The 72,089-nt window shown below is 30.6% G+C and overlaps 4 protein-coding genes across 10 annotated transcripts; 2 read left to right on the top strand and 2 right to left on the bottom strand.

Annotated features, from left to right (window-relative positions):
* Positions 1–24,068: 24,068 nt before the first annotated feature.
* On the top strand, positions 24,069–30,989 carry LOC126835885 (testis-specific serine/threonine-protein kinase 3-like). The gene is made up of 5 exons (XM_050568740.1): positions 24,069–24,406; positions 26,482–26,610; positions 30,136–30,284; positions 30,437–30,723; positions 30,789–30,989. Exons 1-5 carry the CDS (start codon positions 24,069–24,071, stop codon positions 30,987–30,989), a joined length of 1,104 nt encoding a protein of 367 aa, XP_050424697.1.
* A 2,467-nt stretch (positions 30,990–33,456) lies between these two features.
* On the top strand, positions 33,457–45,385 carry LOC126835349 (mitoferrin-1-like). Of its 5 annotated transcripts, XM_050567865.1 has the most exons (6): positions 33,457–33,644; positions 33,753–33,823; positions 34,513–34,871; positions 35,511–35,790; positions 35,854–36,161; positions 42,671–45,385. In XM_050567865.1, exons 3-6 carry the CDS (start codon positions 34,755–34,757, stop codon positions 43,010–43,012), a joined length of 1,047 nt encoding a protein of 348 aa, XP_050423822.1. In that variant the 5' UTR covers positions 33,457–33,644; positions 33,753–33,823; positions 34,513–34,754; the 3' UTR covers positions 43,013–45,385. The 5 variants fall into 5 exon arrangements, with proteins under 5 accessions (XP_050423822.1, XP_050423823.1, XP_050423825.1 ...); XM_050567866.1 differs by lacking the exon at positions 33,753–33,823; XM_050567868.1 differs by lacking the exon at positions 33,753–33,823 and having other exon boundaries at positions 33,457–33,648.
* A 1,278-nt stretch (positions 45,386–46,663) lies between these two features.
* Positions 46,664–50,920, bottom strand: LOC126835350 (uncharacterized). Of its 2 annotated transcripts, none has more exons than XM_050567869.1 (3): positions 50,578–50,920; positions 47,834–48,104; positions 46,664–47,507 (listed from the first exon to the last, which is right to left on the bottom strand). In XM_050567869.1, exons 1-3 carry the CDS (start codon positions 50,803–50,805, stop codon positions 47,098–47,100), a joined length of 909 nt encoding a protein of 302 aa, XP_050423826.1. In that variant the 5' UTR covers positions 50,806–50,920; the 3' UTR covers positions 46,664–47,097. The 2 variants fall into 2 exon arrangements, with proteins under 2 accessions (XP_050423826.1, XP_050423827.1); XM_050567870.1 differs by having other exon boundaries at positions 46,664–47,489.
* A 1,898-nt stretch (positions 50,921–52,818) lies between these two features.
* On the bottom strand, positions 52,819–70,070 carry LOC126835255 (TWiK family of potassium channels protein 18-like). 2 transcript variants are annotated; one of them, XM_050567722.1, is made up of 8 exons: positions 69,774–70,070; positions 62,099–62,383; positions 60,285–60,532; positions 58,379–58,538; positions 55,271–55,473; positions 54,097–54,405; positions 53,913–53,993; positions 52,819–53,082 (listed from the first exon to the last, which is right to left on the bottom strand). In XM_050567722.1, the coding sequence occupies exons 1-8, from the start codon at positions 69,778–69,780 to the stop codon at positions 52,936–52,938; spliced, it is 1,440 nt and encodes a 479-aa protein (XP_050423679.1). In that variant the 5' UTR covers positions 69,781–70,070; the 3' UTR covers positions 52,819–52,935. The 2 variants fall into 2 exon arrangements, with proteins under 2 accessions (XP_050423679.1, XP_050423678.1); XM_050567721.1 differs by lacking the exons at positions 58,379–58,538; positions 60,285–60,532; positions 62,099–62,383; positions 69,774–70,070 and adding exons at positions 56,519–56,819; positions 57,002–57,901.
* Between the last annotated feature and the right edge of the window lie 2,019 nt (positions 70,071–72,089).

The following is a 72,089-nucleotide window of genomic DNA, read 5'->3' as shown; positions in this document are numbered from 1 at the left end:
TTTACTTGGCTATTCATAAGTGTATTCGACCGATATTATTCAATCGATAAAAACTTCAAAATGGAAGAAAACACTTCTATAGAAAAGCTACAATACGAAAGATTTTTAAATTGTAATTAGTAATAATCTTAGTTCACGGCTTTAAGTAGTTGGTACAATGAAGGTAAAAGCATTTTTACATTATTATTTATTGTTAAGTTAATGTAATTTAATTAAAAAGGCTTATTTTACTGTTTAGAACCTTAAATCTTCAACTCTTGTAATTTTACATATTTATTAAAATATAATATGTTGTAAACAATATATATTTTAAATAGATACTCTAAACTCAAAAAAACTAGTTTATGAAAATGCCATTACTACTTGGGTATTTTTTAGTTATTAGTTTTACTCGTAGATATTATGTATAGCTAAAAATTAATAATTAGTTTAATAATGCGCACTCATGTTTTAGTAATTATATAGATAAATCTATGATAATAGCGAGTTTCTATCTGATAGTTATTACTGAATATTTTCCGTATGGAGATAGTAAGCTTCTGGCTCACGTTTTTTATATATTTAAATTACTTAGACCATAGACATATTAAATACTCAGCTAAAAAGGGAAATTTTGTTCTTAGTTCGGTTAATTGCAACACGACACAAATAATAAGTCTGTAATATTTTGATAGTTTATGAAAAAAATTAATCGTTAATAGTTAATACACGAGATATACTTTGATTACAGAAATAAAATAGATCAATAGTAGCAGAAAAATCGAAAGTATAAAGGGTGCTGGGTAGTTTATGTATTTGATCAGCAAGGAGATCAAAAAAAAATAACCGAGTGAATTTGACGAGGGTTAGAAAGAAATGTGAGGGTGGTGGCGGAAAGGGTTAAAGGGGTCGTAAAAAAGACGAACGTTTTTTACTCAGACCCTATTTTATTTTGCTCGACTTATAGCAGTAGAAAATGAGAAAAAGGGTTTGAGAGCAGCATCAGAATAAGAGAAAAAGGGGCTATCGCAATTAGCCGCGAATGTAAGATAAATGAATCCACTTATTCCACGTCTCAATGTCGATTCGGTATTAGTAGGGTTACCAAAAATTATTTCTTCGAGGCCAAGATCAGGTAAGACAATCTGGATTAATAGGGATCAATTAAAGATAGTTTGACGGGGAGCTGTTGTCAGGGATCGTTAATCACAAGTTCTTTTTTTTTCATTGGCGGTCAAAACATAAAATATATCAGTTCAAGATATACCTACTAAAATAATACCACAACCAGAAATATGTTACTGAGGTCAAGGAAGCATTGTTTAACTTTGTTTGACGTCTCAGATCGTATATAATCATTTTTTTGCATAAACTATGCAAAAAAAAACTCCAATACAAATTACTACAATATTTTATAGTTTAGGCAACAAGTCTAAGGTACAGGGTGTACCATCAATTCTACGATTTTGTTTATAAAATATAATAAATTGAATATTTACATTATGAAAATATATATTGTATATTACAAAATTGAATAATTATTAAAATTAACTATAAGTATAAATACTACAGTAACCATTTCAATTATGTGGTTATAATAAATAATCATATTAATATGAAATTGCCATGAAATGACACCTCATGTAATTTGTATTGAAGGCATTATGAAATAATGTATTTACTATAGGTACAAGTCTCGTAATCGATTTTGTCTAGAAAATAATATAATGTTTAAAATAATTGTTTAATTAGGTTTTTTTTAGTTTGTGAACATTGAACATTAAATGTGAAAATCGACAGCTCTACTTTATGATTAATAATTTAATATAAAAGCTGTACTACGAGGCTACATGGCGTGACAAGGCGAGGGTCGGGTAAATTGGGTTTGTAAAAAATAATAATGGCTTATCGGCGAACACTTTCGTAAGAAAATTCTTGCCGACATTTTATAATTGAAAATAAACGAAAGAATAATTAATTTTCCCGGGGTCCGACATGTTTCAATTTGTTATCGTCCTTCCTCCCCTGTGCGCCCGTTCTCTTTAAAGAACCTTAAGGACCCCGGGGCCATATTGTTTTTTAATTAAACTTTTTTACGACAAGTGCCGGCAATTTGGACAAGTTAAATCTTAAAAAAAATAAGAAAAATAACGTACAGCAAAGCGCGGGGGGTCGAGCAAGATTACAAGGCGGATAGACAACAATTTGCATACGTCACTTTTCAACACGTGGATCAACTTGTCTCGATAATCCTCAGAATACGGGTTTCCAGGAGATTTATGGTGAACTTTGTATCGTATGCACGCAGGATTAATGCGTTTCCCAACACGCGGGCATTCGTTTTGTGCATAATTTACTCGAACGAATGTATGCACAACTACAATAATAATAATAATAATAATAATAATGACTCTTTTAGAAGTCGTCGTCTCCAACACAGAATACTTCATTAAAAACAACAGACATTCCATTTCATTTGAGTAAGAAATATCTCGTGTAATATTTTTAAATACTAGCGAAACGTGTATTATCTTTATTCTATACGCAAAGTGATGAACACTAAAAACAACTCACGCCTCTTATGCGTTTCCCAATACGGGGGTATTCGTTTTGTGCATAATTTAAAAGATGTACTTGAATGAATGTGTGCACAACTAAAATAAAATTTAACAAAAAATAAATAATGTTTTTTATACTTTACAGTATTTTCTTCGAGTGCTCGTTCTATGTAGAAAGAACATTTCCTATACCCAACATAACAAAAAAAACTGTTCCTTCTTAATTCCCAAGACGGTCTGACAGGGTCTAAAACCCTTTTAAACCATTATTTTGTGCTACTAAAGGTGTTTTCTTAAGGGATAACGTGCTTGATGTAAGGTTGACTGAAAATTTTCATGGGTAGGTCAGAATTATTTTGTTATGAGGTATGAATTTATAGTTAAACAAAATTATTCATAAAACATTTTAAAGATAATTGCGTATCAGATTATCTAAGCGCAACAGTTAAATCGTTGTAGTTATTGTACTTATAACCGTGTGTGATACCAACATTTTGCTGACTTGGTAAAACTTAAGAGGAACTTTATATTTTTGAAGAGATGTTGTACATTTTCATGGCCAGTATGGATATTTTATAAGCAATATATAAATTACATATAGTCCTTAAAATAATATTTTTAATAGTTAAAAACAGTTGTTATGTGCAATTTTTCCAAATATAATTACACAAACTTATAAACCAACTTTTATTAGCAATTTTTTTCTAGAATCCATTGAATACTAGTAATATAATGATCAATTTGATATTTATGGCTGAAACGTAATTTCGCAAAAAAAAAAAAGCCAACTTAAATTTGAAATTCTAAGCACAGAGCACCCTATATTCTATGGAATGAGCTTATGTAAGAATTATAAAGAATAAATCAAGTTTATGTAGTATGTATAAAATTATTTAACTTAGTGTATTCTAAAGTTACGAAATTGCAAACTCAATATATACATATATATATATATATATATTTATTAGGCGCGTTATACTTTTTAAGCATTTCTCAATGCGTTTTTTCATATGCATATTTTAACGATAATATCTTCGCCCATCCTTATTAAGTCTCGGAGGAAGAAAAATGATCATAAGAAGAGGGTGTTGGAAATTAAGTTTTTTGATATCAAAGAGTGTGGAGGGGGACACTTGTCAAAGCTGTGGCTTATGCGCCAGATGCAATCGTCCTTGTACAATTATTACCGTCACCGATGCTAAAGTTCGTAGCCACAGCGACTGCAGTCCGACGGTGAAAAATTGTATAATGATTTTCGTCCGAAAACTTGACGGCTTTTAATTATTCGTGACTTGACAATTCCTCTGATGGATTTATTAATAAATGAGACAACGGTGGAAAAATAATAATAAAGCAGAACAGAGACAAGTTTTAATGGAAAACTCAAAAGTTGGAACCGATACTTTGGACGGGGGAGGACATACGATGCTAGCTCGTAATCGAAGAATGACTCGGTAAAGGGCGACGATGAAAAGAACACAGCATGGGAAGGACACAGCAGCAACGAAAAAATTGCCCAAGCAAATCTGAAGGTTTAAGGGTAAACCAAGACATAATAAACATATCTCTTTGTCTAATAAAATAGTGTATTATTTAAAATATTCAATTATTTTAAGTATACTTTTTAATAGGATTTGGTCGGCTTTCCATTAATTGTGTTCCACTATGGAGAAACAAAAAAGCAGTATTTAAGTAAACAAAATCATTGTACTGGACGATTATGTTGAAAAACAATATTATGTCTAAAAAAAAATAACAATAATAAGAGTTGAAACTTAACCTAAAAGTTTAGTTAGTTTTTTATAATATTTTAAAGTACATATTATATTTATTATATAATAATATAGTTTTGGTCTCAATTGACAAATTTGCTAAAGTACTACGCCTTATTTCAAACTACAAATCATCAAGTGTTTTAAAACACACCTACAAATTTGTATTCAACATTGTTCTATTATGATTTTTTAATTTTATCATAGGAGGACTTAGGGGGGTAAACAAGGGGGCATCTTCCAAATGAGTTAAGTTCAGTGAAGCCTATTTCGGACACGTTCTAATTTAATACTACAGACCCCCAAATTATAAGTCTTAGGTTATGAATTTTAAGCATATAATATTATGTAATACAAAAAATGAAATACCTGTGATAGTGAAAATATTTATTGTTAAAATACTTAAACACTTTAGTTTTGCAAATATTATATTGTTGTCATAGATATAGTATAAAAGTCTTAATATAGTATTTTACTGCACGGTATTATATTGCTACATATTATTCACAAGTTAAAAGGTAATAACTCCCATTTAATTGCCTTTGATAATTAACGAAATTGTACACTGGTTAGGTTTGTTATTTAATGTATAGATAATTTATTTTTATTTCTTCCGTTTCACCAAAAAAAGGTGTCTGAAAAAAAATTGAAAAACGATGAAACTCAAAAAAATTGTATTAAAACAATCACAACTCTTCATTATGACGTATAATACCTACAATTTCATTGTAGATAACTTTTTTTTAGAATTACTCATTGAGTACCTTATAAAAAAAAAATTGAACACCCAAAGATTTTTAATGATGGTTTCAATGTGATACCACAATGACTAATTAAAATTTAATAAAATGTGTTTTGAAAATGAAATTACATGATTAAAAAAACAAAATTCACAATATCGATTTTGCTAAGTTTCTCGGGTTGGTAGGAAAATATATAAGGTATAAACTTAAGATTTTTTTGTTTTATTTAAATATTAAAGTGTGTCAATAAAGGGCGAATAGTATGGTTCTTCGATAACAAGCAATAGGAGGGTGGTAAAGGGTCAGACTGTTCGCCCCACCTACACAGCACACTACGACAATGGTAAAAAAACGTTCCCGTTTTTCGGTCGGCGGTGAGGGTGGAAGTGAATAAAAAGAACGTCGGTCGTGTCGTCCTTTGCCGGTCCCTCTCTTTCCTTTTCTTTTTTTCTCCTTCGTTATTATTATTTTTTTTATACCGCCCAACGACGATGGCCTTTACTACTCGACTACTCTGCCTCCTACCATCACATCGGCGTTAGAAACCCGTCATTTCCTTTTGTTCTTTTTAATGTCTGTAGATTGCCAAATCCTATGAATGGCCCCGAACGAAAAGGACGGCGGACCGGGTGGGCGGTCGGGTAGTTGGAAGGGCCGAAATATAAAATAATACCACGGTGAACTTTTCTTTCGCCCTTCTCCCACTCGCCACCGCCGAACATCCACCCCTGCGCCCTGTTAGCGTTTTTGTTTCTTCTCGCTGGACTCAGGGACCGGGGGAAAGGGTACAGCGAGTAAAGGAATTTCTTTTCTTTTGTCCCGTCCCGGCTCGCGCTTATAGCGTCTGAATTAATGCGTCAGCTTTCCATTTCCATTTTGAGAAGAAGAAAATGTTAATTTTCATTTCTCATTAAGTCTTTTTTTCGCTCGCCTTCGGAACGGACCCTTACCCCCTGCCCCTAACTACCCTATTACCGCCTCTGACTCGCCTTCGGATATTAATAAAAGCTCGCCTCCTCTTCTACCACTAGCCAACCATCACCCAGAACGTAGTCGACGAGACGGCAACGACCCAACGATTCTCACACTCAGTCATATTATGTATAATAGTGTCATCCGTCGCATAATTCTTAATTATAATTTTTTTTTTTGTTTAATATAAGAACTTCCTCCTAACCAGTTAACCATCAGACAACAGAATTAAATTGTAATTTTGACGATGACATCTACGATGACGACGATGGTTTAGTAAGCCAGTTTACTTGGAGTAAACATCGTTAAAAAAATGCATCACGTACCCTTAAAGCACGTCCTATGTCATCGCTGCGGAAGGAAAAAATAATATTCTCTGGCTAGGTTATTTTTACATAAATTACCATTTTAGGTTTTTAGGCCAGATGTACAAACTATTTGGTTAATTATTTCTTACATATTATCTCTAAACAACAATAATATTGACGTCATATGACCTATGAAATAAAATGGACATGATGTAGTGAACAATTTCTTTCTGATATAAAATTAACACTAGTTACTAGTTTTTTAAAAATAATTTGGGGCAACTGAAAAAATTAATTAAAATTTGTATAAGAAAAATAAATATCATAATAAAAGATGGGATTATTACACAAGCACAAAATAATGACATTGCGAAACATCATAGTTATGTTTCACAGTATAGTGGTTTCGTTGTAGCACCTAATCGTGCCCAGGATGAAAGCGTGAAACAATATATGCGGGTCTCGTACGATAACGTTAATAACATTTACATGAATAATTGTAAAAGGTGTGCAAAGAAATGAATAGTAAAACACAACGGTCCCATACGGGGACATGTGTATGCTCGGACTGGTCAAACTGGTTTCGGCCGTGTCCGGACAATTGAATGTAGGGTCACTTTATTATACCCTTCGTCAAAGGGTTATAGGGTTCGGGGGATTGTCCACTGAAACGATTTTTTCAACGTATACGCGAGTCGGGACCGAAAATGGTCCGAGAGCCGACCGTTACGCACGTCCGTTCCTGTGGGAACAACCGGTTATACCGGTTTTCTGACCCTTTTTGCGCAAAGGGTCAACGGGGTACTCCAAGACAAGACAATGGGTGTTCTCCGGGACAGACAATAGCCGTGGTGGCCACCCGACATCGCTACACACTTGGAAAGGACAGGTGATAGGTGAACCTAAACACTGGTGTCCGTTACTATCCGGCAACAGTATTCCATGGGCAGCATAACACACGGTTATTACTCCGGGGAGACCGTCGGCTGCCTTTGTTTTATTATTATTAAAATCGTGGTTGTAAATTAATTTTGTGAGGGACGAGAATAAACACAATGTTTTCTTTCCACACGGTATGTTATTCTATTTTATACGTTTTCGGACGACCGACGAGTTGGAGGTCACAAGATGATCTCACTGCCGAACCGATTAATTTGTTTTAAATGTAAACTAAAATCCTATAAACAGTACGTTGAATTTAACCGAGCAGTTTTATTAGTTTCATACGATACTTCCGGGACTTATTTAAACTTTTATTTTTTTAATTTACTCAAGTATAGGTAACTGAATGCTAATCACACGCAAAATCACATCAAACAACGATATATATGAAAAATATCCATAATAATTGTAAATAAAAAGTAAGTAGAATTTTTCACTAAAATTGTATTAGAAAAATATGAAGATGTTTAGGCCCTTAAGATAGTAAAATACTAGATTAGGCTTATTAGAACTAGATGGATTTTGAATGTCATTGATCGGTAGGGCGTAAAGACATATTTAATAGAGACATATTTAAAGTATTGTAAAGAAAATGTAGAATTATTTTCACCGTTTTTTGTAGTTATTAACGGAATTGATTGTAGTTATTAACGGAATTTTAGTACATTTTAAAGACTTGCGGTTCAACATTTTCAGATTAACATAAAAGTTTTTCAATATTTTGATATGGAATGAGTAAAAAATATATTGACACATGAAGACACACAATCGCACGTCTTCACATGACAGTCCAGTCGGTTTCAACTAATTGTAAGCACAATAACGCATATACATAGTTAAAAGCGTCGAACGTTCGCTGTTAAATTTTTCGAGTTGGCGGTGTTGCTTATTTGTTATATTATAATATTTTGGTTATTACAAAGTTCAGCGTTTTGCTCGTAAAAGCAGAAAATACAAAGGTGGTCTTTTTTCTGCCAAAGTGACACCGTTTAAGAGCCTGTCATAATACGCGAAAGAAAAGTAACAAAAGTGGAAGAGACTCCCCTCGTCCGCCCCCGCGCTAGCACAACACCGTGTTTTACTCACTTACCGTCCATGAGATCCATAGACCGTGGTTGATAGTCGGGTGGATCGCGGGGGACATTATCGGGATGTTATTATTTATATATACACTGTGTCTTTTCCCTTTTCTCTTTTTATGTAACCATAAAAGACTTAAAGATAACGTTCTTTATTTTTTTGTATAAGTCTACTGCCAAGCCCCGGTGCCATCAGGAGGAAGGGTCGTGCCGTCATTTATTATTCCTCCCCGCCATCACCCGCCCGCGGTATTAACGTCAACCCCAATGGCCCAGCCATCGGGCGTGGGTAATCGAGTCTAATCTATTACATTTAAAGCTACACCCCCTCCCCCCCCGCCGGTCCTCCAAGCATTTTTTTGTCAACTTTTGAAAAACAGCTTCATGTACGCCACATTATTTCGCACTTGAATGGCCGTGTCGACGGAGCGTCGGGACGAGTGCGTGACCTCGAAATTTTGCAGATAATTTTAACTATCAACAACATTTATAAAAGCGAGGGCGTCATTAAAACAGAAAGTCAATAATTTTTCACAAAAAATACAAAAAACTATTTTGCTAACTGTAATAGTATATATATATATAACACTCTAGTATTAAGTAACAAACATAACCGCGAAACAATCGAATCACAAACTAAATCTACTTACAGCGTAAATAATAGTCTGGATAATAATAATAAAACCAACTAAGACAAATCCTTAGTATTAAGTAACTATAGTTATATTTTAGTTCTTTATTTGTTTTAAAAGCTTAAATAAAGTTTGATAGAAAAAACAAAACTATAAACTAACATGTTATTTAAAAGTAAAATATTTGCGATAAGTGGTACGAGATAATTAAGGAATTAAAGAGATGTTTTGTTTGTTGGGTAAAGTAAAGTAAGGTAGAATAAGGTAAAGAAGGACGGAGAAATTGATTTAAATGTCTTGTACTAAACTTACTACTTCTGTTATATTTACATTACAGATATCATTATACTAATAGATATTATTTTAGTATGATTAATAGTATTATAGTTGGCAGTCCTATGACGTCTTTGTTTTAAAAAACGTACGTAAGCTTAAGAATCAAGGTTGTAACAATAACAATTTGTTTTTTTATCTCCGATTTTTTTCTAAAATGTGTTAATAGTGATAAAATAATATTAGGAAATAAAATAAGCCACCTTAAACAATTGCTCCCGTATTTACTTTTATTAGTTATTAAGCTTAAACAAATATAAAACGCAAACAAAATATATGGCCGTTCTCACTTGTTAGCCTTAACAATTAATTATGATTAAACAATACCTACTAAAACTATACCTAAATATCAATTTAAACTGGCAAAATAGCCTATAATGTCATTTTTTTCGTTATACTATTGAATACAGTTATACGTTTATTATGGACTTACGATTTACACGTTTTTCGAATATTGTTTTTCATGTTTTCCAATTTGTATGATCGGACATGAAAATGAAGGTTAATGTACTATATGATTATGCAATGCGTAAATAAGAACTGGGGTGAACAAATTACACACTATGTAATCAAAAATCGCGTTACCAAAACGAATTCTGTAGATGTATAAATGTAAAATTGTTTCGGCCATTTTGTATTTATTCTTTTTCTCACTCCCTTTTGTCGATTCATCGACGTCTTTTGTAAAATTCTCGTTTTTTTCTCCCCTCGTCTGCCACGCGTCCACAGGCCCCTCCGTCAAGGCTGTGAGCTCCGGCGGGCGAGGAAAAAACTTTTAATTGGGGAGAAAAACGAGAAAATTGGAAAAATTAAAATGACAAAGGAATACAGAGTGAATCGGTGCGGTGTATAGGAAGGAGGAGCCCCCCCCCGCTCTATTTATATAATAAACGAGATGCCTGTGTTTCGGGTCTTAGTATCAGGTAAAGAAAGCGAATGTATAACAGAGAGGGAAATGGGTGAAAAGGTAGGCAAACGAGTTTTCCTTTTGAAAAATGGCAATAATGATTTACGTGAGTAGACAAAAAGCTAACTTTCAACGACACGTGCACATTTACTTTATCTATATAGATACAAACAAAAAAATGTGATTGGCGAACACATACTATGCCGCATACTATGTAGGTAAATGTTGGCAATAGAATAACAAAGGAGCAAAAAGGGTGTTGGAAAAACGAAGTAATAATTTTCAAACGCTTATATGTATAAGGTAAAAACGCAGACACGATCCCGCCATTCTTTCGCTAATTATTTACCGCACACCAACGTTTAATTAATGTTCGCGTACGGGTTACGCTCTCCACTTTATCCCTTCCGACAAAATACTTTTTACATTATTTTTAACTATCCACACATATCACCCTACTAACTTCTCAAAACATGAGTGATACAGTAGAACGTTGACTATGTTCACGGATAAAAACAAAAAAGAACCTTCTCTAATATGCAAAAACGTTCAAAATATAACATTATTGTTCTTATATTTACTAGAAAGTTTCATATTTTTTGAGTTTGTAAAACGTTGACAGTTTATGTTATTTTACAACCTACACCTTTCAAATTAGCCCATTTAATACAACATAATAAACGATTTAAGAGACAACTTTTAAACATTAATGGACGGATAAAGTTTCCGCACCACGCGAACGACTATAACTTAGTTATCGTTTTACTAAATAATCCACCAACTATTTATAATTGAGCTTTCGCCATATTTGAAAAATTACCGATTTTAAAACATTTTGTTTTCTGTTAATACATTTTTCTGTGTCAATACTTGTATGTGTTAGTATTCAAATATCTACCGTTTCGGTTTTACACCACACTGCGCTTAAGATTTTTAATTTTATGTACCTATATTATTTGTTATAATGGAGAAATTGAGAATACTGAAAAGTGCTTGAATTTATTTAGTAATAGAAGTATTAATGTTCTATCTAAGTATTAATGATGAATCATAACATACTTAATCTATTATAACATCTATTATTTAGACAAAACTTGTCTATTATCTACTTATTTAGATGTTTTTATGATAAGCCGAAATACTTTTCTGGTAATGAATAAATAATTAAATAATTTAAAACATACATAAAATTATATAATTTCGGATGTAGTGTTTCTGTTATGTTTTAATTATTATTATATACCTATATTATATTATTACATATATGTATATATATATATAAATATAATGTTCAGGTGATCTATCTCCTAACCCTGCCTACGCTATCGCAGAATGAATGTCTTATAAACAATAAGACATATGATAAAGTATGTGAACACAAGATACAACAACGTTATGTAGGGTTACATTGTTTTTATATGGCATAATATTATACACGATGATTGTTTTAGACGCCTTAGCATAGTAGCTTTTTCGATTGAAACGAGTGAGTAATTCAATCACGGTCGTCGAACAACACATATAATAAATGCACCCCAACAGTCCTTTCTTATAGTCGCCACCGTCGCTCCGCTTCTGTAAGTTTATGCCAAAGAAAACCAAATTAAAAGATCTCAACGAAATTATTCAAAATTTTAATAACGACGAGAGCGCAGACCAATTATTACAATGTTCGTTTCGCGTCAATTTCTGCAATTTTATCGGTAATGCAATTGGGCTTGTACGATTAAAACATCTCTCTTCTCTTTGCCCTCGGGCTGTCGGCTAGTAATTTTCTCGACAAATCTTTTACTTATATATTATACCGTTCGTGTGGCGTTTACAAACCCGACGACCACACTAAATATACACATACTACAAGAACACCCTTCTTAGAGAACGTGCGGCGGTGTCGGCAAACACCGTTGACCTCCAGGTGTGTACGAAGCATTCCCACCAGCTTAGTGTGGGGTCCTTCCCTGCTATTGTCCCTGCCGCCTCTGATTAATTAAGCGTGTATGTGCACACATACGCACACGCGCGTGTAAAACAATAGGAAACCGGATTTTCTGGTTATTTTTAAAGGTACGAAACGCATTACACGTGATATGACCATCGTGTCCACAGTCGCTCCTCGGACTCCAAAGGTGGACTACCGCTAAAATATAAATAGGTGAGTGAACCACATGCTTAACTCGATTAAAACTTACAGTATGATACTATGTGTTTATTAGCCGATATATCTGTATTCATTTTGTTATCGGAGCTCTTGTTTTCTCCAATATACAGAATATATACATCATAACAAGTACAATCGCTTGTTATCCTTGCGGCTCGACCATTAATCTCTATGGCAACCGAATTCAGCTGGCAATAATTTCCTTCATTTTTTCCGCTTCTGTAAGTCGGGTTTTAATTATTTTAATTTTCAACCAGAACGAAAAATCGCCTCGTTTCTCCCGGACACTATGCCCCTTTCTCGCATCCACGCTGTCTGAGGGACGTCTTCAATCATGTTCTTGGTTACACTTATATAGGTAGTATATATGTGGTAAAATAATTGATCGTACTCTGTTTACCTAACAAACTCCAGGAGCTCCGTCGCTATTGCACGTCTACGGTCAAGTATGATACTCACAACGCCTTTTCCTAATAATAATTACAAACTACAATTTTACTTCTTAATAATTAGTGGTGTATTAATTTTAACCATTATCAGTGTACTCGATTTTAACAGGATTACCAAACTCGCTTTTTCGGGTCAGTAAAACGAAATATTATATACGCTTTATAATTACTACAGATATTTACCTACCAAATTATAAATACAAACTGTCTGGTCAGTGAATAAAACCGTTAAAAATCAAAAGCATTGCAAAAAATGCTTGTGTTTATTTATAATTAACATTCTCATGATATATAAATATATTTTCAATTAGTTCATAAATGCGTTATTTATGAACTAATAATGAGTTTATTATTTTTGAAATATATAACCTAATCAGTAATCAGTTATGTAGCTAAAATCAATATAGTTGCCGTAGAGTATTCTGCATCGTGTTTTAATAATTAGGTTACATAAATTAACTATTCCCTTAAAATAACTGAAATAAGCATAAATAAAAAAATTATTTTTTTCTAAATTGTTCTGCTTAAATAAAACTATACTTACATCTTAGGATGTAATTTTTCCTCGAAAAGAATTAAATATACATATATAATGATGCTCTCAAATATTTAACTAGGGTTTTAAAGTGTTAGGTTACTTATTAAAAAACAGATGGCGTATTATTTTAATGTTCACTGTGTAAAATAAAATATACATATTAAAACAGCTTATTTATTCATAACTTATTTTAAATAAAACTATTAATACTAAAATTGTATATTAATTAAATATACCAAATTAAGATTATAATTAAAATATTGAATTAAGTACTTAACTGAAATACCATTTAAAAAATATTAGTTTTCAAATTATAATAACGAATAATGTCAATTAATATATTATATGATGTAAACAGTTAATTTATAAAATCAAATATTTTAAGATTATATTAATACTATACTAAGTGTTCTTTTCATATGTAATATGTATATAACGTTTATTTTTTTGTATTTAAAAATTAGTTTATTATAATGAACATTTAAAATGTTTTATATGCTTTTTCGATCTAGAGTTTTTTATTTACCTAATAAAATGTACCTATAAATGTAAATTGTCGAGACCTTTAAAAAGCTACCGTAAAACGGTGGGACAACCCTATTTGGTATTAAGCAAATAATAGGTAGTTTTAGTAGCCATACAGCAATTTCATATTTTAGAAATATTTCCTTAAAACTTCAAAATTTTTAAATATTATGAGAGTCAAATTTTATAAGTTAAGATCGATAACATATTTTATAACTGATAATATTTTTCAACAAACTAAAACACAATGTTTATTCTACAAATATTTTAATTGATAACACTAATTTTTTATTGATCATGATTAATTCGGTTTTTTAATTAAAAAAATATTAAAGATGATTGAGTTTGATTTGTTTTGAACCCATGTGACAATAATGACAAAATATGCAGAGAGGAGAGGGTACACATATTCTATCTTTAGTGCATGGTGAGAAATTAAAAGTAAGGCCGCAATATTTATGTATTTTCGGAGTATTAAACAATCCACTCGATTTTTACAAATCAAATAATAATACCTACCCGACTTATTTAGACAGCTAATTTTTCAAATAAAACTCATTTTCAATTTTTTAGAAAATCGAAAAGGTAAAGACGATTAGTGACGAGAAAAAAATATAATAAATAATTATCAACCGGAAACGCCTTGACGCGTTTCCGCTACCGTCACGTCCAATGAGTTCGAAATTTACGGGCAAAAGATGTAATTATTGTTCGGGAATTAGTTTCGTTTAGAGTCGTTTGGTGTACAGTAATGATAAAAAAAAAAAAATGAAAAAGAAAACGGTCGCCATTATTCTTACTTAGCGGAGATTTCCAAACGGCTGCTGGGGCGGACGATATAAAAAGGGGGTGTTATTTGTCGTGGGGTGTGCGGAGGAGGCGGCGGCGGGGGAGGAGTGATGGAAAAAAATACTCGACGGCGCGCGGTGGAGTGGTGTACCGGCCGAAGAGAAGATTAAATTTTTACCGACCCACCTTCTTATTTTTCCCTCGTTGCGGACAGGGTGGCAGGGTGGGTTCCATTAAAATAGAAACCACTCCACCCCCAATCGCCACTCGACGCCATCCCTCTCCATCCCACTCGCCCGCCGACGTCAAGACGGCGGAATCATCGTGTTGTAGCCGCCACCGTTATTCATATCGCACCGCCGTTTTTCTTTCTAACCCTTTCCCGCGCGTCTCCCTCGCCTCGACACCCGCGCATTCGACCACCACCGTCTTGTCCACTTCCCATGAAATCTTTCAATTTTATCGATTTGGAGGAAGGAAGTGTGCTGTCTTTTTCTCTTTTGACGTTGTCATATTCCGGAAGTCACATTTTTCTCTCGGATATTATTTTTATTTGTTTTTTTTTCTTTTTCCGTATTTAATAACGTCGTTCATTTTTCAAGCAATATTTGTTTCTTACCCTCCGAGCAAAAAATATACACGCCAAAAGCAATAAACTCTCTACCGTAGTAGGCACGTATTATAACCGTTTACTTACTTCGTATAGGTTACGGTAATAAAACACAAAGCAAAACTTTGAGGTTTGTACGGCAAGTGCAAATGTCGGCGGGACTCGTCTCTAACGGTGGTTTGTGCATGCGGTTAGGCGGGAATTTGTTGTGGGTGCGTTAATCGTCAAGTCCCCGCGCGTGTATCGAATAATTACATTATAACCCATCAACATGTGAATACTTAAACTTGAACATTTCAACAATACAATAAACCATACTTATAGTCGATTCTTAAAAACAATCTTAAGCATACTGTTAAACAAGTAGGTACGGTCTGGTACTTGAAATTATACTTTATAGCGATGCCCTATAAAAATATACCCCGCATCCAACACACACTTATTTGCAATTATATAATAATAATTACAGTAATCTTGTTATATAAAATTTGTAGTAGGTACTTTTATGACGAGTTGTATTGATATTTATTAATAATTTATAATATATTCTTGAGTATTTTGTAGAGCCTTAATCATCAAATCAATGAATCACATGTTTAATTTATTTATTTAGTTTTAATCGTATTTTATTTAGTAGTTTTTTTCCTGAACACTATATAGTATTAAATGAATATGGAAAATGTATTTAAACTTATAAAATTATATCAAATGTCTTTAAATCCTACCAAAATAATAAATCGTCTTAGCGTTAGAATAAATTAAGGTATTTAATAAACTCAAATTTTGACATCTTAAGACGCTGTTTCATAAAATGACAGAACAAATTACAATTTGTATAAATTATATAATACGTTTTGTTTAAATTGCAACGTTTATCGAATACTTTAAAACTTTATTAAGTTCTTACCGATGGTAATCGATTTTTTGCAATAAGTTAACCAAAACAAGTTCCTTTATAGTAGTTAAAATGTAGAAGTGTTTCAAGAAAAATAATTTACATTAATTACTGATTGGCGGAGTCTAAGCGTTCAATTGAAATTTGCTAAAAATGCAAATACTTCAAACGAACATAATGACTTTAATTTTAGTTTTTTTACAAACCATTAACTTGTTAACATTACAAAAAATGATCGTATTTGAAAGAAGAATATAATTATTACCTATACAAACACACATTTACCATATAACCTTCAAGAATATATTATGGTTACTTCATGGTCTTAAAAAATGCATAGCAGTATTCATACATTAACAAAAAATATAGTTTAGTCTTAAAGTATTAATAATAATACTATTAATTTTAATAAAATAATGGTTTTAGCTAAAGTTTGACATAAAATTATTATCAGTTTTTTATCAGTGACATTATGGCCAATCTCAGCTACATAGTTGCCTGCTATTTTGACGATATGATAACTGCTTATCAACATGATATTCTTTTTGTTAATTAGATCATTTTGATTTGATTTGAAATCAGATATGAAATATGTACGTTCCTAGGTGACTTTAAAAATATTACCCTTAAATCTACGATTGAAAAAAAATTTGTTTTACTTATATATAAATTATTTTTGGTTACTTGATAAAACAATTATAAGGTAAAACAATTATTTAATAGAAATGTTCACTGGGTCACTCAATACCCTGTATTATGTTTAATATAAGATACTGTATGTAACTAATATTGCTAGAGGTATAGAACTAATATAACTTAGAAAAATTAGTTTATATTTTTACATAAATGTAAAAATATTATAGTTGTTAATACTATCAGCAAAAAATTGAGGTTATCAATATAATATTATCAGTTCGAGTATTTTTCAACGAGATTATCCATAAAAATAATCTTCTTTAGTGAATGAAAATATTTCAATAATATTAAATCAATATTACAATTTACTAGTAAGAGTTTCAAAAAAATAATTGTCAAAATACGATTTATCAAGCAATACTGAAAAATAATTTGTTAAAAATTAAAATTATCCGAAATTTTTTGTATAAGATTCAGTTTTTTGTTTTTTTACATTTTTAACGAATATTTTTAATTTGAACACATAGGTATCTATAAAATTGTTTTTGTATAGATTATTATTAATTAGAAGACCAATTTATAATAACGTTATTTCAAAAAAATTCATGATTTTATCCCTAATTACAGCGCATTGGAGGATTCAAAATATACCAATAATACTTATTTTTTATGTCAAACAAAACTAAAACTGATTATTGAAGCAAAGTGATTTCTTGATCGACTGTCAACGGTAGAAAATGTACGATGTAATAAATAAATTTGTATGACCTGCTCTCACAGGTAAGTAACAATACTTGGCATTGAAATAAGAGGGTATATCTAATACCTGGCATCGTCTGATCTCGAAAATGCAATGCTAATAATTATTTTTATAGGGACTAACAATTAATAAGCTCAACCAATAACAAAGAATGAGCTGAACTAAAAATTCGTACACAGACTACAATAATATTATACATATTTATACGTAAATCGTAACATAAACAAATTTCATTCGGTGATTCATTACACAAAGAAGTGCATAAATTGTCTTTTATAAACGCCATTGAATTCGTGTGTCAGAAAAAAGAAATTAAGCGCAACATAGCGAATAAAATTTGAGGTTTAAACGTGGTGTTGGCGGTAGCGACGACGATGCAAGGGTTCGTTTGGTAAATACCTCGAACAAAATAAAAGGGAGCCATTTAAGGGCGCATTTTCCTGCCGAGATTATAACAAATGCGCCATGTAACGAAATATAAAACGGTAGCTGATATTGTGTACGAGTGTCCACACCCCTCAGCTATGTGTCTATTGTATTAAGCCACCATAAACAACGTAAACGGGAAACTATAGTGGATATTATTATTTCCTCGAGAATAATAACACAATATGGCAATATGACATAAGAAGTGTATGAAGAAACACCGCTGTAAGTATGCGACGGTTGTTAGTCACGTCTGGGGGGATATATATGCCTGAAACTAAACACGTCGCCCATATTATATAATATTACTACGAAAGCCTATCTCTGTCTTTGTACATTACAGTCTCCACGATAAACTAATTGTCTCTTGTACATAATACACCGAATGTACTTTTAATACGCCTTCTTCTTTATTTGTCGCCGCATTAACTCCGATAATTTTTCTTTTTTACAATCTTCAGTCAAACGTCGAAGGACGATGATAATTAATTGAGGAAAATAGATGTTCCATAGTTTTTAATAGGTTCTTTTTGTTTTATGTTATCTTATATAAAACTACTACCAGTACAAAAACAGCATACTATACACAATATCTACATCAATTTCACCAACATATTTAGGTATAAAAGAATATAACAGTATCATAACATACTATTCTATAGCGCCAAAATAGTTTTTAATTACAGTTTAAGCATAATTGTTTACTATATTATAACATTTTTATATTAAATGTTATATTAGTGTTTAAACACGAATTAACTCAATCGAGTTTTGAAGAATCATTTATGATCTATGTGTTTGGGTCATAACTCATAGATCGCTATATATCATTAAAAAAATAAATTTATGTTCATATCTAATGATAAAGAGAACGTCACAAAACGTGCTTAGAATTATTGTCAACTATTTTATTATAAAACCGAAAAGTTTAATTTCATACTTAACCACCTGATATGTGGCTGGTCCATTATAGATTTTTTTAACTTTTAAAATATTTTTTTACACAAAGTTATAGTCACCAAAAATTAAAAATTTTAGGAAGCTTTCTAGATCTGGCAATACTAAATCCTGGTGGGATGGTTTTTAGAATAACGCCAAAGACAAATTAATATAGGTCTGATCTGAGAGATCTGAGAACAAAACATCTATCATAAAATAAATGTTTTTAAAAACTAACAATAAACAATAAATAGTCTCATTGTTTTATTAATAATTATAAACAGTTGTTCTGGTTTAAATTAAGATCTTGTTGAAAATTACCTATACTGGATCCCCGAATGAGATTTCCACTTAATTATACATAATTATAAGCTTTTAAAGTCGACATTAAGTGTCGAAAACATAATAATTCCAAACTAAGTTTTCGAAAATTAGAAAACCGAAATAATGAACAATTACAGTTAAATGCAAATTTTAGAAATCAGCTACTTAATCATAACAAATCACGCTTAAACAAAAAGGGTAAAATATATTTGTTCCCTTTCTCCTTCCTCAACTCAAACGTTATTTAAAACTAGTAATTTAAATAATAAAATATCCAACATTTTATTATTATTGAAGATTATTCTTTCTAATAACTATAAATAGAAATAAGCTACTATAAAAATTATTATATATGTCTGATTAATGCAGGTATTATAGTAGTCTGGTTTTTATTATTACTCTTATTATAAAATAGCATCATTGATTTTTACTAGTATCCTAAAAAATATTTGTTTAAAATTACAACTTCGAATAATATAAATTGGGTATTCTTTAGCTGTCCAATAAAAATGTTTTATTAACTATTATAAAAGCTAAAATGTGCTACAGTAAAGTCTGAACCTTTGAAGATACAAAAAAAAACTGTTAAATTTGTTGTTTATCGTACAATTTTCGCATTCTAAATTAATGTTCCTTCACTTTATTTTCTTCGTTTCTTCTGATTTTCTGTTTATCTTAGTTATCTTTTTCAGTAACAGTCGCCGTTTCTGGGCGTTATTGTACTTTTTATCTTCTGTAAAAACAATCTTTTTATACCCTACTCTATCTCGGTGTAAACAATTGAAAAAACAAATGAATAAATAAAATAAGCATTAAGTCAAACCCATTTTACTTATTAATATACTATTGTTTTCGTTGCCGGGGTAACCTTAGCACATTAAACAGACTACTGAGAGTTTCAAAGCATTTCTAATAAATTATACATACAAAACAATGTTCAACTTCGAATGCTATTGGGCAAAACATGTTTTACTCGTTTAATTATATAGTTTAAAAATGTCAAAAAATACATTACAAATTATAAATGTTAGATTAAGATTTGAGCATACCATATACCAATGTATCTACCGACTATTCCTTAGCTGATTTGCTTATAGCTAAACGAGTGAACAATTATTATGCTGGTAAATATTAGAAATTCATTACCGCGTGATGCTAAAGAGTATAATATAATACATATTGTACATGATACTCGTTTTCTGAAATCACTAGCGTATTATAATAATATGTAAATGTTCTGGCTGCTTTTTTGTTATGACTTATGATGTTGATATTAAACGTGAATTTAATATATTTTGTTTCAGATATTTAACCAACAATGTTCAACAACGCTTCCAGACTAATGAAAAAGTATTGATAAATCGAACAATTTATGTTTTTTTTTATAGCAAATAAGAAATATATATTAATTAAAACAGCACAATTATTAATGTTTTTATTTTTCATTGTCAATAAGAAAGCAAAATAAGTACGGTGTACTTTTGGAATATACTATAAATTTATAAATTACTTTTTTGTTCAATTCTCGTTTTCAGTACTCTTATTATTATTATTATTATTATTGTTATTATTATTATGCTCGTTGTGTTGGAGAATTGGACCAGCGAGAGAAGTTTTTTCTTATAATTTCTTCTTTCTCTCTCATTATTTGCTTTATTTTAATAATAATAATAAAAAAATATTCGAAAAAACGAAGGAATGGCGTAGAGAGAGAGAGTGCGTGGTAGAGAGAGAGCGACAAGGCGAACAAACGAACGAAATAAAGAAGACTGCTGCGTGATTAAAAACTGGCGAGAGTAGCCCTAAGCGAAGGGGTCGATTTTCTTTTTAAGAGTTTTAATTGCTTCGGCCATCATTTCCCTGCAGGCTCCACTTTCTTATTTATTATTCGTTCTTTTTTGTTTTGCCGTCCTCGATTTTTAGACCCTGAACCTTGCAAATACAACTTGCTATATATTTTTACATCACGAATACCCAGAGGAAAAAAGGAAAAAAATCGCTCACAAGAATTTAGATTGAAAATGTATTTCTTAAATGTAAAAACAACAAAATTATATTACATATTTTATGCCTTTATTCAGGGTTCAAAGAGAATTCACGGAAGAAAACGTAATTACCACAAAACATATCAAGTGGAATTTACCACCTTTTAATATTAAAAGATTATTTAAAATGTTCTTAAAAATAAAGTATTTTTTAAGTAGGCATAATTAGTAATTTTACTAGTTGTTATTCGTTTGTATTTTTAGATACTACACGATTCCAAAAATACTTATTTATTAACTGATGAAAAAACAATATTATTTTTAAAATTTTAAAAATCAAATTTCTACTGCATACTTAGGTTATTTGTCTTTAGATTATCTATTTTGCCCAGTCTAGTCATGATCAGCTGCCTTAATAAATATTTATTTCAATCTAGTAAAACAAATGTCTAAGACTATACCTAAGAACCTCATAATACTATAGGTATAGGACACGATAAAAACAAATTAGCCATCATTCATTACTACCTAGTAATTAGATATAACAATTTTAAAACTGTTGTGTTCAGTTTTTGAACTTCCTCTATTATTAAAAACCACACGTTGTCCATCGGCCATCACCATTAATATAAACAAAAACTAGAATAGAGCAATAAAAAAAAGCGTACTGTCCTATAAAAAAAAGACGTCTGGTCACCATAGTCATCACGTCATGTTTGTATAATTTACTAACATATTTAAAATATATAGCGCATCAATGTATACTATAAGAATATTTATTTTAGTATTTTAGTAGTTCAACATTTTAGATCAGAAACAGTGTTTCAAAATATATTTTTAAATTAAGTCTAAATTATAAATATGTTATGGACAACATTTTAGTTAGGAATCAAACAAATACACTTGTAGTAAAACTTTTGATAAATTATTTTTAGTCAAAATTGAAAATTGTAGTTTAGTACTCATAAACATGTAATTCCTATTCCACCTCATTTAATTATTTCACACTATTAAGTTTGAAATTATGTAACTTCAAAAAAATTATTCATGAGTCATGACAAATTACTCATTTGTCAAGAAGAAATTCTTTTTTAATGGTATTCATACGTATACTTAATCCTTATGATGCCAGTTGCCAAAGATTCATAAAATGTTTGAAATAATCAGCATTCTGTTTATTCAGCTTAATCATAAATATACTTTTAAGATAAAGGAATATTATTGAATGTACTAAAAGCACTTGACTACTTTTTTCGAAGAGTAATACAAATATGATAAAAAAATTAATTTTTAAAACCCTTGAATATAAAATAATACACTGCTTATTTCGGCAACAATGTTGTAACCTTCAGCGCTAACGACGATGAAGAGGAAAGTCACCGTTTCACTGTCGCTACTGTACTGCGAGTGTATCGCTTGTTTACCTATTTATATGTTCGTAGTTGCAACCATGTTTTTTTTACAAAATTGCGACCGTGTTTTCTCGATCAAGTGGTGTGGTAATGGGTAATGTGGTTTTCTTTATTTTCTTATTTTCACTGTTTATAGCTGTTGTGCTCTTTTGGCATTTTACACTAGCCTTTCTACATATAAGATTTTCATTTATTTCGTCAACAGATGTTTCTTTTGATTGGCATTGATCAATTGATTTGATTTGTTTTTGAATCTGGTGAGCAAGTCCAGAAGAACCCAGTAGGATATTTTGAGGAGTAGGATTAGGAGTAGATACATCATACAGGATAAATACAGGAAGAAGACGTACATTAATAGGTAATCACAAGTAGAACACACCATTGTCCAACATAAAAAAAAAGGTTCACTACAAACAATAGCCACAAAAGCTTGCGAAATAAATGAAAATTGTGTAGAATAGGAAAAGTAAAATGCAACAAACGCCAAAAGAGTACAACATTCATAAACAGTGAAACGGGGATAATAAAGAAAACTATAAAACCCATTACGACATCACTAGGCCGGAAAAATACAGTTACAACTTGGTCGAAAATCACAGTTACAACTACGTGAATATAAATACCGTTAACTGTGTAACCGATGCACTTAGCATAGTCACGATAGCTTAACGGTGACAGTCTCGCTGAAAATGGACCCTGCAATGGGTTTGAAAAAGCAAATATAAATAGATCCAAAAATGATGAGTTAAATCATTAATAGTTTTAACTAAATGTTTTATTAAAGCTTAAAACAATTGTACATTAAGTTGGCCTCACTATTTATTTAGTTTTCCAACCCTAAATGTATTATTATCATAATTATATTAGATCCAACAATATACCTTACTTAAATAAGTTTTTATTAAAGTTCTAAAAACAGAAATAATATGATATTTAAACAATTTAACAACAAAAAAATCAGGAAATATCAGGATAGATATCAACGAAAACTGACGACTAGGTATAACAAAAAAGAGAGGACGGTTTATGAAAGAATTAGTTGTCCTTCTAAAATTACGGATGTGAAGCATCCACTTAAATATGTTTTTAACTTGCGCATCAAATAATCATTTTGATAATATAGTACCTACAATAAAGATTTTACTAACAGCGTTTTTAGCTAAATTAATTATTTAATAGTATAATTACTTTTAAGTAAAGTTTTAATAAATGTCTTAACTATTAAATAATACTAATTATTAATACATGCCTCAAAACAAAAAATATGCATTCCTTACAACAAATAACTATGGCAAAATAATAAACAATCAAATATATCCTAATTTATGTTATGACTGCAACCTTAATATTAGTATTATAATTCATCACATATTAGTATAACTAAAAACGGTGTAAAAATGATTAATAATCATTCGATAACAAAACTTAAGAATACGCAGTTAAAGCCCGAGTCATCGTCATTAAACAGATTTGTTGGAGAAAATTACCAGTCGATAGTCCGAAAAATTGGAGAGGGCGCATTTTCATCAGTTTACTTGTCTGAAATCAAAACGAGTCAAAACAAAATAGTTCCGGTCGCCTGCAAGGTGATTTCTTTAGCCGGATGGAAAACCGAAGAATACGTCAAAACATTTTTGCCAAGGGAAATCGATATCATGACAAAAATTAGGCATATTAACATTATTCGCGTATACGGCATTGTCCAGTACAAAAAATGTTTATTCATAAATATGAGGTAAGTGACGAAATGGAATTTAAAAATTAACAATTTTACGATATATCAATTTTGAAATATTAAATTTAAATAAGAACTTATATTTATGGAGCATTCTAAGTCAAATCATGCGGTCATTAAACTTCGTTTGGTCTAATATACGACCTTAATTTTTTTGAAATTTTTATCACTCTGATTTACCCTAAAATAGAGGTTTTTTAAGTTTTATAAAAAATGTCGATTTCGACCAGTTTTAAAATTCTGAAATTTTCATCATAAAATCAGAGATTCAATAATTATGTATATTAGTATAATTTAATTTTTTATTTTATTCGTAAGGCACATTTTTCACTTTTTACTCCCAAAATATGCAAAATATCAAATTTTACATTTTTCAGCCGAGTCTGCAACCACGAAAGAACATTTTCATGTTTCTTTGATGTACCGAATAAATTTAGAGTAGCGGTGGAATTATTGATAATGAAATAGTATATTAACAAGCAGTAACCAGCTAGTATCTAAAGTGGCTAGTAAACATATCAAGTTTCTGGCTAATATTTTAGTGTTTTCATAATATCTGGCCTAAAACAATTCATAGGGAATATGACTTGTTAAATTATTGAATTTATTTTCAGTTATAATTTGATCGTTGTGAATACAACACATAATTTAAAATAACAGCGTAACGCTTTTTTGGGTAACACTTTTTTCGGTTACGTGCCAGAGCTAAGACATGCCCAACCCCATTCCCACCCCCATCCCCATTCCCTTAACAGATAACAGCGTAACGTTTTTTTGGTAACACTTTTTTCGGTTACGTGCTAGAGCCTAGACATGAGAATGTCAAAATTAAAATTATAAATTTGTAATACTAAAAAAAAAAAAATAGAAATAAATCTCGGCCCATTCCCGTTGTTAGACGAAAGGATATGATTTGAGTCTCTGATTTTATGATAAGAATTATAAAACTGGTCAAAATCGATATTTAAAAAGAAAGTTTTTCAGCCGAGTCTGCAACCACGAAAGAGCATTTTCATGTCTCGTTGAAGTACCGAATAAATTTAGATTAGGTGTGGAATTATAATTAAAAAAAAAAAAATTATATGGAGCTTCCAGTTACAGCATAAGGCCAAGGAGATTAAAAAATTATGTACAATCAAGTTTCTGGCTAAAATTGTAGTGTTTATTATCTGGCCAAAAGTAACCTAACATAGAGAATTAAACTATTTTGAATTTATTATTTAGTTCTAATTTGAACGTTGAACGTACAACATATCTCTTATCTACTATATCTTACCCCTCTCCCCTACCCACTATCTCCCGTCCCTATCACTCACCCCTATCTCCCACTCTATCCCTACTCCCTAATCTCTCACCTTTATCTCCCACCCCTATCTCCTGTCCCCAACCCCAACCCTATCCCACCCCCACCCCTTATATCCTACCCCTATTTCCACCTCCAACCCATCTCCGTGTGGTGGTAACACTTTTTTCGGTTATTTACCGGCTAAATCTCACCCTTATCTCCTACCCCCTATTCCACTCCCGTCCCCAACCCTTTCGCTTTTTTCGTTACGCTCTTTTGGTAACGCTTTTTTCGGTTATGTGCCAGAGCTAAGACATAAAAATGTCAAAAACAAAAATTAAAACCTCTATTTCAGAGGTATATATGAGTGATAAAAATTTTAAACAATTTTGAGGAGGTCGGGCTGATGACCGCATGAGTGACTCAGAATGACCCATGTACATTCAATAATCCGTAATCTTATTATAAATTCTATCTAAGCAGTGACGTATCCGAATTGGATTTTAGGTTCTAAACATCCTCCTTTGTCGTGAAATCGGTCAATATGCTACCTTTTAAATAATAAAATATTAGACGAGAGATAAATTATACTTTTTGTCATATTTTAATATATTTGTAACATAGCTGAAGACGTGCTTAACGTAAACTGATTATAAACATAGTACATAAACATACGTACTGTAAAAAACACCAATCTCGATAGAACGGCTGGACGGATTTTGATAAGGGTTTTAAGTTTTTTTAATTTTTATTGATTGGTGACGTTCGCCATTTGTATGTTTTTTAAAAGGTATGCTGAACACGGAAATGTCTTGGAATTCCTTGATGGCAAAACACTGAACGAATTACAAGCTCGTGTTTGGACCAAACAATTAACCACTGCAGTTCATTATCTTCACGAACTTAACATGGTACACAGGTACTTTAAAATGTTTTTTGTGATAGCTTAAAAAAAAAATACTGTAAAATAATTTATTTATAATTCCTATTAATTTTTCTCGAGTATACTTTCTTGAAATAAATACTGCTAAATTATTTATAAATAACATATATTAAAGGAAGCAGGAAAATTGTCACTGTTATAAAACTTCCAATAGCTGTGTAGATTAATCTTTAACTTTTGAGATAGTTATTAGATTTTTAAAAAAAATAAATACAATTTTTGATTGGAGCTAAAAGAAATAAATTCTCAACTTCTGTCTTCTTTGCCATTTTTAGTTCAACATAATTTACGAGAAAAATACATTTGAAGGTAACATATTATGTAGCATTTCAATGCAATGATATAATACAAATATTGTTCGACTAAGAAACATATAACAAATCGATAAAAAAATATATCAATGCTAACATAATAGTTAGGTTCACCGTTCAAGTGGTGTATAGTAGTTCTTATCTATTTTTAAAATTGTGACTAAATTTTTAATATATTTTAAATTTTAAATCCGAAAACTGCTTTCAAAAATTAAAAATGTCCATTCTAAATTAGATTTGTGATGCAGAAAGCAGAAAAGGACCTCTTGTCGGCGAAATTGAGTACTATAAAAACATTGATTGAGGTCGGAAGTATCTATTTCTTAGGTATTAACAATTGTACTTTGGAGTCCCGAGAGTTAGGATTTATATCAAATCATCGAATCGAATGATAACCGAAATTAGTATAAATCGATCTCGGAAAAGGGACCCTCTCTGCTGACTACAAAGTCCTAAACTTCAAAATCCAATAACTTTTATTAGCTACAAAGAGGTGCCAGGTCTCAAGTTGTTAAAAAATCAATCAAAATTTAGATAATAGCACTAACTCAATTTTACAAAATGCCTTTTAAGAGAACACTTTTGCATCATATATATTATCTTAATATTTTTATTTAGGTAATAAAAGTTTTTAGTTTTCTTTAACACAATTTATATTTACATTTTTCTTACTTGCTTACAATTACCCTAGTAAACACAGGAGACTACATAATGCACAAATATATATGTAGGTATAATGTACATAATACTGTTTTAACAGAGATCATACTTAAAAGTACATTATTACAAACTGATAATTCGATAGGACATTAGGAGGTCATATTACATTTTAAAAAGTGATTAAAAATGAGATACTTTTTAATCTTTAGAAAATATTATTTTAAAATACTTATCATACTCAATACTTCCATGATTCCAGACCATTACATATAAAGTGTCGCTATCTAGTAGCAAAACTATATTTACTAAGTCGTTACAAAGTATCCACAAGACTGAGTTTGTTATAAATAATATGAATACAAATATATAAAGAACTCACAAGTTTTAATTAAAAAAAGTATTCTCTATTTTTTTAGAAGTATGTAAAAATAATTATATATTAGTGATAAACTTATCTCGAAATAAAAAGGTATTAGTTGTAAACAATACAATAGGTTTTTCTTTTCGACTTTTGGATCAACGATAACTTTTTAACCAATGAATTTATTATGTATAATAATATAATACTAAATACTATAAATTGTATAATTTCACTTAAATGAACTAAAGTGTACCCTTAACTTGGCAAGGTCCAATTTTTAATGGTGAATTGAAGCGTCACCTTACAGAAGCACCTTTGTTGAAAAAATATAACCCGAAAGCCAAATTTACCTAGTTAAATGGATAGTAATGACGGACAATTACACTAACAACCGGTATGTTACTCGAGCCGGAAAACCACAGAAGCACAACGCAAGTTTCATAGCTATGAGTTGAAAGTGTTGGCCACTGTAGAAGTCCATAGTATATTTGTTGGGCCTATATATCAAAATAGCGACTGATTGTGCTGCGTTTACTTTACACTTTGGAAAAGAAGGACCAGAGTAGCCAGGTGGGTATTGCTGGTTTCAGAGTATGATTATACCACTGAGTATATGTCCGGCTCGAGGATGCTCCATGTAGATTCTTTGAGTCGGTATCCAGCTTGTATCACCATTCAAAGCAAGTTCCTGGGACGGTTAATGGTTATGCAGGGAGATGACCCAGACATTCGGACTATTATGGCTGAGTCAAATACCAGAAATTACATAGTAAGGGGTGATATCCTCTATGAAATGCGCGATGATCGTGACTTATTAGTAATCCCTAAGAAGATGGGGCGATCCGCGACCCACACAAAATTGGTCATTTCGGAGTGTCGAAAACTGAAGCTTTGATATGCCGTGATTATTCAATTGCCGGGTTGAAGACAAAAATTGAGTCTATTATTCAAAACTGTGTTCCGTGTATTTTACCTAACAGAAAGGCAAGGCAAGCAGGACGGTTACCTCCATTCGCCATTGATAAAGGAGACGATCCGCTGATGAGTTGGTACGTTGACTTCTTAAGACCAATGGAGCCAATGGGTTCACCAAGTTCTGTTGGTTATTCTCCACTAAGAACATTACGATGGCTGAAATAATTGATCGCTTGTCGATGTTAGAGGTGAAGTTTGGTAACCCTGAACGTTTAGTGTCTGATCAGGGGGTGGCCTTCACGTCTAATGACTTTGAAAAATACTGTATAGATCATAATATCCGGCACATATTGATAACTACAGGTATGCTCCGTAGCAAAGGTCAGGTTAAACGTCTCAACGCAGTTATTGCAAATGTATAGCGAAACTGTGCATTGACCAGCCAAGTTAATGGTATCGTCGAGTTGGTAAGGTGTTGATGGCTTTGAATGGATCAGTTAAACGGTCCATAGGGATGACACCGTTCAGATTGACTTTTGGAGTCGAGTTGAGAAACGCCGAGTTAGTTTAAAAAAAAAGCTATTGAAAAGGAGTATGTAGAATGGTACGAATGTCAACGGAAGGAAGATAGAAATGTAGCAAAAAAAAAAAATTGCTAAGGCCCAGGCTGAGCAGCGGAAGTCGTTTAACAAACATCGGAAAGACTTTGTGGTGCACCGTATAGGTGATTTAGTGGCGATTAAGCGAACGCTAATTCTGCTAACACTGGCTGCGAAGTACCTAGGACCCTATCGCATAACATGTTGACGAGGACCAAACCGTTTTGAGGCAATAAAGATAGAAGACAGCGAGGGACCCATCAAAACATTAACTGGAACTGATTTCATGAAGCCTTGGTGCCTTAACAACGACAGTGATGAAGAAGAAGTATTAGTATCCGAGGCGGATGCTACTTCGAGTAGGAAATATATAGGAACCATAAGAGACAGTGTCGTGCGATGAAAAGACCTGTACCCGTTAGTGTGTATCGTGATGCCGCGACGGTTGACGTGTGTTTGATGTGTTGTAATATTAGTTGGTGTCTGTTGTAATATTTGTATCAATAAACGTTTTGAGTTATTAAATTATACATAAGGATCTAGTCCCACATATATTTATACATAATATACAAAATATGTACTTTTAAAACTAATATCATTTCAGTTCCGCAACAAGGCAGATTTATTGATTTATGTCTGTCTTAATGATATATAGAGACATCAAATGTGAAAATATATTAGTGACGGCAAAACTAAATGTGAAGTTGACCGACTTCGGGTTTAGTCGGATAATACCAGGTGACGATTACCGAAGCCGAACATATTGCGGTTCAATACACTATTGTGCCCCCGAAATATTGAGAGGTTCGTAACGCATTAAGACACTATATTAGTCTAATACTACTATAGTAATTCTTCTGTCATAAAATAAAATGTTATACACGTTATGCTACAAAGTAAAATTCAAATATAACATGTCAATGGTCTGTAACTAAATGTACTATTTTAACTACTAGGCAAGCCTTACGATGCGAAACTTGCTGACATCTGGTCATTGGGAGTGGTGCTGTTTGCAATGATAAACAACGTGAAACCTTTTAATGCCAATAAACGCGAAGAGTTGATAGCTTTACAAATGCAGAAAAATTGGTCTTTTCGATCAGAGGTTGAACCGAGTCCAAAATTGGCAGATCTCTTAAATCGAATTTTAGAGCCGAAACCGGAAAAAAGGATAACAGCGGCAGAAGTCTTACAATCACAATGGATGAAATCGGACATATTAACGAGCGTGTATACTGATCAGGTACGATAATAATTCGAGTAAATTAACATGATTATAAAAGATATATAAATTATATTTATTCGAAGGAGCTTTTGGACGTGGAAAGAGCCCGTGCCCAAAAAAATGACTACAGTACACAAATGACGACTAGACTGGCTCAAAACTTTCACAACGTCAATTATTATTACATGAAAAACACCATTAATAACTCTTTAAATTTCATCGATAACACTGGAATATTTGAAAACGTTTTAAATGATCAGCAAGAAGAAATTTCTGAAAGTTAGGATACATAATAGTATTCTAACAATACTAATAAAATGAATATTAAGTGAAATCGACTAACCAAAATTGTTTTTTTTATTTCATCAAAAACTATATCTATATTAATCATATACACTTTATTTCTATTTACATATTATTCATTTTGAAATTCTAAATTCTAATTCAAATAATCATATAATAATTTATAATTACAACATATTGATATTTGATGAATAATATTTATTATGGATTGTTTTGATCAGTTTTGATTGAAAAAAAAATAAACAGAGAGGCTGTATTAGGCCACAGTCACTATTTTAGGCTTGAATAAGTCTCTTCATATGTATCAGAATAATAATATTTTAAAGTATGGGTTATACTTATATACGTATACGGTATATGGATCAACTTCAAATATTTAAACATCAAATTGAAGTTCTTAAAACTGCTATAAAACAGCTGTTTGGAATACTAGGTTCTTAGTATAACTGTTCCAAATGTAATTTGTAAATGTTAAATAGTCTCTACAAAAAATCCCTGTGAAACGTCAAATGCTGAATAGATTCTACGTCAAGTGTTTATACGGAACATTACACATTAAAAAAGGTCATCAAGAACAGGGACATCACATCATCTACAGTCACTAGAATGACTCATATCTTATAATAGAGTAGTGTATAACTATAATATATATTGAGTTGATTAAAACAATAATTAACAAAGATTTGAATGACAGTTACTACATTGAAAAATGATCTAGTTAACAAAGTAAATTAACAATTAACAATAAATTACATAATATAGTAACTTTTTTAAAATCCATATCCTAGTATCAGATGTTGTAAATTTTGACTGTCATATAAATTCAAAACAAATTAGATGTTGAGTAAGAGCAAAATTTAGGCATGCTGAAAGAAAGCTAGGAAAATAAAATAGTTTAACGTATAAGAGAGATTATATTGAGTTACTTAGAGGTAGAGATAGACTGAAGAAAAGAGAGGTTGTTAAAAATAGTCCTAAAAATGTATGGAGTAAATAATGAAAGAAATAGTGATGGAAAGAGAGAATTTGGCTGGGAGGTTTCATTTGTATTGGGTAGGTACAGTAAATAAGAAGATATAGTTAATATATATTTGACATAATAATATTTACTATTTTGGGTAATAAATTTAAATATTTTAAGCCGTAACCACACCTAAAATTACTTATTTTGTACATTTTTTTCCCAAAGTATCAATAAAATTATGGCTACATACATATCAAGAATTCAACAACAATGAAATAATATGATATATATTTTTTACAAAACATTGTGAATGAAAACTTGTTATGAATTAATCTATAATAACTAGTGGTACAGCCAATAATGGCTGCATGTTGTCCAGCGTTATGTTGGGACGGATGTCCCCAGTAGTACCCAGCCATACATAATCCAAGTTTCCAAAACATAGAGAAACTACAACAATGATGTTCATTAGCAACAAGGTCAACAAGTTTTTCTTATAACTATTTTACCTATTCTGAGACACGATTAATTTTGAACTCTTCTAATCAGAGTATACCCAATTTTAAAATTAAATTTATTAGTCAATGAATTCATCTCACCATAGCACACTAGATCATAAATATTTATTGTTCCGATCGCCAACACATAATTTGTACTATACTGAGAAACAGTATAGTAAATTGTAAAAGGTATAACATACAGTACAATTTAAAGAAAATGGTTTTAGTCATATAAAATTAATATTGTCTGAAACACTCTCCAATGTTTGAGCTACAAATTAAATGGTGAAGTAAACACTGCATGTCAACCACCAACAGATTTTTAAGATGGCTGCTGGAGGTTAATAAGGTAATTAAGATTATTACTTTAGCATAGGACATATCAACAATTTTTCACCAAATTTATAAGAATTAATCTAAAATTAATTAATAATAAAAGTACTTATTATGGTATTATTTATATAAAGATTATAATAAATATATTTTTAAGTACTGCATACCAAGCTGTAAATAGTATTATGATATACTATTAGTACACTATTATAAAACATACCTCTATATAATATATATAAACTCTATCTGTATTTACATGAATTAAAATGATTTGTTGAAAAAATATTATGATATTTTTAATTAAATGAACAATCAGTAAAAGTATTTACTATATTTTACACTTAGTAAATTCCTGGTCCACTAGGCACTAATCAATATCGATCTTATCGCACTTGTCATTCAATAAAATAAATGATCTAAACAATACTAAAACTAGTCTTCTAGTCTTCACGGATCCAAATTCTGAGGTTTAATAAAACTTAAATAATAAATAGTGATAATATAATTTATAAGTTATCTTTTATCACTTTTCTTATCATTTGCCCGGTTTCCATACATTTTGGTAGACACTGCCGTCAAGCGGCCTTATCAATCAGCTGTTAATTACCGTGTGATCATAACCTAAAAAACAATAATTACACAGTGTGTGGATTCTGTAATCTGTAATCTGTTTTCTAGCATTTAAAGCCTAGTACGAACCTAAGGCCAAAGGACGTTGTTAAATCATCGCCCGTCGGTCGTTACTCGTTAGTTAAGTCGGCGTCGGTCATCGGTGTGCCGTCTGCCGTCTGGTTGGTCGTAAGCGTGGAATTCCGTACTGTGTACGGTCAAAGATCCGCGTGCGTATGTTTTGTACTAATTATTTTAATAATTATTATCGTTAATAATATATGTTTTATTTATTTATTATACTCTTGTAAAATTATATTGAGTTATTTGTGCGGTAGTTATAGATAAAATAAAACCATTTGAAAACTTTTCGACGACCGATGATAATTAATTAATTAAACTACAGAAGGTAATGAGTGTTTTGATAAATTAAAGATATCATTAGTTGGACCGTAACCGGTGTTTTCCAGTCTCTGTGCTGTATCTATAGATACTCACAATTCACGACTTCTTATCAGTGTTGATTCTTAGCCGGCACATCTTCAATTCTCTAATCAGTCTTTGTCGGTTCCTCCGTCCTCGTCCTTCCAGACATACTTTATTAAATATTGTTGACCGTTGATATTAAACATTGAAATAAAAGTCGGGTACGCACTACGAACATTATGAAAGTTGATAAACTTATTTTCTTTCCTGTATATGTTTTTTTCTTATCGATTGTACATTTTAAAACTATTGAATAAGGAACTAAACTTCGGACTAATACATAATTAATTCACAATTTAATACAACAGTAAAGACGATCGCACATGGTTCATTCAATAAGTAAAATAGTATTTAATAAAAAGGTATACCATTTTTTATAATACTTATTCATAATAAATTTTGTTTTGATAGGTTGTTTCGTAATTCATTAATATTGTTTTCAGTATTAATTTTAAGTTATCTTACAAGTCACCTGACAGTTATAACTAATTAATATTTATGTATATTTTATAAAATAAAAACCTTGCATGCAGCAAAACAATTATTTTATTTTCTACTTAACTATTTTTCAAACTACCTAATCATTAAACCCCTTGAAATGTATTTTTGTAGGCAACATAACGCGCACCATTCGAACCGGTAACCTCCATTTTGAGAACCCATCGTAATCAATGGTAAAAGTGCATTGCCAACATCATATCTATGGCATGTAAAACCTTCCTCGGGGCAACTGACAACACTCAACAGGAGCAGTCTTCAATTGACTACACTTTCACTTTTTTAGGGTTTTAAAACAGTTCACCTTTCTTTTAGAATAAATATTCATAATAATTTTTGTACATATTTAATTTATTATGAGTTTTGATGATTATGAGACTTTACCAACGTCCAACGTGACAGATCACATGATGGCTGGTGCCATTGCTGGAGTCATGGAACATTGTGTTATGTACCCTCTAGATTCTGTGAAGGTAAATTGCACATTTCAGTTTATATCATATGTATGTATGATAGAAATTTTAAATTTGTATAGCTTCCTGCACTACTTTAATAAATGCTTCAAGTATTTCTTTTGAAAATAATACTTGACTGAACATTTTTCTTACCATATTCATTTAAGTAATCCAAGAAAACCTTAATTTTTTGTAAATCCTTGTACCTTTATTTTTCTTATCTGAATATATTTTAATTTCCACTAGCTCTTTAATATACATTCAAAATAGTATCTATCAGTATACCTATTTACGTGGGTTATTTAAAACTTAATCGTCTAACATGAGTTTATTTATTACCTAAATTATGCTTGATCATAATAGGTAACAAATATTCATTCTAATCAGTTTTCCATAGATCATACTAATCTAAATATAAGAAATAATAGTTAAATATTTTATAAATTACTCAAAAGTGTTTAAATTTCCTACCTTTGTAACAAAATATATATATACAATACATTATTTAAAATTTAGATAACAATAATGAACAACTTATAACCAATTTATTAACCATGACTTATACTTATAAAAATTGTTGTAATATTAATTGACTCTATTGACCCATAAAGATAATTTTAATCAAATGGACTTAGAATAGTATTTTATGTATTTCAGACTCGGATGCAAGCATTTATGCCGGCCAGAAATATTGGTAGTCAAGGAATCGGTACTATCCTGATTGATATGATAAAACAAGAAGGGTATTTAAGACCAATGCGTGGTATGGGCACTGTAATAGTTGGTGCTGGACCTGCTCATGCACTTTACTTTGCCTCCTACGAACACCTAAAACAAAAAATTTCACATCGAACTTCATTAAATATGACCGTATGTTCTGGTATTGCTGGATGTGTATCAACTATTATACATGATGCAATCATGACACCAACTGATGGTAGTTAAAAATGTAGTACTATCATTAAGTATTATACAGTTTGATTTAAAATTTTTTTTTTAGTTGTAAAACAACGATTGCAGATGTCTAATTCACCATATAATGGTATTCTGAATTGTGTAAGCTCAGTTTGGAGAACGGAAGGAATCGGAGCATTTTACCGCTCATATATGGTGCAATTGTGCATGAACGCACCGTTTCAAGTCGTTCATTTCATGGCGTATGAACACTGTCAGAACTTTTTGAATCCAGATAGAATATACAATCCTTTATATCACATGGTATCAGGTGGTGTTGCGGGTGGTCTTGCAGCTGCTATAACCACACCATTAGATGTATGCAAGACATTACTAAATACACAAACTACGAATGTAAGTAAAATATCTAAGTATTGTGTAAGCTATATTTATCAGTATTATTATTGAATGAACAATGCTAATTTAATTTGATCGTTCATTAGCAATGCAAATTTATGTATTCGTTGAATACTCATTAAATATATACAGATTAAAACCCATAGTTAATTGATAATTTACTAGGTTTTTTTTGTAAATTCCAAACCGTATAATCTGTGTTAAAAAAACTTTATGAAAATAAATATCCAACAAATAATAAGTTTGTTTCTTTTTACAAAAAGTGTACACTTTTTTTTACGAGTATACACTAAAGTAATCGTTTTTAAAAAGTGGAGTTTTACACACTGATTGCTTTAAAAAGATGTTGGTTTGGTGTATACACTTTCCACACTTGTGAAAATAGAGGTGTCGTGTATCGGATTTTCAGTTAAAAGCCAAAAACATCAAAAACGGTTTTTTTTTTTAAACAGCAAACCCTCCTCAAATTCACTACACTATAAGTGCTACATATATTTTTTTTAAACAAACCTATTATGTTAGGTATTTTTCTAAGTAACAAATTGTTATTTAACAATAATCTTTTGGAATTTTAGTTTATATTAGATAATTTTTAAGGAACTGTAAAGACAATTTATGGTGTCAATGATAACATATTATTCTTTGAAGTTATATACATATTAAGAGAATGTCATACCTCCTATTTATTCAGCAGTTAGGTATGGCCAATTGTTTGCAACATTTTTATTGAAAGGTTATACTGTGATGTTATTAGTTCAGTTATTAGGACTCCTTTTTTGGTAGTTTTATTGATTTTAGAGTAAAAGCATTTATTATAAAATTAAAAAGAGACCAATATTCCGGAGGGCACCGCCATGCATTTTTTCCATTATTCTAAATATTACACTCAACACATTGTTAAAAAACAACTATTTCGCCTTTTTTAAAGGACTGTAACGTTTAGACATCAATGTATCCTCCGGAACATTGTTTTCTTATAATTTTATATTGGGTGCTTTTTCTCTAAAACCAAAATTAAGCGAGTTCTAGTCAGTTAGCGTAAACATGTTTTTACCAATGATGCTCGCTGAACTGAAATAATTAACCTTTTGATGGTAACATTATTATTTATTCATTAAAACTGTTTCATTTATTAGTATGCACTCTTGTTTCAATATTTGTTAAAAAATATTTATATATGCTTTGTGCGTCTCTCTTTAATTATTCAATTACTACGCTCTTCGAGATAAAACTAATTTACAATTTTTGAATTAAAAATATTTTATAATAATTAAAAAGCATCATACTCATATTCAAAATCATTATTTGCTTGAAATTCACTGTGGCATTTTTAATTGGGTTCATATTTAAGTGTTGACCTAATGACACTGAACATGTGCTTAATAATAGCAGTAAAATTTGTAATAAATAAAAAATTGTTAACGCATTGATGTACACTTCAATAAATATAATAGATAATCAATTAGATAAACAATAGAAAACATAATCAATACTAAACAGCTATCATTCTTTACATTGTATGCATTTAAAATCGTTGAGAAGTGATAGGAACAAGTATTTAGTAATTTACATTATTTATAAATGTTGAAAAAGAATCTACTGAAAGTATTTATAAAAACATAGTTAAAATTAAAATCCTAATAAATTAATCTGGAAAAATAGTTACAATTATTTGGTATTGATCAAAATACTTGAATAGTTTTTCCCAAATACAATCACTTTACAATAATAATAAAATATAGGTATTAAAATGGATAAATAGGTCATGGAGTTATACAAATTATTGTTTTTTTTATTTTATTCTTTAGTATTCAAACAAGAACACAATACATATTGATTCATTAAACTCAAATGTGCGAATAAGGTAGTCTTTGTTTGACCGAGTAACAAAGTATAAAACTAGAGTTTTATCCAAGCTTATGCAATTTACAACACATTTCTTTCTAAAATAAAAACAGTATAATTAGTAACCCTGTTTAGGTATATTTAAAAAAAAAAAAAAATTGTATACAGATTTACGTTACAGTTTTACGTTGATGTGATATAAATAATTGTTAACTACAGCAACTGTAAATAACGTTTAAAAATTGTGATTTACAAACTTTTTATAATGTGTAGGGAATGGTAATTAAAACATTATGTATCTTATTAATGTAAAGTATCTATATCTCTATGCAGGTAATATCCTAGTTATTATATCTGTATCTATTGATATGCTATTTTGAAGTATCAAATAACAGCTCTGCTACGGCAATACATAATACTAATAATAAAAAAAGTACATTTATAACATCTATGCGTTATGCAATTGATATTCGCTTTTAATTTGCTTACTATAAATTAATACATTACATTATTTAAAAAAATTATATACTGATAACGTGTTTTAGTGGGAAAATTAACATGGCAATTGTCGTAGCAATGATAAAAACAAGATTATGTGTTGCAAAATTAAAAGCAATAGGGCATTTTTCAAATTTTAAATGCATAGCGTAAATCAATATTTATTTTAATTCATTATTTTAAAAAGTTAAGTTTTAGTATAAGTTTGTTAAAAGGGAGGGGGCCTGCTGATGTGCCTACGCTTTCAGATCATTTGGTTGATCAAGCATACTCTCACCGAAGTTCTTCTATCTCATATAGTCTTATCTTGTCCTACTAAGTCTAATAGCTCCATGTGTTGAATAATCATGTGCTTCTTGTAAATTTCAGTATCTCTTTTATTCCAGTATATTTGATTTCATTGTTTCTCAAAAAAGTTTTGTGAAAAATATTTGCTTTTTGGTTGTTAGAAAGCCATAATCACACAAGATATGGTGTGAGTTTCCTCCTCTTTTTCCACATTTCCTACATATTGGTATTCTGTAATCCCACAAGTAGGTAGATGTTTGTGTGAATGTCCTTGGCCTATTAATAGTCCAATCCCAATGAACTAATTTGGTTCCTGTTCATATTTTTTAAATTCTTGGGTAATTTACTGGATGCTTAATGCACATCTTTGATTGTCTAGGTATCACTAGGTACCTATATATTTTTCTTTATTCTTCCTGCTCCAGTTCTTTGGTAGTACCTATGTAATGCGTTTCAGTCTCTTTTTTTTTACCAGGAAATTCGTTTTTTGTTACCTAATATTCCACAGTGTTCTAGTTTACTTTGTTATTCCTTGCTACGGATTCCAAAGTTTTCATCCCAGTAATTTCTCGGTGATATTTCTATCTTATACAGACTGTCAATAAAGAGAAAAGGTTTATATTATTATTTATATTATAATATATAATAATATTAGGTATATTTTATTAAATTAATAAAATATATATGTATGTAACCATTTAAGTTTCAAAATTAGCTCCATAACATATACAAAAAAGTATTTGGTTATTTTATAATTTTGAAAATGTAATAAACAAATTTAAAAAATATTTAAAAAAAAAACAAAATTGAATTTAAAAAATGGATGGATCACTTAAAGTCAATAACTGATAAGTGATAGAGATGATTGTCGTAACCGTTAGGTTGACATGGCAAATAATATTAAGTTGTAATAATATTCAATAACAACTTTTTTGTTTGAAAAATCGATTTGAGAATGTTTTAGTAGTAAAATTCCCAAATCTATGTACTTTGCTGTTATACTTTTAGTTGTATATCCTATTTATAAATATTTTAATAATGAAAACGTTTTTGTAAAAACATTTTTTTAGGTTTTGGATTTATAGTAAACATAGATGAAAAATATCTACTAAATTTCGTATTAATATTTATCATGTTTAAATTATTATTATTATTTTATTAACTTTTTTTTGGTCCAAGATCAATATTTGTAAACTTTTCTACAAAATTTGTATTGAGATAATTAAAACACACATATTGCAAATTAAATTTTAAAGTTTTAATAATTAAAAAAACGGATTTAATTCATCATTTTATTCAACTTGTAAAACATTAACTATAGTTAAACAAATATTTTTTGATAACGGGATTTTCATGAGGTTATTAGAACAATTAAACAATGAATTACAATAAAAAGTAGGTGTGTGCTATATAGATTTGAACATAGACATGACGGTGTTCCGTGTGAAGTGAGGGGTTTACGACAGTTGTATGATTATCTTAGGGTATTTGTGTATTAGATAATTAAATGGTGTATGTGACTAGGCCCAGGTATACATGCAGATAATTCAATACTAATTCTCTTAAGTGGCTATTATTATTATTGCGTTTTAAAATTTGTACATATTTATTTCTTGGGTATATTCTAATAAGTATTATTCAAATAATTTTTTTCACAATATATAAACTGCAGGCGTCTTTATTTGATGTAGATTTAATATTAAGTTTCATTATTATTATCGGATTGGATTCTAATTAATTTGTTTTAATTTACCTCTAAAGCGAACTAAAAAAAATGATCTAATGTGTAGGTCTGTTTTCTATAAAATATGTATCCGATTTCGTATTTAATATAAAATGTAATATTTTTTACTAAATGTGTTGTTTTTATTTTACCTATCGGTTTTTATCTATATTTCAACTAACAGTTGAATAAACAATGCCGATTTAAATACATTGTCAGCATCATTAAATTTTAAATCGATGATAGCATATACATTTCTAAAATCGTATAATTAGTAGGTATAATATATTATTTGTGTTGTAACTTTTAATCCATGTTATTGTATTGCATAGACAAATTCTATAAATTTTTTTGCGAATAAAACCTCATTTTATGCAAATTAGTTATGCTTTTCCGATCGACCACGAAAGACACGTGAAACATAGTTCAGCTGAAAACAATAATTGTTTTATAATGTCCTATCATAAAACGTCAGAGCTTAAATATATAAAAGGAACGTATTTAATAATAATTTTTCGCTATAATGCGTGCTGTTCCCTGTTGACAATGAAAAAAAAATAATTGTGTGTATCTGAACTTAATAATTAATGATTACCTAGTGACGAAATTACTTTTTTATAAATATCATTATCGTGGCTTTAACGGAACGTGAATAGTGAATACTAATAATTATAAGTTATACTGTCGGTACCTTCACCGCTTGGGAATTATTTAACCTTTAAAAATATGACTGACGAGACTGCTGCTAATTGTAGTGGTGGTCAGTAGCCGCTTGCTCTAGTTTACAATGTTGTTGAGTTACGGCACAATATTTATAGATATTTATTATTGGATGAGTCACTTGCTATCCGAGCCTTAAGAATTCCGCCAACCTGCTCACTGCTGTGTCATGGCTTCCTAGAATTTTCTTATTTAATTATTGTAGGTGCGACCGAAAAAGCTAATGTTCCATTAAATTTCATGAACTATGTAAATATATAGGTACATTCAAACTATTTTCGTATATAATATACTTAAAAAACTGAAGTCATAATCAGTCAAATACCCAACATTTTTCGGGAGTTTTATTTCAATAACTGAATTTACTATACTAATGTTAAATTGTATTGCTGATTTTTGGGGGTGGCCTGAGCTTGCCCCTTGTATTTGCGCTACTGTCTAAATTTTAGGACTAATCATAATTTTCACCTTGAATTATACGCTACGTTACAAACACCTTATTATATTTACAACTCGAGTTTATGCTTTGGATGGCGTGTGTTATAATCAGTTCATTATATACGTTTTACCACGGCATTATGGCTATTGTTAAAACAAATAATTTAAATAATGTATAAAATATAAATAGGAAATGAACCATTGTCTATTTTTTTACTATCCCGAACTTACTAGAATATTTTATTTACGGTAAATTGTTGCAAATATCACCAATTAAAACATAAATAATGATATAACGTATTTTTGATAACTTTTAATTCATTAGCTTTAGAATTTTAACGGGATCCGGTATTATCCTTATAAATTTGTATATAGTACGTTCCAAAAGTCTGACGGCACTCTAGAAATTCGAATAATAATTCAAACACGAGTATTTTTCATTCTCTCTTCGGATTGTCATTTGGCTAGAAATTTCATCAACAATTTGTTTTCGTTGTTAAATTAATTTTCAATTACTTGGGATATCACAAGATTTCTAGAACACGCTCTATATCTGGTCGAAAATTGTACTTGTCCTCAAAAAACCTATAAAATTATGTTTTTTCTTTTAGTCACATTTCGTGTATACAGTATAACTGACTTCTACAATTTCGTTGAACTTTGGCACGGCACGCTGAATTTATTTATTGAATTTATTATGCTCAAGTACAATGACGAAAACGTATTCGTATTCACACAAACTGCACATTTTTCCTCCTTAACCCAACCGACCTCTCGGATACATTATATTGTGCTGTTATTATATTATACTTACCTAAGTATTTTGAAAAATGTCATGTTACGTAATCGCTTTATTACCATATTGTATTACGCGTGTGAATAATAATTGTAATACATATTTTTTAACAGATATCTTGTACTATAATACTTTTTTTCATTCTTCTACTATAAGGTAACGATGTTGTATTTTTAAACAATAAATTATATTTTGCAGGTCAAAGTAAAAGGTCTTTTCCGGGCCGTAGCCACAGTCTATACACTTGGTGGCGTTCAAGGATTTTTTAGAGGTATGGCCGCTCGTATTATTTATCAAATGCCATCAACTGCCATCTCGTGGACGACTTACGAGTTTTTCAAGTTCGTTTTAATAAAAAAATCGAAGATTACTGATGATCGATCTACCCCGCCACCACCTCCTCCTTCGGCACCTACAGTGGGTAATGAAATAATAATGACTAAGACCAGTGTGAGGTGTGATTTACCTGTAGCGACGAGACCACGTTTGTACAATCACTATAGTGTTAGGGACGAAGGGTCTACAGGTCAACCGTTTTAGGTTAGTGATCATAAAGTTACCTAGCTAGTAGCTGAGTAATGGACGGATGTTAGTTTTTTTATAAATATACATATTGTTTTTTTTATTTTAATTTTATTATAATTTTTTTTGTTTTGTAATTTTGTTATAAATTACAACCTTTTGTTGTGTGTCCTAAGATCAAGTTTTTTTGTTCCGGGTATTCAGTATTAAATTATTTTATAAACATAAATATTGAAACTCCGAGTCCGAGTAAAGTCCACAACGGATCAAGCTGTATAAATCCTGTATTGAAAATTAAATGAGCATCGATGTAGACGTGAACAGTCTTTTAAAGAGAGTTGTTTCGATACTTATCGTTATTCTTGTTTGAAGAGTTTCAAATATAATAGTAGATGGTTAGCTCTCATATTTGTTTTATCCGTAACTTCAGACAGATAATATATTATATATGATTAATGTTACATACTTTTGTTTTGATTTAATCCAAATATTATTTATACCCGAATTACATGAACAATATTGTACCTACCACCTTATCCGTTTAGCTCACGTTATCCCTATAGAAATATGTATAATTTAATATGATCAAAACCAAAGAATATATTGTATGTATATTTATGTCTGTGTGTAATGTTAACATTTTATTTGTATGTACAATATATTTGTTTGGCGATACATCTAGAAAAGTAATTGACACTTAGTGTATACAATTTTGTACTTCTGTATAAAAACTAATTTACATCAAATTTGAATTATGTAACTTCTAAATGCTTATATTTTCATTTTGACATAATTTATTCTTAAAATTTAATCTGATATATGTTTCACTAGGTACTATGAATACAACTAAATAATGATTGTAAATTATGTATTCATATCAAGTACAATAACCAAAACATTTGTGTGTAATATATTGTTTTACATTTTAAACTATAATAAATGTTTTATAATGTAAATACAAATTATAAATTGTATTTAATTATAAAACATAATTCATTAATCAGTTTGATATAGAAACACAGTATAAGACATTTTGTTCACAAATCCATTTTGCTTATGCATTTTTGGTCATATCTCTTTACTAACACATGTTTGTGTATTTTATTTATAATAATTTTGTTAGTTTTGATTTATGAGACAAACTTGGTCTAGTCTTTTATTACGTTAACCACACAAACCTTTATATTTCAAGATTCTTCATTTGACTGTAATAATAATTGCTCATACCTATTTCTAAACCGTAACGGCCATATGGCTTATGATAAAATTATTGTATAGGTATTTCATAAGTTTAATGTTATTAGTGTCTTGCGTTTTACTTTACTCTAATAAAATTATTATAATAACAAAAAAAAAAAACAAAATAAATTTTAAAAAATTAGCCCAAAACTATATTAAGAACTATTACATACCGGGTATATAATTTTTTAATTTTTAATATTGAGTTAGAGTTAAAAACATGTTAAATTGTCTTTTTGTCTGTGATATGTTTCATTTATTATTATTACTATTTTATTATAACTTTTTTTTTTGTTATATAATGTGTTTTGTTATTATAACGATGTTCACTTTGGAGGAAAGTAATATCATTATGTTAACGTTTTAAATAAATTTGAAATAATTTTATTTTTGTATAAAATTTAATTAGTTTTATAAAATTGAAAACATAAAAATGTGTAACTTGTTAAAATGATTTAAAAAAAAAAGTGTGAACAATGATCTAATATCTATGTATGAAGAAATCGAGTTGAAATAATTCAATAATTTCATTAAATAATACCATTGATTATAATCTATATAGTATTTATACTCATTCATTATAAATTTGTAAGTGCATCACGATACTGCATGATATTACCAAGCAGTTACAGCTTATTTTTATAATTGTATATGTAACACAAGTATTTTTTAAATGAATAGATTTAATTTCTTCTACCTATGTCATAATAATTAATGAACATAAACAGTTTTCACGCATTAAAAATTATTTTACAAAATACTTTTGTAATATGCATGTTAATTTACTGTAAACAACTACTATCTTTATCGTAGTATATATTTTGTATAACTATAAATATTCCCATAAGGACAATAATAGCACAATCGTATGAAATAAGTTAGTAAGATCACATTTCTATAATATCCAAAATGTATTTGGATAAAATATTTTGTTGAAGCATTAACTGTTCAAACGATTGTGTATTCTTTTAAATGTTGACTCATTTAATCAATGCGGTTTCAAAATAATAAACTGTAAGTGATTCTTTATACATAAGTTATTATTCAAAGTGATAACCTATCTTGTTATGTGTTTTGAAATTTTGTTTAAAATTACTATCAGTATACTTTCATTGTGCTGAAAATGAAATAAAGTAAAATATTTGTTGCTAATTTGTTTTTAAATGTGTTCAATTTTTAATTGCTTTGATGCTGAACTGAGAAACTAGGTTTTAAGTAAATTTGTTTTCTTTTTTTTTTTTGGGGGGGGGGAGAAGTCTGGACTTATGATACATTTTTAACAACATTAGTGTCTAATTAATACATAGAAATCGTACACAAGAAAAAAAAATTAAACCTTCCTTCAAAATCTATTTAAAATTAACCATTTAAAATGCTTTAAATTTTATTTGAGATGTGTTTTTAATTGTGGCATTTCTAAGTTCCAATATACGTTAAAAAACCAAATAAGTATCATTTGCTGTATTTTTAGAAACCGTTTTTGAATTTTGAGTAGGACTTAAAAATTATAAAAAACAAATTAAATAAAACAAACGTATTATATTTGTAGAGGAAACATGCATACAATTGTAATAAATTATTTGATAGTATGTTTAATTTAGTTAAAACTATTGGATACTTTACGTTAACTTTTAACGTCTCTTCTGTTATTTAGTGTTTACTTTTTTCTTAGTAGAGAAAGTGCAATGAGTAGAATAATTACAAATGTTATAGTTCAATAGTAATTGGGCATTTACGCTCTTTGGTTTTAATGGGTTTACTAAATATTTACAGATTCTCTAGGTGTTATTACGTTATATTTTTTTTTGTCCTGATTAAATTTGTATTTTTTTATAAAATATATAATGTAATCACAAATGAAACATATTTTGTAATTTTTCAGGTATAATGTAGGTATTCTGAAAAACCAAAAATTTTACTTTCACGAATGTTGTTAACATTTTATGGATTTTACTGGTTTGATAATTTTTGGATCCATCCATAAGTATTATTATCATTAGTTGGCTGACGTTTCGAACCCATTGCTTAAACCATCTTCAGAGAAATAGTCACCGTTCCGTTGTCGCAGCTATACTGCAGTATACTCGTAAGTGATCTGTGTAACTAATGACAACATAAATAGATCCGAAAATGATAAAATACTATTTTTATTTTTTTGTAGTTGGTTTTTTATTTATCTATTTTTATATGAAAATATTTATTTTCCTATTGGTTAGAAATATATGAGAAAATGGTTGTCTTGATGTTTGAATAATTTGTTGTTAATAAAAAACATAGGAAGTGAATTACTTGTATTAGTCTCAAAAGCCAAGTATAACAAATATTTGAACCATAATATATAAATTATAGTATGTTATGATTGATTATACTGAAATGTCATCATGAATAATAATTATATAAAATAAAATATAAATTACATAGGTAGTGTGTTGAAAATATTGATGTGTTTTTATAATTAGGTGCAATGAAAAATATAACACGACTTTTGGATGAAAAGAGTGAATCGTAAGATACCATAGCTTACATAGCCATAACCGCTATCTAAGATTGTATAGGTGGGTATATATTATTTAATTGCACATTAATTACTATAAGTATAAACTATAATATAGGTGTTATCATACACATTTTTGTCGTAAGTATGATTATTTAACGGTGTGGCAATAAAATAATTGTTAAGTGCTAAAATTATAGCGTAGGAGTTATTTTTATTTCCCGAAAAAAAAAATGTATTTCCAAAAATACATTGTGAGCGCCTACCTATAAGACGTGCATTAATCACTGTACTTTATAGTAGCTATACAGCTTTGCCTAGATTCAAAAGACCCTAGTAAGTACCCTTGCCCTAGTAAGTTCAATGTACCCTAGTAAGTACCCTTCATGGCGTCCAACAGATTCTTGGAATAATCTTTAAAGCCATTTGGATGATGAGATGCGGCAGTCGCCTGTTGAACGTAGTTGGAATAGTCGCCAGACATGTCGGCAGCCGCGAGAGGAGCAAATGCTGCTGTCTGACCTACGGGTCCCACTGCACCGGTTGCCATCAAGTTGCCCAAGCCGAATCCGCCGAAATTGGGATTCCGACAGAACCGCAACATGGTCAATAAGGTGGGTAGAGCCATGACGCCGAGTACTAACATTTTCTTGATTATCATGACAGTGATTAGTATGGGCACTAGAAGAGCCTTGATCACCAAAAATTTGAACGTAGCCAGCAGTGGAAATAGCAGTGCAAATTTCTTGTGCTTACCCCGACCTGTAATTTGGTAAACCACTGTAAAAACAAAAATACCAAAAAAATGACTAACGCTGACATGGACGAACAAACAGAAATATTTTAAGTATTTTATATAGTATATATATATATAGGTAAAGACAAGATGTAAATTTGTAATTTATAATTTTGTGTGGAGTAAAAGTTAAACGAATTTTGAATGCTTATTTGTTGGTTCAAGTACGCTGTTAGTTGTTGTGTACAGCCAATAAGTAGGTATCATTAAATTAAAATTTATATTATTATTATATAATTCAATTTCTGTCAATTATCCATTGAGTTGACTACCTATTAAATTTTATGACAACGTCTTTATTGTTACTTACTCTCGTTAACTACTTGAAAGATGTCATCCTCATTCACTACTGCAACGGGAGGAAATTCTCTCGACCACTGTGGCAGAGACACCAACACACCGTGGTCACTACTGTAATGTGTCAGTTTCTCTATGACAGACATAAACAAGTCCCAGAAATCTCCATTTTTTGACGACCTTGTTTCTTCTTCTTTTAATTGAAACCTACGCACTCCACTGGTGGAATTGTCGTCGAATTTCAGTTTGATCAATCGTAATATGCCGCTACCGTTGTCTAATTCCTAAAATAATGGCAGTTTAATTATCCCATTACAGACTATGTACTTTAAGCAGTGGAAGAAACGAATGGAAAAGGGGGAAAAAATACCTGTAGGACTTACAATTAAAACGTATTGGTGTACAGTAAATGACTATACTTTGATAATATAATGCAATTTGACAGGATCGAAGTGCAGTTTATCCTTTAAAGTTAGATTTCCAGTTTACACGTAAGATTTAAGAACGAATAATTACTATATATTGTTCAAATTTGACTTAACTCGATTAGTTCCTATATTTTGGCCACTGATTACCTACCTCTAAAAGTTTAAACTGTTTAATAAATGATAGCTAATATATATATATATATATTATAATATTATTATCCTATATACATCACTGTGTTATTTTTCGTAAAGTGTCCTGACAATATTGAATTCTTTATTTTTGGGTTAATATTTCCCCCTGTCCATAGTCATCAAACCACCCATGTAAATTAGAGGAAAATATATATTATTTGGCTTCTACATATTTGTGATGCGAAAAGACACATTGTGTCTACATTTACTAAATATTTCATTGTATTGTTAAATTTGTCATTTATGTATTTGTACTATAAATTTAATAGTGTTTATTTGTATTGTGAAATTGAAATTGCCCTATGTATTTGTTTATTGAGTAGTATGCTGTCATTTGGCAACCCACATAGTGGGCAGCTCACTTTGTATTTTAATTAAATAAAAGTTGTTTCTCTCTCTGAGTACTATTTTCTGAAACTTGATTGGTTTTTGAATAATTTGGGACCTGATACAAAACTAAAAAAATTACAAAATTATTGTACTTTGAAGTTTGCAAATGTTTTTCTCGAAATTAACTTTGCCGGCAAGAGGTCTCCTTTTCGCTTATATAGGACACCTAGGTTAAAGTTATTTAAGTTATACTACTTTAGGTCATTTAGCTATGCTATAGTAAATAGAGAAAGCGTTTATTTTATGTTTTTATTCAAAAACTACTGAGCCATCAGCCATCAACTATCTTCTAAAAAAAACTGTTTTCTATACAAATCGAATTCAAGGTTACTAATTCTTCTATAACTATAAGTCAGCAAGTATTTTTTTTATCTACTAATAACTATTTAAAGACAAAATTTCATTAAACTGTTAACAAATTATTATATCTATTTTTAGTTGGAATGGTTTAGCACAACCCCTATGACCAAATTGGTCTTAACAGGGAATGCCGATTTAAAAAACTAAGTTTTTAAGTTCCAAATTGAATATTATAATTGTAACACACACACATTTGTTACATATTATCAGACAATATACATGGTTATATCTATGATAAAATAGCTTGAAATCCAAAATTTAGCACCCTCCACCGCAAAGGGCAAAAAAAAGTTTTCGTTATTTGAACTATTTCAGGCACTATTTTAGAAGGGTTAAAAATATTTAAATTTTAGCGTTAAGGTAGGTGTTACTGTATCTTACATAACATACTAAAAAAATAAAGATTCAAACCTTTCAAAATGTAATAGAAAAACGTATACTTTTTATTATATAGACTATAGAAGTTATAACTGGTAAATGTGAATCTAATGTTAGAATGATAATGATATAATTTTAAAAACTCGTTTCTTTGAAGAGATAGTAAGATTTTTGGACCATTATATTAATTTCGCACTGCCGGTAATTTGATTACTTATATATCTAAAAAAAAAAATTCAAATGTTTACCTAAGTAAAAACTATATAATTACATTAATTAGAATAGTTTTGAAAGATAAGTTATGAAAGTTATATCAGAATATAGATTAATTTAATGTGTCTATTAAAACGAAATCATTTTTTAAAAATATTATCCAATTAACAATTTAGATTGTTATCGGTTCTCACAGACTCTAAAAACTTCAGAAAGAGAAAAGGGGTCCATCGACGACTAAAGTTTTTTCTTAGCGCATAACAGTTAAATAATAACTTGGCTATTGTTTAATCAGTCAAAAAATGCTTCCTTTATTATTTTAATAGGCACCTACTTTAATGATCATATGGTCTTGACTAGAATACCTAATTAAATCGTTCATCTGCTACCGCTGATATGTATTCTACAATAAAAAATGAAAAAAGAAAAGAGTTGCAAATACAATAATACATGTTAATTTCAATTGTAATTAATTATTAACTTTTACGCTAACTATACGGCTTTTACTCAAACTTACATTGTATAATTTGAGAATGTAGTAGTAAAATATATTTACAATAGGTGCAATTTTTATTGGGTTGTTGTATTGAGGATATACTATAATACCATTACTATAAAAATGCAATGAAAACATTATAGCAATTTAGCTTTCCTGTAAAATGGTGTAGGTAAGTCAGTGTTGTAGGTATAAAGAAGTATAAATGAAGTAGGGTGAGCTGACAGGACTGTAGACCATACATTTTTATATAATACACTTGTATTGGTTCGCAGTGACGGTATTTAAATTAGCACTTACGTTGAACTTAAAAAAGTTGGCTGGATCTTCATTGGCCTTGCTGAGCGTGTCCATTATTACTTTTCCCACACATTCTTGTTTTGTCAAATTAGTACGTTCGCAAGAGTCGAAGACGAAGGATTCGACGGACGACGCGATTACCATAATTGATGTAATCGTTAAGACAATGCCGAATGGTAGCATATTGTTATTGGGCTGCAGGTTATACTTCTCAAGCTGTCTTTGCATAGCGACTAATAGGCATCCGGTTGAAACGACTATTTAACCAATAAATACTGATTCATTATGCACCTGCCGTCAAAGAGATTGACCGAAATCGATGACGTTACGAAGATGGATAAAAATAATGAACGTCTAATAAATGTTGTAGGGGGGAAATAATATGGTTAACTCTGTACGGTGTACCGTTTGTATTATTTTTTTTTTTTATAAATTATACTCATACTACTTATGTGCTCTAGCCTCTAGAAGGAGGTGAACAAGCGATATTACGAAATCAATTAAAAATAATAATAATTAACTTAAAATAATATTTCCCAAATATATAAGTGTTTTACGTTAAATGTAAAAATGTGTGGTTCTATATGTGCTAATGTAGGTACGCGGGAGCACTAAAACGTGAAGGTACATAAAAATTATACTTCAGTAAAACTTTAACCAAGTACATATTATAATAGTTATAGTTGACCCAATGTGTAATGGTGTTTTAATGTGGCCTAAATAGAAATGTATACCTACCAACATTTGTTATGTTGTCTTTAGACTTCTATCATATTTTATTGTTTTAATGCTGAAAATTTAGATCAAATATTCTTTTTATAAGAGAAGAATCTAGAATTAATAACTAATAAAAAATTCATAACTATAGGTATTTGGTCAATTAAGTATTACAATCAAAAATCAAATGCCAGAGCGTAATACTCCAAAATGTATTTAAAAAAAAAAATTTTAAGCTAAAATTAATTAAGTTAATAAAGTTTGTGATAAAATTAAATATAACTTAATATACTAACTAAATATGTGTGTATTGTCACTAAAATTGCATTCATGTAAATATAATTCCAAATGAATCTAATAAAATTAGGATTTTTATTTAAGCTTTGATGCGGAACTGAAAATGTTTTAACATTTAATAATAATATGTTACAACATATAATATTATTTGAAATTGGAATAACAAATTAATAAATATAAAACCAAAAAAATTGAATGGCTTATTGAATGCCATGTAGATAACAAAAAGAAAAAGACGGCAATAGAAAAGAGCTCAGAGGTATAACATATTAGGAATAAAATGATCGTCTAGTACAGAAATAATAATTTATGAACAAAACATGCTACAGTGCTACATACCTATCTAATTTTAAATTGATTAACAAAAGATTGCAAATCAAGCCTAAAATGTAATACTATATAGTATCTACTATTTAAAGTATTGTAACAAATATTGTTTCTTGGAAACCCGTGGGACCTACTTTGTAAAACTGAAACTGTTGTAAACAAAATAATAACGACGAACTAAAATTTTAGTAGTAAGTATAGCGGGTAGTTTAGCTACAACATAAAATATTACTTTAATAAAATTATACACTGATAATACAATGCATAACTACTAAAACGAAGCAAAAATCGTCAAACAAATAATAGATTAGATACCATTTATATCAAAAGCTAAGAACACAGACCACAGTACATTAAGTTAGGAAGTGCGATAATGCACAGTCATTATATTATGCTAATCTGAGGTGATTGCCTGTACTGTATAGTAGAGTTCCTACTGTGTTGCATCCTTTCACGGAATTCGAACCGAAGTGTCTGATTGCCACTTGTACCACTTTCAAATTAATAGCTACTAATAGCTACCATTGAGTATATATATATATATATATATATATATACAGCTACTTTAATCTCACTTTGTTAACTTCTTACAATATAGCTTTCTGTGCTGCTATGGGTATTTATGTTGTGCCGGTTTAAATTGCATAGAGGTATATGTATTTCAAAAAATAAAAATGAGTGTACTAAAATTTAAATCTCCACAAACAACATCGCATTAAAACATGTGGAGTTAAATTATGGTTACAAAACAATGTTAATTGTGGTTTTACCTAAATCAAAAGCAACTTTTGTGGTAGTATTCACTCTTAGTTGTAATATTATTTCAAGTTTCTATCGTAAATAAATATTACTTCTTTAGGACTAGACTCAGAAAATACAATGGTAACAGTACGATGCGAGTAATAATAATTAAATAATATATATATACGAGTACGAACAACTTTTGAATATTCCAAATCGACGACTTACATTGCATGTTTATTTAGCTGGAATATAATAATATGTTATGTATTGTATTTATTTATTAGAATCGTTTTTGGTTTCGTCGTCTACGTAACTAGTGATTTCTTCGTCGGTAACCGCTTTCTCGTCCATAGGCATTCCTAGTCCAATTGTTGCGCTGATCTTGGCCGTTGCTTGTCTGAACGAATTTTGCAATTTTTCCTGTAAATACACCACGGCCGTAAATAACACAATACTGAAAATTGACTTTGTCTTGCGCATTTTATAATATTACACCGCAGTTAGGACGAATCGTTCATTTTGGGAGTCCTGTATGATTAATAATGCAATGCACGTTCGCGCACGTACCTACCCACAAACACACACACACACACACACTTGTATACAAAAACCTAATTCATCTTGCAACGCATATTATACATGAAATATATACGTTATATTGCGTGATTAATAATCCAAAACCAGGAAAATCCGGTAACTAGAGCACATATTGTTTAGCGCGTGTTCTCTGCTGATAAATTTGATTTTGTGCGAACCGGATTCGTCCCTGCTATAAATATTTAACTCGGTTATAACTTACGAACACTGATACCTACCGGACCGAACAGAAGACTGTACCATTAAAATCAAAATAGTATTGATATATAAAACATTATACAAAATATAATGTTCGGATCATTATTATGTTACAGATGTTATATTTTGATACTTACATTCGTTTAAATTTAAATTATTCAAATACTTCACAGCTTAAGTAAACTTATATAGCCAATTGGTTTGTACGTTTTTCTGATGTTTTTTTTTTAACGGACGGTTACGGATGACGAAGTTTTCGTGAGCGCTGTTTACTTTAACGCGAAACGAAAGTAAAAGTAACATCTTAGTGTCAGCTGCTATCAAGTTAAAACCCAAAAACATATCAGCCAAACGAACTTATGTAATAAAGTAAATATAATAACGCGCTGCAACCGTCACGTCGGTAGACGACCTATAAGTGCACGCAAAAAGCGAAATAAAGTTGTTTTCCTTACCTGAACGACGTTTATGCACATAGATGTCAACGCTAGCCCGAAAACTAAGTACACGATGGATATGATCATGACAAGTTGATTCTGGAAAATGACAAAAAAGATAGTTGACGGTTCGATTTTATCCGCAGACTATTTTAACAACGTGTAATAATTAAACCGTCTGAAAATCGAAAAGCATGCATACCTTAGGGACGAAATCGCCGAATCCAATGGTGGACATCGATATAAAGACAAAGTAGAATGCCTGGAAAAATCCCCAACCCTCTTCAAACCAGAAAACCATAGCGCCGAAAACAATGTAAATCAATAAAATGACAAACGCCACCGAAATCGGCAAGTTGAACTCGTCGTCAATGGCATAAGTGCTCAGGGCTGGTGTACTGGGCGACGTCGGGGGATATCCTGACTGGCTGTCCGGTATACCGTCAAACACCGCACTCGGTCGACGGAATTTCGTTATGTCATACACCATTTGTACACCTTTCATAACCTCCTATAAAAGAATCAAGATTAATATTTTTGTTAAAAAGCTGCTCAAAAGATATAACCAATAGCTATCGAATGAAATTCGTTCGATTATTTTAATCGAAAACAAATTCAAATACTATTGTATTTATGTCATTAAAACAATAATTAGACTGTGACTAAAGCGACGAAATCGTATTAAAGGTGTTGCTTTAGCCGATTTAGTAGTGGCGTAGGTCGAGGGATTATGAAATCCAATATCCTAGCTCTATTATTATAAAGTAATATCCCGTATATACATAGAATGTGGTAAATAACTGGACTGAATAAGATGGTATTTTTATTTTGTAGAAATTTAAAAGTAAAAGCTTAACACCGTAAAATTTGTGCACTATTTTAACAGTATTAGGTTACAACAATTATATTTATAACAGTTGACAACAAGTACTAAAATTTCGAAATAAAGATAACAATAAATTGAAAGATTTAATATTGTTATGGTTGCCAGAAATGTCGATTAGTATTTCCAAGTAAAATTAATTTATTAGCCAACAGGGACAACGGGGACTATAGGAAGTGAACGTGATATTGTAACACAATATTGTCCGCGACCCTTTGAATCGATATTAAACCCGACCGGACCTAATATTGACAAGCTACAGCAGTGTACATAATGTTAGGTCGAACGTAAGCTGTAATAACACTATCTTATTACGGATGTTACTAGTGAAATAGGTTTACAATTTTGTCGTATATTGAAAATATTGTTATGTAAATACACTGATTTAATAAAGAGCGCCGCAATGGTATCAGTTATAGTAAGAAAAAAAAAGGTTGACATCTCAATTTCATTATTTACGGGTTTTCCGAAAAAGACTATGGTTTTTACATACTTGGACGGGTGCCGTTCTGCGAACTTTTCGACAGCTGCCGGTGTAATATAGACGCCGGACGAAAGCCCAAAGGAACTTTATTCCTCTAGTAAACATTTTACCGAAATCGGCCAGCAAAATCAAAAATATTGGTATGCCAAATATCGCGTACACTATGGTTATCAGTCGACCGGTGTTGGTCGACGGGACTATGTGGCCGTATCCTAAAACAAAAATATTGTTAGGTATTTCGTCAAATCGTTACGTTATTAAAATTTATGCAAACTAGTTCTATAGATTATCACATATTTTTAACACGTACGACGGTACATGACGGAATAAACACTCATATTATTATTATTATAGTCTTGAAATATTTCAAATACTTTGCCGTCTTGAAATATTGCTGGTGAACACTCATTACGACTGCCTGAACGGGCTTCGGTGCTAATACAAGGAGGAAAATCATCACAAATATTGTTTTGTATACTCTATTGAAGTGATCTTCTGGTATACATCAAAAATATACTTCTTAATAATTACCCCCCCCCCCCCATCTCCAGTAAAATTGGTTTAACTACTTAAAAAACTATTTAAAAAAAATGTCTGGCTATTTTTTTAATTTAACCTGTACCGCAAGGGCTTTCAAGTAGAATCATAAATTCCAATAATATCATTATTTTGTTTAATATAACGAATTGTAACTCTAGAGCAAATTATTATACACAACAATTACCAGAAAAAAAATTGTTAAAATTTTCAACAATTTGTACTTGTATTTATTTTTGAAATATTAGAGCTTGAAGCTCAAAAATTATATAATATTTAAAAAAAAATGTATGTCACGTTTCATTTAAACTGGGGAATTTGTTTTGTGTACCGTTTAGTATGATCTGGATTATTGTTGACATTTTACTGGTGATATAATATTACCAAAATACTCTCTTAGTTAAGATTTAACAACAACCGATATACATATGAATAATAACATTATTTACATTTTACATTTTATTCTTATGCATATCACCTACATTATACATTGTAATTTTTGTATTTAAATAAAAATGTAAATTTATTTTTGTCAGTTGTGGTATGTATTACAAAAATAACATGTTTCTGGTTTCGCTGGACCGTAAAAAATCATAAACCGAGTTGGTAGTAATTATACGATAATATTGAAGTATACATGTAGGTACATAGCTATACATCTAGCGCAGGTATCTGGCTAAAGGGCTCTGATTATTTTTTCGACCAGACTGAACAAATTACCTATGGTGGTGACAACCGTGAAGGAATATATGGCCGAGTTGACAAAACTCCACGAACTCCGGCCGCTGTACGTAGTGGTGCCGGCTTCGAACGCGTCGTGGAGTTGTTCCTCGAACTCGACCAGTTTTCTCCTGGCAATCTGCTTCCACTGATCCTCGCCCATCCTCCGGCTGTCTGTCCACAAGCCATTGAGGAAGTCGCGTTTCACCCGTTTCACACCGCACTTGTAGAACGTCTCAAAAGCGCCTTCGGTGTAACGGAATACCAGACCGCCCACGCCGCACATGAGCACCAGAACCACCTAGCAAGCATATACAGATGGCAAACGGTTGACATGGCGCCGAGCGGTCCCTCGGGCTCAGTTTCGGATGGGCACGCGATCCGCTCAATCACTTATCATAGTCAAGGTTAATGATATCATCATAGTCACAGTAATAATAATATAATAATAGTAATAATACATCTTAAACCTCGACTTCTAACCGTGTCCACGAAGCACTTTCGGGCCATCCTCCAGAACGAGCGCCACTCCTTGTCGTGCTCTTTCCGGAACAAACGCCATTGTCCCGCCAGTCCCGCGCCAACCGGATCCCGGTCGCTTCCGCATCGTTCCTTGGCCGCCGGTTTTTTCTTTTTCTTTTTCCTCTTCCGCACGCCGTCGTCTCCACGCACCGATTGCAAAAGCGTTTTTTCTGAACTCCAAAAGCCGTCCGTCTCGTAATCCGTGCAGCAACTCTCGCCGTCACTGTTTTTTGTTTTATTCATTTTTGGTGTTTTTTTTTTGTTGCTTATCGACAAATCGATACGATTACTGTGTACAAAACTCGCGAACGTCGTCTTGGCCCGTCGGGTACGTATTACACACAATATGTACGGCGGCGGAGGCGGCATACACAAACTTTTGGGCCATACAATATTATAAATAGACGAGAGTTAAATTTAACTGCTGTCTGCACGCCGTGCAAGTGGCCGTTTCCCCGACCACCGGCAATACCTACACGAAAGGCGCCGAATATTTTCAGTTTTTACGACAATAAAGTGCGTTATTTATCCGAAACCGCGTTAATTCGTTTTTGTTTTTTCCGGGTCCAAAGCGCTGCGGTGCACGCACAGGGCCGTCTTAGGCAATGTATGGGCACACAGAGTTTGGGGGCCCTTTAAGAAAACCAAAAAAAATAAACTTACAGATGTAAATTATATTATTCGCCCCCCCCCCAGGCCGGGGGCCCTAGGCTCGTGTCCCACGTGCATTTAGGGTAATGACGGAACTGTGCACGCTAACATGATTAACTCGGTCAACACACAACACGCTGGTAACACATTAACAAAACTGCATTGTCACACTAGCCGTGGACAGTTATGGACACACTATATTATGGATAGCACGCATACGACAACTTTGCGGCTTTATTGTCACGATAACACGCACCGATAACATTATTTTTATTATTACTTATAATTATCGTTGCGCAGTGGTAAACACGGTATTGTGTAATACGAATGCCTTATAAGAACTGGCGGTTGACACGCACACGAAGCGGAACTCGGTCGACATAATGAGATTTGCCCAACAATCGGACAATATCCCACCTGGCACCTGGGAGCTAGAAAAGCCAGCGCAAAATTAATAACTTCGCATGTTCCAAACGTATTGGGTACAAGAATATATGGTACTGATTGTATATAATAGACAATTGCACATCCTAACCGTCTAAAAAAATTGTACGTTTTCGTGTCATTGAAATAAATACTTGAAAAAAAAACCATCCCTATTGATTAAAAAATGGAAACAAATACAGTTGTATACTCTATAAGTATGTATTTGACTCATAACGTTGCTAAAATTAAATTACAACATACCTATAGTCGTAAATACAGTCCCACAATAATAAACAGCATTTAAGTAGTTCCATTCTGGTTTTTGTTTGGCGTATTCGTGGATAAATGCTTCGTATTTTTTGATATAATTCGAGGCGTCGGTTATTGTACTCGTTTGGCTTTGGTTCAATCCGCCCATCAGCTGTAATCAATTATAAAAAACTCAACATGCCATTTTTATTTACTAAATTGTACAGAATTTCTTTTTTGTAGTACTTTTTTGTATTTAATGTATACACAGATATCTTCATATTCGCCTTACACTTCCAACTACACGAGGTCGGTCAATTTATGTTTGTATAAATAAATACTAACTACCCTTCTCATATTCCTTTGAGCTACACCAAAAAGAGCAGCCTGCAAGAGTACACTTTACCCAAGTTTTAGCCCAAAAGAGCACAAACTGATAATGCAAAAATTCATGAATATAAATATAGCCTGCAAAAAGACATGCATTTATGACTTCTGTGCACTATACCATCAGTATTGTAATAACCTGATATAAACTGCTGCTTTACATTAATGTGAAAATTAATTCTAAAATTATTCTATTGTATAAAGTAAATAATTTGCTGATAACCACGGAATGTGCTTTTTTAGACTATAACAATACTCAGATAATGTGCATAGGCTACGCAATTTCAGGTAGTTAAAATAAAACTTAGTTCATAGTATGCTTATAAAATGATCATTAATACTTTTGTAAAAAAACAAGTAATTAATAAATTTGTTTTTTATTTGTCACTACTTAGTTGTAAACATTAGACTGGACCAAAAAAAACGAACAATTTTTTTTTTCGAATGGTACTATGAAAATATTGTTCATGATGATAAAAAAAAATTATGGTGAAAGTTAGAGCTCTTAATATTAATATTAAGAGGACGCCACACCGGCCATTTCTAAGGAGTAAAGTATAGGCAATTTTTCAAAAAATCTTAATTTAAAGTTTTAACTATAATGTATACTTATTAATACAGTAATGAGGATACTTTATTAATTGCCATTTTTTTTTTATCAGACTATCACAGTCATTTCTATAGGATAAAATACAATTTGTTGGTCATCAAAACTGCTTTGGACGGATTAATTTTTCTCAGGCTTCATATATAGTTAAGGAAAGAAATTCATACAAATTGTTTATGACAAAATTATCTGTGTTCCATCATCCGTATTTTTTCGATATACTTAATACAACCAACGCTATATCATTTTTAAAAAAGTCAAAAAAGTCCTTTCTTAATTAATTAATTATTCATTAAGTGGTTGAAATATTTAAAAAAGGGCGATGGTAGAATACAGACAATGTTGTTGTCTATAATATGTAAAAATTTGGTTTCTTAGTTTTGATTATAGCCTTTGTAAAATTAATCCACGCAAGGCAGGTTTTTTTAAGAAAATAACGGGTGTGTGACGTCCTCTTAGATACCTATCATGACGACTGACGGTTTTTTTACACGAATGGCATTTTGTATCCAAAACTCGTAAATCATTGGTCTGAAAAATTCTATTGATACATATTAAACTGAATATTATACTGAAGGAAATTGAATTCCCTACAAAAAAGCTATCTTTGAAAATGTTCGTCTAACAAGCCGTTTTTATGGAAATCGTTAATTAATTTAACTGGTTTTTCAATTTTGTTTTTTGAGTTTGGATTTTTGTAACTTCCACAAATATCAATATTTAAATGAATTTCCATTTGGTATTCACTATATTGCCTAGACGGTAACGAAGAATCGATAAAATAAGATACAGATTAAGACTAACAAGAGTATGATTTCACGAAAAAGAATAAGACTGTCATATCTTTATGTTAAATTAATGTTAATGCGTCATAAAGTAATGTATTGGCTCTAATCATGGTCAAATAAAACGACGAGTACTTACGTTTGCTATGTTTAATAGTAGCTTAAACCTTTCATCGGGTAATACATTTGGTTGTGGGTTTTTGGGTTTTCCTTCGACCGCTTGGAATATTAGTGCACCTACACAGCAATAACCAGCGGCCATGAGGAGCAAAAAGACATGGGTAAGCCACATTCTTGACCATTCTCTAATCTTGTCGTATAACCAGAAAACAGCTCGTTCGCCAAAACTCAATCGCGACTTAGCCGTGGACACGATATCTTTAAATCCTTAACAAAATATAATAACAACAAATTTATTAGAATACAACTATATTTGTTAGTTTTTTTAGTGAGCAATAGGTTTAACGATTCGGTAAAAATGCATAATAACGTGTTTATAAGAATAATAAAAGATTTGAAGTCAAATTATTAAATTTCACTGCTTTTAATTTATTTTATTACGGGGTATAGAACATGGGTACGCCTTAAAATTAGACTATAAAAGCGTTTTTTTATGGACAAATTCTCACGATTTCAAGTTTAAGTTTATTTATAATAAGCTTTGTGCTCAGTCAAGTTGATGTATTGCTATAGAACACTTTGGCCCCCTAAAATCGAATATTGTAAAGCGATTTCTAACTGCATTTTATTTGTTGAAAATTTGAAAAAAAAAATAAAATTGGAGAATGTTGAAAATCGTCTTATAAATCCTTAAAAAAAAAAAAAACACAACTAAAAAATATTGAATATCATAGTATTTTTTCCATCCAAGTTAATTTTTATCTTAAAACCGTTAAAGCTCGTAGAAAAATAAATCTAAAGAACTAATACATTAAGTAAAAACTATTATCTAAATATCCTATAAAATTATTACTATATTGACATAACTAAAACATCCCATAATACTATTGTTGTAAAATATTGCTTCATTTCTTACTAGTGGCCCTAGTACGAGTACTAGTGGTACTATCAGAGAACAACGTTATAAATAAATTAACTGCAAGAATACTTATGGATTGTAATAATATTAATAACTTTAATAATAATATACTTATAACATAAAATTATTAGTCATGAAAATATAATCCCAATTGAGACGTTTAAAACTGCCGTAAAGTTTAACAAGAAAAGGAGGGATTATACTAAACTATAATCATAACACTAAAAAAACTCATTATTGTTATCTTTAACAACGGGCTACGACGTCCCCAGCTGCCGATCAAAAGAGATGTCAACCCACGACTTACTTGAATAACTTTTGAAAATTACAGGATAACGCTAAAATGAATTTATGGGAATATTTAGAATTCTATAAATAAAAAATAAAAAAATAAATTCTATGAATAAATTGATACAGATATCTGTTAATTTTTTTTATTAATATTTCAGTGAACGTACGGTTTATGTATGCATTTTTTCAAAATATTTTAGTAAAATATATTAATAATAATTATCATCTACACAATAGTTGAAGTACATCTAGGCACATATTATAATATATTCTATACTTAATATAAAAAAAAATATCTACTAACTGTTCATATTATGTACAATTTAAAAATACATCCAAACGCGCAGGTACACTAAAATATTTTTACGATTTGACAATACCCATTTAAAAGTAAGTATAGCATGTATGTGGTGAGGACAGACAACGTCTTTACGAAATGTTGTGTAAATCATATACTCGACACCTAAATACCTTTATTACCAGGTTCGACATCTTATACCCCTGCCTAAAGTAAAAGCTATACGGATGTACGGATAGCGAGAGGTAGGTAGTCTAAAGTATAAAGCCTGAGTTTAAAGGAGTCTTTTATAACGATAATAATATAATACACATTGTCGTCTCACCTTCGAGTTGTTTGAAGAAAAAATCTGTAGCCCTGTTGGATGTGTAAGCCTGATAGAGTTGCGGTGAAAATCCGGTAGGAATAGTCGGGTCCGACAGTGGAGTCATAGGTATACCGGGAGTTGCTGGGAAAAACTGAAACCCCGGTCTGGACGGTACTTCGGGCGTTATCTTCAACGACATTGCGCTTCGCGACAACTTCCGTGCCGGCGGTTTTGGTACATCCAGCTGTGGATCTGGCGCTGCTACTTTCGGGTCCCGTTCCCCGGGCTTTCCGGGGGCATCGACTACAACATACAGTGCATGTTTTTACAAATTCTGGAAATAACGATACTGCTAGTATTTCGCATAGACAGTTGAAACAACCGTTTTGAAGCAACACGTTAGTAGCAATTTAATTATACCTACCTGCGTATAAGGCTACTGTACAGCGGCGAAGTTTAATATATAAGTTTAAGCTAAAAACTAAAATCTAAGCTTGCGTCACGTGTGATTTATCCAACTACATATTTTTCGTACTCATCTAAAGTATGTATTATAAAAACGGAAAGGCGTATTTTTTTTTTTTTCTTGCCATTTTAAAGTTAATAATAAAGTATAAGTATTGATACTAACCTTAAAAATAATTATTATATGAACCAGAGTATTTTTTAAAGATTATATTAAATGTTCTCCAAAAATTGGCACACTAACGGCACGATGAAGTTGTTATTTTTTATGCTCACAATATTTTATTTTTTTAGAAAAATGTTAACGGTAATTTATGAATATTACACACTAAATTATATTTTATATCTTAATAAACCTCACAATCCTTTTATAATGTTTAAATGACTTTTACATATATGTAGGACACTGTAGTGAAAATGTAGCTATTATTTTTAATTCACGCGCATTGTAAGGAAAAAAAAATTGTAGAGGCTTGTTTATGATTTATTAAACGTGTATTGTAGAGGTACGTTTTTACATTACTGTGTTGCGTATACTATATACACTGTGTGATTTAATTCGAAATTCAGTACATTTAGTTTTTACTTTTAAGATGTATGTAATGCGAGAAATTCAATAGCCGAGATGAATTGTCATTTAATTACTATTCAAATAATAATAATAAAAGCATTATTTTCTCCGTTTTCAGTTAACTTGTAAATATAACATTTCACAAATTTATTTGATTGTTTATTAAAAATATATTCTATTTTAAATTAGTTTTAACAGTTGAAATTAAATTAAATGAGAATAGATGAAAAAAAAAATTATTATGGTATAACTATGTAATTATTATTTTGAAGAATTTCTAAATTTGATTTAAAAATGATTACGAGAGAAATTGTATGCATGTATAATTCGTTCGACATTGAATCTACTGCTAAAATAGTCCTAAATTAAATAATCGGAATTCGTTATTCACGCGCCGAACTATATAGAGCATGTCACCTTTCTTCAGTTTTTTTTCTAAACATAAATTAAAAATGAATTGTCACTGCACTTTTAGAATTCTGTCATGGCCAATAATTAAAATAAAACAAGCCATTAGTCTTAAACAATACACATAACGTAATAGTAGGTATTTGATATTCATGCAAAATCGACACTTTGGACTTTCGTAATGAGATATCAAAATACACAAAACTTAACAGAATTTGTTTTGTTTATTTATCAAACATATTTATATCAATTCACCGAAGTGTAAGAATTGTTTACAATCGCATAATGATGATGTAAAAGCAATAATTAGTTCTGTTTAACTAACGCTCAAAAGCACAGTTATATCACAGTTAAAATCACGCACACAAGTCAATAGTGATAATAAAATAATACAGCAGTCAGCACACCATACTGTTTTGTATTAAATACAAAACAAAGAGGGTTTCCTAATTTAAGTAATAATCGTATAATAATTATGATAAAAAGGCAGGGCAATAGGATCTCACTCTACAGATATCCTTAGTTAGAACGAACATATTACATATTTTAGACTTTGCGATAAAATCACTTAAAAAAACGCTTGGTTTGCTTAAAAATGAATATGAAATTATTTAGTCTACAACAACTATTACACAACAAAGTTACTATTATTTAAAAAATATTGATTAACAAAAAAATATTAGTATTTAGTACTTTTTTTTGCAATAGTGAAAATATGTCTACTTTTTCGAAGGTAGGACCTTATCACATTTACTAAGTATATATAAAAAAAAAAAAAATTAAAAATACAAGTCAGGACGTTTTTTAAATTTTTAGAATTTTTTTAAAAAACATTTCTCAATGATTGTTTCAAATTTTATGATATTACGGAAGTATATACTTGACAATTGCCTAGTTATATTTTACATAAAACAGTATGTTAAAAGCAGTTTTCGTAAACATATCAGGTGCATTTTCCTGAGAACGAATTTAATCGAATTAATGTTGACTAAACTACATATTTTAAAGGTCTGAAAACCCTTTATTATTTATTATATATAATTTCCACCCTACACCCGACACATCACACGTTGTCGCATTATTAGATTTAGTCAATATCAAAGCATTCTGATTTTTATCTTTTTAAAAATTATTTTTTATAATTCTGAGCTTTTAATTAGTAGTTAAAAAAATGTAATATGATAGTCAAATGTTTTACCTATAAGGTATTAAACTACTACATATTAAGCTCATCAAATAATTTTTTTTAAAACTGTAATTATGATTATAATTCATAAAAAAAAAAATAATAGCTATGAAAGTTCTGATAAAAATAAAAATATATGAACATATATTATGTAGATTAGAGTTGGGTGTAAAATAATTTCTATTAATAACAACGATATTGACTATTACCTTTAATAACAATGTTAACAAATAAAGTTAGATGAGACCAAATTGTATTTAGGGTGACCGTAGAATGTAAGCTAGTTAATAACATTAGTAACTTAAGTAACATCTATATTACATGAGCAATTACTTTTTTCGCTCTAATAAAAAATACGTTTTCCAAAGATGGGGGAGGGGGGTTGGAGCCAACCGCATTAATGTTTTAAACTGTACCAAAATCGAACTCTGTTTTTTTTAATTTAAAATCAACATGGAAATCATAATATGACAATCAAATTTTATCATGATAAAAGATATGATAATTACCATTAGTCATAATAATATATTTTGTGTATGGCTCAAAAACATTTTTATTCGAAACCCGAAAAAAGAGTTGAATTATTTCGCTTATGAATATTTGGTAGTAAAATACGTTGAGCGACCTTCAATCATTTTTGTCAAAGAACTTAAATTTGACTAAATACTTTTTAATGATGTAAAATCGATTATGGGGTTCTGATTAAAAATGTAAACAAAATATTACTCGTATTTCTATTCAGGTAACTTACATCTTGATCATCTAAGTGGACTATAGAGTATTATTCGAAGCTGTACATTGTAAATATATTATATATTAATGTATTTTTAGTATTGTCAAAACTATCAGTAAAAAAAATTAACACGAGTGGCAATATTGTTTAACTTTTAGAATACAATTGAACGTAATGTAAAAAATGTTTGTGTCACTGGGTTTTTTTTTGTCACGTATTATGAATCAAGTTTTTATGAATAGTAATTAATTTAGTTTGCATTGTATTGTGTAAAAAATACATGTTATGTGAATTCGTTTTTTAGTCAAAAAGCTACTACTGTGAAGTTTACAATTTACACAATAGTTCTGTAATGCTAAATTGTTTCAGTAGTTTTCGTTCAGTTGCGAGTCGACATTTGCACTCAAAAGTCAAAAGTTTGGTAATATTTTTATAACAATTCTCTAGGTATTATTATTTAAGGTAGAAAGAATTACACAGTTCTGATGAGTGATGTATATGATGTACATACAATTAACGACAAAACCTCTCTTACCCTTTGATGGACTATTAATAAAAATAGTCACTTGTCATACTTAAAAATTAAATGTGTTTTCACCGGCACAACCTTATAGTCGTACAAACAATTTAAAACATGAAGTGAGTGCATTTAATAAAAAATCAGTTTGATCGTATAAATTAACTTATTTAAAGTAGATTTATAACATACCTATATCCCAGCCATACGAATAAAACAAACATCTTCCCCCCCCCCAAAAAAAAAAACTTTTTTTTAAGGTGCGTTGACCCAAGTTTGAATTTATACAATAGTAGATTAAACTTTTGGTGACATACGTATTTGTGAGAAATACTTTATATTATTATTATTTTCAAAATACAAACGGGGGTTTTGTAACCTTATAAATAGGTAATGTGATGAGATGTTGCTAACGTCACAACGTTATTTAAATTTATTTAGTTTGCCTCGGCCCCGCTCGCCTGTTAGTATCACCTACTCGGTATATTTATTATTTTTAATAAAGCTTTCAATAGCTGAGCTTTATATAGAGATCTCCTGAGGAATTTAATATGTAACTCGGCAACGAATGAATAAACGATTTTATTTCGAGCCATTTGGGAAGGATAAAAACGAAAAGTTTTCCTGGGGGAAATATCTGTGACTCACATAGGTCGAGTAATGGCTGAACTGGGAAATTGGCAAGTTTAGAAAAACGTAAGCAGTCCATGACCCTTTTATATTTTTAGAGACTTTGCTTGGCCCGTAATATTTTTGTTGACGAAATTCACCTGTTGTGATCGTTGTAGTAAGTGACTACCTAGCAGCAAATATTGGCAGACGAATATATTTTGTCATAATTGTTCGTTTTAACAGAAATTATGACACCAACAAAACAATTTGTTTACCTTTCATATAGGTTCCAATAAAATTATATCCAACAAAATTTTAACTTAAATCATTGGTTTTAATATTTGTCTTACTTAAGCCATTTGGGCTCTATGACTGATATTTCGAAGGCTTTGCGGCACGTGTTCAATTCAATTGAAATTTAGCATACTCAAAGATAATACAAAAAATAGAGGGGGTGCCAGTTTCAAAATATATGTATAATTACCCCAAAAATGATCAAAAATGAAACATGAATTTTACTATTAGGAACTGTATGAATATTTTTTATATTTATAAAATTACACATCATATAATATTACAAATGTGGACTGAAATCGGGATGTTCTAATTGTAAGTTAAACAATTCGGTTTGTTTTTATACCATAGTACTATAGTAGTAAACCCAATGTACGAGTCTGAGTAGAAATAAAATAACACATGCATTTTGGTTTTTAGTTTTTTATAATTAATGATCATTCTTTAATCTAAGTTATAGTCTACAGTTACTAGTTAGTTGTGGTATTTTTGGAATAGTTCCCTAAATTTAATATAGTAATCCTCATGTTCCATTTTTAATTTATATACATTTCTGTAGTACATGTGATCTGACTTACAACTAAAAACTTTACTTAACACAAAAATATAGATTCTACTAATATACTACTCAGTATACAATTATACATAGTTTTAAATTATAGGTATATAAATATATCAATATTTTTTTTTGTTTTTAATACAAAATGTTCATTGTATTCAAATTTGTTTTTTTTTAATATACCTATTGAAAAACTTAAGTATACTTTAAAAATAAATGTATACTTTCCACGAGTAAAAAATAATAATACTTAAAATTGATATATTTATTTTTAATCGCCTAAATGCTATACAATTTAGAAGTCATATTTTCTATCTGTATTAGTGTACAGTTTCATGTAACGTTATAAGGACTCTAAGGTAAGCACTTTTTGCCACCCCTTTCGTCATTAAAGGTAATAAAATTGACACGCCCTATACATATATGTATGCTGTTCTAGAACAAACTCGATTTTGTAATATTATATTAAGCGTTATTAAAAAACACATGGTATACTTTCCACTTGTTGTTTCTTTCTTTTTAGTAAAACGTTTTTAAACATTGTATCTTACCTCTTTACTTACCCGAATACTCATAAAACCTCTCAAATATTATTTTTTATCCAATAACAATGTAAGGCTATAAGAATGTACAGGTGAATTATTTTTTAGCTTCGATGAAGAAGGTATTTTTTTATACACTTCTGTTTGTTTATTAGGTGCTTTTAATTTTTTTTTTGTTGTTAGACCCACTATATCTTTTAAACCACTGACCATTTCTTCGTGTAGCAACTCTATAGATCGGAAATCGTATCTTATAGGTACTTTAATAGGGCACAAATTTAAAAAGCTTACCCCTTCTCCTTCAAAATTGAGAAAATCACCCTAAATGTGCACATATTTTTTGACTTAAAAAAACAGCTCGCTAAAACTTTTATAAAAATAGTCGAATTCGTTTTAAGCTTGTATGAAATATTTTTCAGGTAAAGAACTATCGATATACTTTGAAAAATAAAATTTTAAAACTTACTCCTAGAAGGGGTTAAAACTTTTTCTTTATTTCATCTTTTCCAAACTTTTAGGACTTAAAACTTGGAAATAAGACTGACGATAGATCTAGAGTGGGACTTCAACATGTACAATTATTTAAAACAACTAGTCAAAACATTTTTATTAAGGAATATCAAAAAAAGAAAAAATTACACTTTAACCGTAGTATACTTCTAGATTGCTATGATTGAATTGAATTAAAAGTCAATAGGTTTCTAAAAAATATTTTTTTCATACTGTTAAATACGATAAATAAGTAACAAAGCCAAAACATTTTTGTAGACAGACAACCAACCCTAATCCTGAGTACACTAATACTAAAAATACAATTTTAAGAACATTAATGTAAAAACTTGTATATCTACAGATAAGCGTCGAAGCATTTATCAGTTAAAACAACTGTAGACCCGTGATTTCCTCCTCCCCGCTTTGCCCCAATCCCACTGGAAGTACTGACTTTTATTGATATTTGAATAAGTAACAATTTAAAATAGTTTTTGATTTAAGTATAATGATGACTTCTAGAGAAAATGTACTTGATATTTAAAGTGTTTATTTTTTCGAAACTAATACCTATGTTTACTTTTGTTGTCAGTTAACACGAACTAATAAATAATGTACGTATTTTATCGATCATCATTAATATTGTCATTTTATCATCAATTATTTAAATCCCATAATAATTGGCGCACAAATAAACACGCACTAACACACTAGTATACGCCAATTTGTGTTCAAAACTAGTTCAGGTAAAATAAAATACAGGTGTTAAATAAAAATGGTGTTCTTGTTAACATTAAGTATATAAAATGTTGTTTTAGTAACACCGTAGTACGTTTTTTTTTTGTAAAAGTTAGCGTGCATTAATACTGCCAAAAAGTAATCACTTAAAATTATTAACAAATACATAACGTCATAGGGTGTCGGTAAAATAGTAAAGCCCATATTTTTTTCTTTTGACTCGTCTTAGTGTTGAGTGATTAAAATAGCGGGCCTTTGCCATTTTCGTTTAAAAAATTATTAAAACCGATATAACCCCCGAAATAAGTATCGTATTAGAGAAAGCGGTGCTCGGTTATTTTATTAACAAAAAACTTCTATAGCCTATAGGTCAACTTCTCTTTGATGGAATTTTAATTACGTTTTGCAGTACTAAATAGTTGAATAATCAAATTTGCTTAGTTGGTACGTTACTCAATCAGGACGAAAGACAACAACAATATTATGACGATGTAAATAATGTAATTAGCCGTTACTTATCACAAAGCCGGTTATCGAAAACTGGTACAGAACATTGGTTTAGACTGCGGTTTCTCTTACCGTTCATGATAATATTATGACCGTATAATCGCACAAGTGTGATAGCGCGTTAATGCAAATCGCAAGGTGGGGGAGTGTTGATAGCGACGACTGAGAGTGTGAAGGAAACGAATCTGATTGAAAAAAGTGACAGGTTAGGTATGTATAATATGCTCGGGATGCGTCAACGCGGTAAGTGCGGTTGTGTCCTCGGTCACGTGTCGATGTCGAAAAATCAAATTGAACAAGTTCAAGGTGGAGGTAAACGGTTCGACTTACAAGTATGCGCCAGGGGCCGTTGGCTGCCCGTCGTCGGTTTCGCACTGAGGGATTCGTTTTTATCGTGTCGTTGATTCTTAATATTATTATGTTTTCTCTTTCTCCGTTTTGGTCCCTCTCTCTGTCTCCGTCTCTCTTTATCTTTAGTAGCCTGTCATCGTTTTTTTTGAACTGCAGAGGTGGTTACCAACTTAGACTTACTAGCCAGCCAGCGAACAGTCCTCCCCGCTGTGGTCTGATGTGATACACACACACACACACGCCGTCAACCGACCGATAAGTAATTGGTACCGCGCGCGCCCAAGTGTCACGTCTAAAAATATCTACTGGCCACCGACCGAGCCGTTGTTCTACAACGTTACGTTATTTTACAAGATGACAAAGTTGAGAAAAACGAAGACTGATGGAAAAGAAAGTAAACATTGTACAAACGCCCGCGGTCCGCCGGTAGTTTTGGTACACAGACTGGACCGTTAAAATATTAATCAATATATATATATATATATAACATTATAAAATATCATTGGACAGATATAGTTATAGACAGGTGTGGTTGGTGTATGTGAGCTGAATGTGTGGCCAACTGCGTACCTATGTACAATGATTTTATACAACGTCTAAAAAAGTGCACTTTTGGTTTAATGGTGTCAACGTGTGCGACAAAACAATATTGCCAATTTGTACAATCCCAGTTTAACTTGACGTAATTACAAAAGTGGGACCCTGTCACCCGATAGACACCGATTTATTTGTTTATTATTCTATCCGCGAGTTATGATACGTTCCGATTTGTGGTCGCAGGTGATACAGAGTCGTAGTCTGCATTACTGTGTAGTCACGTTAATGCATCTGTCATTGCTTTAAACCGGAATATAGTAAATAGAGTAGGATTGTCTGGCTGACGAAACTTCTTTTCGGTCCACTTACCGTAAAAAACGAATCATTCCGTCGTTGACAGATCAGAAAGCAATTCGAAGAATTATTGGACGAGACATTGGCATCAAGAATAACCTTACTTTATGACTCGTTTGTCATTAATTCTAAAACCGACGACGGCTAAGATGTTATGTCGAATAAAAAATAGCCAGTTTGCAATAAATAATCAAGATGCGTTATGCCCCACTTGCCAAATTTTAACGATGATCAAAAATAATAGCGAGAATACGAGAATCACAGCCCCGAAACTATTAGTTTGGAATAGTCACAACTCAACTCACACGTGTAGTTGCAAACCTATTTTTAATAGCAGCTGTAGTTTTTTTTAGTATTACAATAGACATTAAAATGGGCATAACTAACTAGCTTTGTGCTTTGATTTCAAATAGTCAAAACTCAAATGAAGCAAAACATTTACGTGACGTTTATTAATCTATAAATATAATTTATGATATTGTCAGAATACAGATTTAATTAAAAACTAAGTACTACTTTCGGGTTGTAACGTGGAATTTACCTATGTTACGAAGATAGAATAATTTACTGTGCAAAAATTTTCAAAATGTCGGTTTCCATGTGTGTGTTATACATTTATATTTATTACTTGTGAAATATTTTCTTCATTATTCACTAAAAATGTGTCCATGTAATATATTATACTCAGTATAATTGAAAACTGTCGCTGCGGAGTACAAATTGTTTTAAAATTAATTTTATAAGGCACATTTTTTTTTTTGAGCTGTTATCGCAGATCTCCCCAAAACGATTTTAAAGAGAGTGATTTATTACGTTTGCTCTAATGAAATCAGATTTCTATGAATTGCTCAGCGAAATGATTGCTAACAGAAGATATTACAATCAGAAAATGACATTTAACTTAACCGTGAAGATTGATGAAAAATTGATCGGAGTCTTATTAACCAGTAAAGTCTTATATAAAAAAGTTGCCGAAAGAACGATGGTGAATGGATGAAATATTTACACAATATTAAACGTAGATGTTTTCATTTTTATTAACCCGTAATCATTGCATACGACAATGAATTAAACTAATGTAGTTGCAGTACTTAGGCAATATCTAATTTGATTAGGGAACTTGTCCTATCATGTCCTGGGTTAATG

This window comes from Adelges cooleyi, unplaced genomic scaffold (assembly GCF_023614345.1).
Source record: "Adelges cooleyi isolate 19-005CV unplaced genomic scaffold, UGA_ACOO_1.1 ACOO_flye_CR_arks_rails_tigmint_CR_PRNA_23, whole genome shotgun sequence".
Lineage (NCBI taxonomy): Eukaryota > Metazoa > Arthropoda > Insecta > Hemiptera > Adelgidae > Adelges > Adelges cooleyi.
Note: the sequence above shows the minus strand (reverse complement) of the source record. Positions and strands in the feature narration are given on the sequence as shown.

Excerpts from the sequence above, each read along its gene's own strand:
- LOC126835350 (XM_050567869.1), bottom strand. The coding sequence starts at position 50,805 with ATGCAAAGACAGCTTGAGAAGTATAACCTGCAGCCCAATAACAATATG. Across the intron at positions 48,105-50,577 it reads CCAACTTTTTTAAGTTCAAC|GAATTAGACAACGGTAGCGG; the intron begins GTAAGTGCTAAT and ends CCATTATTTTAG. Across the intron at positions 47,508-47,833 it reads CTTTCAAGTAGTTAACGAGA|TGGTTTACCAAATTACAGGT; the intron begins GTAAGTAACAAT and ends TTGTTTTTACAG.
- LOC126835255 (XM_050567721.1), bottom strand. The coding sequence starts at position 57,409 with ATGCCGCCTCCGCCGCCGTACATATTGTGTGTAATACGTACCCGACGG. Across the intron at positions 56,820-57,001 it reads GAAAGTGCTTCGTGGACACG|GTGGTTCTGGTGCTCATGTG; the intron begins GTTAGAAGTCGA and ends TATGCTTGCTAG. Across the intron at positions 54,406-55,270 it reads GCAGAACGGCACCCGTCCAA|GAGGTTATGAAAGGTGTACA; the intron begins GTATGTAAAAAC and ends ATTCTTTTATAG.
- LOC126835885 (XM_050568740.1), top strand. The coding sequence starts at position 24,069 with ATGATTAATAATCATTCGATAACAAAACTTAAGAATACGCAGTTAAAG. Across the intron at positions 24,407-26,481 it reads TGTTTATTCATAAATATGAG|GTATGCTGAACACGGAAATG; the intron begins GTAAGTGACGAA and ends GTTTTTTAAAAG. Across the intron at positions 26,611-30,135 it reads GAACTTAACATGGTACACAG|AGACATCAAATGTGAAAATA; the intron begins GTACTTTAAAAT and ends AATGATATATAG.
- LOC126835349 (XM_050567866.1), top strand. The coding sequence starts at position 34,755 with ATGAGTTTTGATGATTATGAGACTTTACCAACGTCCAACGTGACAGAT. Across the intron at positions 34,872-35,510 it reads ACCCTCTAGATTCTGTGAAG|ACTCGGATGCAAGCATTTAT; the intron begins GTAAATTGCACA and ends TATGTATTTCAG. Across the intron at positions 35,791-35,853 it reads AATCATGACACCAACTGATG|TTGTAAAACAACGATTGCAG; the intron begins GTAGTTAAAAAT and ends TTTTTTTTTTAG.